At 37.8% G+C, this 72,089-nt stretch overlaps 2 protein-coding genes across 2 annotated transcripts; both read left to right on the plus strand.

Annotated features, from left to right (window-relative positions):
* Positions 1-8,421: 8,421 nt before the first annotated feature.
* LOC112732355 (inactive protein kinase SELMODRAFT_444075) lies at positions 8,422-11,679 on the plus strand. Its single transcript, XM_025781059.3, has 9 exons — positions 8,422-9,214; positions 9,294-9,448; positions 9,526-9,620; positions 9,693-10,630; positions 10,709-10,869; positions 10,940-11,016; positions 11,086-11,233; positions 11,307-11,477; positions 11,559-11,679. Exons 1-9 carry the CDS (start codon positions 9,007-9,009, stop codon positions 11,580-11,582), a joined length of 1,977 nt encoding a protein of 658 aa, XP_025636844.1. The 5' UTR covers positions 8,422-9,006; the 3' UTR covers positions 11,583-11,679.
* An 8,320-nt stretch (positions 11,680-19,999) lies between these two features.
* On the plus strand, positions 20,000-20,942 carry LOC112732357 (transcription factor MYBS3). The gene is made up of 2 exons (XM_025781060.3): positions 20,000-20,294; positions 20,357-20,942. Exons 1-2 carry the CDS (start codon positions 20,042-20,044, stop codon positions 20,800-20,802), a joined length of 699 nt encoding a protein of 232 aa, XP_025636845.1. The 5' UTR covers positions 20,000-20,041; the 3' UTR covers positions 20,803-20,942.
* The last annotated feature ends 51,147 nt before the right edge of the window (positions 20,943-72,089 follow it).

Consider the following 72,089-nt stretch of genomic DNA (forward strand, 5'->3'; position numbering starts at 1 on the left):
GTTCATGGAAATTTGGCAAACGTAAATGTTAAATTTAATACCCATCTTGGATATGCTATACCTTTATCAACTGAAAATCTTGGAAGATCTATAAGTTTGGCTTATAAATTTCATAGAAAGAATCTAATGGAACAAGATGATGAACCATTTTCAATAACATATGCAATAAATTATGCTTTAACAAATAGCCATCATAGTATAATATTTAAAAACAGAGAAAGAATTTATGTCGATGAACTATTTCAGAAAATTGTAAAAACAGAAATACCAAAATATAAAGCTATTGAAAACTCAGTTGTATTATTAAAAGAACCATCAGAAAAATTGGTTTCATCAAATTTTCAAATAAGAGAATCTAAAATTAATAGCCCTTTAAGTTTATCTAAGTTAAAGATTAAAGAAGAAAATTCTGAAATAAAAGAATTAACAAAAAAGGTCGAAAAATTAAATGAAACCCTAAATACTAAATTATGACAATAAATAAAGAAGAAATATATGTAACTTATCAAGATAAGAAACAAGAGCTCTTTGAAAGAGAAAATCGTTTAAATTATTTACAGTTTTCTGAAATAAATCAAAGAGCATTTGAAGCTCTAAAAATAATCTATGACAAGTTAAAAAGAGAAGTTGAAGAGCTAGAAAAATTAATAGAATCTCTAGAAAATAGTGATGAAGCGATGATAGAATTTGCAGAAATTCTAAAATAAATAATGAAGCATACAAAGATTGAAAGACCAGAAAATAAAACAAAAAGAAAAAGAGCAAAAAAATTAAAAAGTAAAATAAAGGAGTATAAAAGGGAATTAAATAATCTTCAGATCGAAATTGATGACCTTATAATAAAAAGGATAGAAATAAGAATAAATATAAACAAGTTGGAGTTAAACTTAAAAAATTTATAAATGCCTGGAAAACCATATTATGACTTAAAAGAATTAAAGCTGTTGAAAGAAAAAATGGAGAATGAGGTTGAAAAATTAAAAAAGATATTTAGAAACAACAGAAAGTGTAGAAATAAAAGAAGTTTTTGAAGATTTGAGAAATTATATTAAAGAAAAAGACAAACAGATAAAAGATTTTATATACAATAATCCTTGCAAAAAAGAATATTATAAACTAAAACAAGATTGAAAAACTATACAAATGAAATCAGAATTATAAATACTAGTAGAAATGGTCAACATTTTTTATGAATTTTTAAATTATACAAATTATAAACTTATTCGAAGTAAAATATGAAGAGTAAAATTTTGCAAATTATACAAATTATAAACTTATTCGAAGAGTAAAAATTGGTATCAGAGCCAAGTTAACGATTAAGGGTAACACTTTTTCTTTAAGCAACACTTTTAGTGATACGCTTTTAAACTAAATAAAAACAAAAATCTGTAAATCTGTACCAAAATGCATCTGTATACTAGATGGACCATTATATTATGGTCAGTCTTCTTCACCATCGAATCGAACTCTGTACCCAATTAAATGAGATTAATAATAAGAACTTTTAAACAGATTTTAATGCCATGTGACATTGCCATTTGACAATAATATAAAATTTACATGTCATGAATGTCGTATGTCACACCCTTTGAGACGTGAATGAGTGAATGATTTCTAAGTTAAACGTATGCGTAAAGTAGTGTTTATTTATTAAAAAATGTTAAAAGTTATTATTTAATATAAAAGATATAAAAATAAATAATTTTAAAAAAATTAAAATTTATTATAAAAAATAAATTAAGTAAAATTTAAACAAAAATTCATAGACACTATAATATTAGTCTTAATTAATTATGGCTAACATAATTACACGAGACACGAGATTCTTATAATAATATCACTGATTTCTAGATAATACTAATATTTACAAATCTAGTTTTTATATAAAAATAAAAAATCTAAATTGTTTCTCTTTTCCGTTACAAGTTCTGCTACTTTCAATATCCATTCCCCTCGGTTCAAGCGACATATAGTTCACACAGCTCATCACCCTTTTATTCTCAAATTAATATCATCTTTTTTTTAATGATAAGGACATAAGTTTTTTGTTAATAAAACTTCCTTTTGTTCAAAGTTTTTTCTTTTTTACAAGCAACAGAGCGTAATCGTCCATCAACATTGTTCAAAGTTATTGCCAGTAAATCTTTTTTGGTTAAAATTACATTATGAGTATATTAAAAAATTTTAATTTTTTATTTTTTATAAAATTTTTCTCTGTGAAAATGTATTTTAACTATCCTAATGATAATGATAAAGTAACTACTATACTGCGTAATCTTTTGAAGTTAGAGAATAATTTTTTTTTTCCGTATATTATTACATAATAGGTATATTCTATATATTTTTGACACATGAAATAATCATATATTTAACAATTTAACACATAGGTAAATGTTGAGTAAATAGTCAAATTGGTCCCCGAAAGATAGTCCATTCTGCAAACGAGTCCCCGTAAAAAAAAGATAATAAAATTTGTCCCCGAAAGTTTTAAAATTGGTAACGTTAGTCCTTCCGTCAAATGTCCGTCAATTCCGTCAGTGACGCCGTTAACTGTTGCTTAGTTGGCTGTCAGTGTGGCATATGAGCATGCCAGCTTGGCGCAGAGTGGCTGGTGACAAGATATGTTTCCATATGTATGTCAAATTAGTCCTAGGTTCCCAAACCCTAATCCCCTCTTCGTTTTAAATTGCCATTGTTGCTGCAGCTTGAGCTTGGTTCTGCAGAGGCCGAAAATTCATGAGCGGTTGCACGATGGGTAGCGTAGGTGGGGGTCGCAGTGGACATGTGTCGCAATCACACGGAAGCCATGCCTCGAGCTCTTCGCTGCGGTGGCGGAGGAAGAACTCCGACCAAGTTTGCTTTTGTGGGCTGAAGACAGTGATCAAGAAGTCTGGGACAAGAGAAAATCCTGATAGATTGTTCCATGCTTGTCCAAGATACCGGGTGAGTTATCAGTGTAGTGTTCTTGAAGCTTCAAATGTTTTTAGTTGGATTTTGACAATTTGGTTCCCTGAGGTTGTGCAGAAGGGCAGCCACTGCAATTACTTTAGGTGGGCTGAGGACGACGACTATGAAGGATTAGAGAACTTAGGAGAAGTTAAAACTGATGCACAAATAGAGAGTGATGCTGCTTTGTTAAACCATAACATATCTTGGAGAATGATGACCGTAGAAGCTGAAGTAAAAGCACTTAGGATGCAGCTGTATTTTGGATTAATAGTTGTGATTTTGGTTTTTATGATTATGTGTATGTTCTTTAGTGGGAAGTGAAGCAGTTACTGTCAAAAGGTGAAAAGGATGATGCTGTGAACCTTGACAGTTTTCTGTTGTTGTGAAAACCCTGTATGTTGATGTTTATTTACTAGTAAAAAGGTTATTTACATGCAATTTTTTTGTTGATCATAACATAATATAAGCAAATCAGTCATTGCAGAATAAAAATTAAGTGAAGTAGGAATAGAAAAACATGACAACATCACCAATGGTGAAGTAGTTTCCATTGTCTGAAATTCAAATAAGAACATTGTTTTAACATGATAATAATCCAGAAGGTTGTAGCTGACAGTTCAAAGCAGTACACCATAAAGGGCTATACAAAAAACAAGGCTATTGAAAATACCACAACTCCCACATTCTTTATAAAAACTAAAATTTAGCCCCGACAAAATAACAGATACTAGATGCCCTATATCTTATGTCTTCAAGTCTTGAAATCATTCCATGTCTTTCTTTCTGGGAGGTTTGAAACCCGGAGTTGGAACAAATGTCATGAAGCTGGCAAGTTTCTTGGCTGTTGCGGAGCTGCTACCCTTGATGGTTTCAGCAGATACAGCATGTGCTCCTGGAGAGGCATTTCCCTTTGCCCTGGCCTTGGTTACATGGAGTTTTGGAGGCCTTCCTCTTTTTCTAGTCTGCATCAAACAGTTTTCATCATTCTCTGAAATCAAAAATAGCTACAGTAAACAATGCTAAAATTAAAACCTTTTACAACATTACCTGAGTGACATTGCTTGAGGTTTGGGACTGTTGTGTCAGGGGAAGCTGAGGCTGCTGAGTAACAGGAATTTCAGTTTGTTCATCTGAAGCAGCTACTGCAACTGCAGGTGGTGTCTGTATAGGCTGAGTGTGATCTTCCTTTTCTGCTTCTGGACCAGGTGCAGGTTGTGGTTGTTGAACAGCTGCAAGCTGCAATTGCATCATCCTTGCTTTCTCCTGAGCATCATCCTGCTTTTTCTTGCTGCAAGTTCTCTTGTTGTGGCCCACCTCTCCACAGTACATGCACCGAATTGGAGCATACTTCCTTTTCATTTTTGTGTTCGTGCCAGTGGGTCCTTCATCCTTGTCCTTCCTTCTATTTGTTGTTGGTCTGCCTGGTTTGGGTTTGATAGGAGGTGGAACAGGTGCAGGAGAACCAGTTTTCTCCCATAGATCTTGTCCCTTGACAGGATTAACATTGAATTGGTATGTTCTTCTGTAAGCATCCATGCTCAACCATTCGTGGCAATACTCCTCAGGACTCTTATCATTTTTTTCTTGGATGGCTGATATTGCGTGCATACAAGGCATGCCTATATTTTTCAGAAAAAAAAGGCATTCAGTTAAGTATTTTTCAAGGTATGCATATGAAAGATGAAATAAGTTATGAATTCAACCTGTCAACTGCCAAAACCTGCAGGAGCAAGTATGCTTCCCCAGATCTACCACCATATTAGTAGGCCATCCTTGGACTTCATATACTTCCTCTTTCGCATCACCCGACCAGTATGGAGCCCAGTTTCTGGATAACTTAATAAGAGATTCCAGCCTACTCTGCTGAACTGGAGCAAGTTTTCCTTGATAACTCAGAAGCTTCAGTCTATTATCAGACATGCTTTTCATAACCATTCTTCGTACCTCCTCTGCCAGACTCAGAATAGGCTTACCTCTGTCATGCTTCGTCTTTGCATTGAAGGATTCACAAGCGTTGTTGCAAATGTTGTCCACCTTTGGCCCTTCACTGAAATGGGCTTTGCTCCAAGCTTCCTTCGGCCACTTGGCTAAGTACTCCCAAGCTTTTTGATTGATCCTTTTGACTCTATTCATATTCCTCTCGAACTCAACCGGGGTCCTCGATCTTGCACACTCCCAGACCAAGTCCTTAAGTTCGACGCTGCCCCACTGTTTCGAGAAGTTCCTCCACAAATGCCACACACAAAATCTGTGTGGAATAGTTGGGACGAGTTCCTTGACTGCTGGTATTAACCCCTGGAAAAAAAAGTCAAGCCCGACAAGATATACAGTCATAACAGTCCTCAAAGAAGCATCATTAAATCAAAAGAGTCCTTAAAAATCAAATCGTGATTCAAATTAGTCCTCACCTTCTGCATGTCTGATATGAAACACAAGTTTTTGGCCTCATATTCTCCCAGGTCTGATAGGAGCAGCTCCAAGAACCATTTCCAGTTCTCTTTGTTCTCAACATCAACAATTGCGTACGCAATCACAAAAATGTGATTGTTTGCATCCTGTCCGCATGCAGTGAGAAGCTGTCCTCCGTGTAAAGTTTTCAGGAATGCACCATCTAGACCTATCAATGGCCTACAGCCTGCTTTGAAACCCTTCTTACAAGCATCTAGACAGACATAAAATCTCTCGAACTGTGGTGGATTATCAGTTATGGGAATCACACCCACCTGTACTGTGGATCCTGGGTTGGCAGTGAGCAATTCATGTGCATAATCCCATATCAACCCGTACTGAGCAATCTCATCCCCTTCAACTATCTTCCTAGATGCCTTAAGGGCTCGGGTTATGCATGAACTATTCAGCTTCACATTGCACTTCCTAACAAACCACTCATACACCTCCCTATGCTTCATCTTAGGGTGCTTCCTAAGTTTTGGGTATAACTTGTTCACAGTCCATTCTAATGTTGCAGCTCTGTTTTTTCGCTTTCTTGCGCAAGTGTGATTGTCAACTAGTGTTTTTATCTGCCAGGAACCATCACTGGGGTTGTGTCTACAATATACTACCCATGGACAGTCTTCACACTTACAAACTGCCCTCACTCTAACCTTGTCATTCTTACAGAACCTAATATTCCTACCCCATTGTATAGTGTAATCTCTAGTGGCAGCCATAAAATGTTGCTTGGATTTGAAAACCATACTTACCTCAAACTTCAGATCACCAAATTTGGCCTTGTCATTATAATGTGGATACACAGCTGGCCCTTCATCTTCAGAGTCTAACTCATGGGCAGAATCTTCTGACTTCCACTCATCTCCATCTGATGAATCTTCCCAACCAAATTCGTCATCTGAATCTGAAATTACATGAAAATACCATCAGATTTGTGTAGAAAAACTACATTAGTGGAATCAGATCTGTTAAACAAGTAAATTCAATAACAGACACACAATTAATCACTAAATACCTCCATCAGAGCATTCATCAGATTCGATGTCCTCATAGCTCGAGTCATCAGTGTCAATAGCTTTCTCCCTTCTTCTGTCAGCAGCAGGCCTATGTTTCTCTCTGTGATCTACTTTCCTGGCCCAAGAAGACTCTACTCCATCAACTCCACTATCACTCTCACTGCTGTCTATGGAATCTCCTGCACCTTTTGCAGGCTTGTACAAACTGTCTTCAGCACTATCATATGAATCTGAATCATCAGATTGACTATCAACTGCAACTGGAGTTGCCTTAGCCTGCCTTCCAGATCTTGTAGTGGTGTGGCTTTCACCTTCTTGCTGATCTTCTCGGCTGCTGTAGCCTTGCTACTCCCTTTAGCAGCCTGGGGTTTAGTCCAAGGTTTGGGTTGCTGGACGGGCTTTTGCATGGGCTTGGGTTTGGGCTTTGGAGTGGGCTTAGGTGTGGGCGTACATGTGGGTTGGGGGTTAGGCTTAGGTGTGGGCTCAAGAGTGGGCTGAGGTGTGGGCTGAGGTGTGGGCTCAGGTGTGGCTTTAGGTGTGGGCTTATTTGTGGGCTGAGGAGTGGGCTTAGGTGTGGGCTGAGGAGTTACCTTAGGTGTGGGCTGAGGAGTAGCCTTAGGAGTGGGCTGAGTTTTGGCTCTTTTTGGCTGAGGTGATTTTTTTGTTGTCTTACAGTAATCTTGGGACATTGCATCACTGTGGTCCTTCTTTGGTTTCTCTGCTTCTTCAGGGATGGTTGGCAAACAAAGTGTTTCATCATCATCCTCACTCATGCAGTCAACTACGTGTGGCTTAGACACAACATGCTCAAAATAGATGTTGATAAGGTGATGATTCCTCCTGCAATCCTTAACCAATTTCAACAGATCCGTGTCATTTTCTAGCTTCCTCAACCCATTTTCCAGCAGCGTTCCAGGAACTTTCCATAGGCAGTTGTTCATCTCAGCATATCCCAGCTCCTTGTAGTATCCCTTCACAAAGAAAACGTCTAGAGTGTCTGCATCTACACCCATTAATACTTCAGTATTATCTGGTTCATAACACAGATAGCCTGACTCATCTGTTTGGAACTTCCCGCCATGGTGAAATACAAAGGTCATTGGGGGACCTTCCATCTGAAACCAAAACAGCAACAACTCATGCAAATTTATTTCATGGAGATGCAAAGCATATTCAACATCAACTCCCAAAATGTATCTAACACACACACATGCAAATACACATAGCACAAACAACGTTATCAACAATCTAAAAACAGGGTCATATCATGGCTAATCACCAAAGCCCTAAGCCTGAACACATTCTCCTAAACCCTAACATTGCAAACAGTAAAAATGGAAGTCCAACAATAACACAACCACATTGATCAGGAGATAAAACCAGAATCACTCTCACAAAATAAGAAAAGCTAGCTAACCTCTCACGCAAGGCGATGGAGTGCCCTTTTCGGTTGACCAACGTCGTCGCAAACTGCTCACCAACAACTCCAGCACACTGTCGTCGTCGGTCAAGCCTGGTCGTCGCCGTTCAATGCTTCGTCTTCCTGGAGGAAACAACTTGAGAGATGAAGGGACTGCAGGGGTTCTTTCTTTTCGGGAGAAGGATGCAACTTCAGAGAGAATACGAAACAGGGATGAAAACCAAGCGTTGTAAAGGAGCCCCTAAGAAAACGACGCCGTTTCATCCTTAGCCTACGTGTCACACTAACGGCCAGGTCAGCATATCTTCACGCCGTTACTGAAACATTTGACGGAAGGACTAACGTTACCAATTTTAAAACTTTCGGGGACAAATTTTATTATCTTTTTCTTACGGGGACTCGTTTGCAGAATGGGCTATCTTTCGGGGACCAATTTGGCTATTTACTCGGTAAATGTTGTATAAAAATAATATTTTGGAATACTTATTAAATATAATTTTTTATATTCAAATAAAATAAAAAAATATTTCAATATATACAACTAAATGTATTATGCAGTAATAACTGAAATCAGCGGTTAATCTGACTCAATTGAGTTTTGGGATCAGTCGAAGAGGCACAGGATTTAGTTATAGTGTCTCACATACAATTGTACCTTTCTTCGTGTCATCATTTGCTTGAGATTATCCTTCATTTCTACAATATTTTTTTTATTGTTATTGTTATTGTTATTTTTGTCTTAACCGCTTTCTCCTCTTTCTTCTGAGTCACAATCATTGTTCAGAAAACTGTTACAGGAAAATGCCAAGAAGAAGAAGATGATGGGGTTCCCCAGCTTCAAGCTTGCCTCACCTGAACCCATTTTCTCTTTCAACTCTCAAATTGCATACCCGCCTCATCAAGATTCAAGATTCAAGAAATTACTTCTCTTCTTGTGCATGCGCTGAACCCAACCTGGCTTTTCACGTGCTCATGCTTTAACTGAAGTCACCTTGAAGTTTGTGTCAGTAACTGAGTGTTTAGTATTTCTTGTGGTTCCGAGGATGTTGTCACCCTTATGCAAAGTCGTGATCTTGAACCCGAATTCAGTTTTCTAGTGTTTGTGATGGGAACATTGAGATTGGAGGGCTTTTGGTAACTTGAATTTTTGGCAGAGTTTGGAACTTTGAGATGAGCAGCAAAAAGGGAAGTTATGAAGAAGTAGAAGAAGAAGAAGAAGAAGAAGAAGAAGAAGAGATGGTGAGTGGGAAAGTAGTAGTTGTTGCAGTTAAAGCTTCAAGAGAAATTTCAAGAACTGCTTTGGTTTGGGCATTGACTCATGTTGTTCAACCAGGGGATTCCATTAAGCTGTTAGTTGTCATTCCTTTTCTCTCCTCAGGTGTTCATTCCACTCTCAATCTTGCTTTTACTCATTTTGATTTTGTAAGAATCATGATTTGTGATCTTTACATTTTCAGGCAAGAGGAATTGGGGATTCTCAAGATTTACCAGTGATTGTACCACTAGTAACTGGAGATCCCACTTAGGAAGCGCTTCAGATCAGAAAGAAATTATTACAAGTTCCTGTTCCCAATTGGTGCTTCAACTCCATGATTTATATGATCCAGACAAGGTTGGTACATAACTGTGTGTTTGTCTTTCTAATGCTTAGTATTCAGGTTTTCAAATCTGCCAAAAATGTTTATACAGATAAAGATCAGAGTTAAGATTCTTTCGAGTTCTTTATGTGGAGCAGTTGCCATTGAAGCCAAGAGAGTCCACTCAAGCTGGGTTATATTGGACAAGTAATATATATTTCACATTATGTTTCTGTTTTGTGTGTTTCATGTTGTCTATTGATTAATCCGTGATTGCAGAAAATTGAAACAAGAAAAGAAGTGCTGCATGGAGCAGCTGCATTGCAATATTGTAAGTATGAAGCGATCAAGGGCAAAGATTCTGCGCTTGAATTTGAACAGTTCACCGAAGATGGAACTTAATGATGGGGGGTGTTCATTGTCATTGGAGCTGAGTGCATATGCAAAACAAAATCCAGACACAATTAGAGGTCCTGCTGTTACTCCAGCTAGTAGTCCTGAGCAAGGATCGCCGCTATTGACTGCAACTGATATTGGTACCTCATCACTATCGAGCTCAGATCCTAGCACTTCACCATTTTTCCAGAGTGATATTTATGAAAGGCGAAGGCACGAGGGACTGAAAAATCTGGAGTATATTGAATCTGACTCGGAGAGTGAAAAGCTAAGTTTATCTTCAAAAAGTTCATATATTCAGCCCTGGATTGCCAATGTGATTTGTGTTGATGGTGAGGACAGTATGCAAAGGTTCGGCGATCAAGACCCTGTCTTAGGAGTGCTTAATTGTAAGATTGATGTCAACCTAAGCAAAAGTGTTAGAGATGCAATTTCGCTTGCGAGAAATGCACCTCCTGGTCCTCCTCCATTGTGCTCTATTTGTCAGCACAAGGCACCTGCATTTGGAAACCCTCCAAGGTGGTTTACCTTTTCCGAATTGCAACTCGCCACGGGTGGTTTTTCACAAGAAAATTTCTTGGCACAAGGTGGTTTTGGTTCTGTACACCGCGGCGTGCTACCGGATGGGCAAGTCATTGCTGTGAAGCAGTATAAATTAGCCAGCACACAAGGTGATAAAGAATTTTGCTCAGAAGTTGAAGTCTTAAGCTGCGCACAACATCGGAATGTTGTGACGCTAATTGGGTTTTGTGTGGAGGATGGTAGAAGATTACTAGTTTATGAATACATATGCAATGGCTCTTTGGATTCTCATCTTTATGGTAAATTCCTTTTAAATTCCTTTTATCCAATGATCTTGATCAGTAAAATGTTATGATGGATGGTAATCTATTTCGCAGGACGAAAACAGAAAGTACTAGAATGGTCTGCTCGGCAAAAAATCGCAGTGGGAGCTGCTCGCGGCTTAAGGTACCTACATGAAGAATGCAGAGTGGGATGTATTGTGCACCGTGATATGCGACCTAACAATATCCTCGTTACTCATGATTTTGAAGCACAGGTATTATTAGCTGCCTCAACAATCATTTCATTGACTTTGAGGTTGTAACAGCCTAACAAGTTTATGTTAGGTGGGAGATTTTGGACTTGCTAGGTGGCAACCTGATGGAGATTTGGGTGTGGAAACCAGGGTCATAGGAACATTTGGGTACATCCACATTAAATCCAATTCTTGTTAAATTAAATAAATTTCATTGAAATGGGATTTGTGTTGTAGGTATTTGGCGCCAGAATATGCTCAAAGTGGGCAAATAACAGAGAAAGCTGATGTGTATTCATTTGGAATAGTGCTATTGGAGCTTGTAACAGGAAGGAAAGCCATTGATATAAACCGCCCCAAAGGCCAGCAATGCCTCAGTGAATGGGTAACAAACATACATGAATGTCTCTCTATCTTTTCATTTCATTTCATGTCATTTATGCATCTTCATTGGATAGGCACGGCCATTGCTTGAACTTAAACATGAAGAAGCAGAAGCGAGAGAAGAGCTAGTTGATCCTATAATATGGAAAGGGAAAGGGTATATTGCTAAAGAGGTTAATCGAATGTTGCAATGTTGCTCCTTGTGCATCCGAAGAGACCCTCATTCAAGGCCCAGAATGTCTCAGGTTCCAATATTAACTAACTAATATTCATACCAATTATTACTACTTTTCGTTTATACTTATTCATATTTATTATGATTATAGGTGCTAAGGATGCTGGAAGAATGAACATTGTACACTCTAATCAAAATCAAACTCGGATTAATTTCATTGTACAGAAAATCACTACTCTATTTTTTTATTTTTATTATTATCATTTTGGTTCCCCCTGACGCGCGTAGCAAAATTTTGTAAAGCAAACATTTAGTCTCCAAGAAAATAAATTAATTAATAAAGAGAAAATAAACAAGTGTATTAAATAACAATATAAACATAAAGGAATCATTTAAAAGAAAAACAAAACAATAGAAATCAAAGAAGCTCAAAAGGCTTGTTAGTATTTGGGCTTGTATGTGTGGATCATTGTTTTTATTGGCACTTTATGTAATGGGTCCAACAATATGGGTTATGTTTTCCCCACTCCACATGGGTTGGCCCCCCAAATTCAACAAACTCTAATCAAATACACAATACAGAAACTATATTCGCTCGACTGCCATAATTGCCTTATTATATAATCATTTCCTTCTTTATGGTAAAAAGAGAATACAGTATTACAATGTCATTGTCTTTCCAACAGTATTTGCTTTGGAATGAGAAGGGAAAAGCATTTTTTTTAATCAGTCGAACCTAATTACAGTATCGAGTAATTAACAAGGTTGGAACATTTTTGTCCCAGCTTCTCTGGCATTGCCATCAAGGCCTGCAACAAGGTCTTACTGTCATTTTCATAAAGCTAGTGAGTAGTGACCCTATAAATTACTATGAATTAACTGTGAAGATCTTTTCTGTTTTTTCTTACACTTGTAATACAGCTGGCAATTTTACAAGGCAAATTAAACGTGCTTTATATGTGATGGTAAAAGAATGGAAAATTGGTTCCCCAAGATGTGATATTTTTGTCAAGATGTCCGTAGATACATCACCATGGTCCTATTTTATTATGCAAAAATATTATTTGTTCTTTAAAATTTTTTGGTTAATTTTTTTAAAAATTTATTATTATTTAATTAATTTAAATATTTATTTTTATGTATTAATTATTTAAAAAATAAAAAATTGTTTGTTTTTTATTTTTTTTAAATTAAATAAAAAATAATATTTAAAAAATACTTAATTACACCGTTTATGATGACGATGAGTTCCCGTTGCTTCTTCAATAATAATATTATTTAAGATATAAGATAAGATGTGGATAAGATTTTTTGCCCATTATTTGAAGAAGAAAAACTAAACAGTTTTACGGGTATGTTATACTGTTACAATATGAAACCCCTTGAAGCATGTGGAAAGCAATTAAGTGAATTAACATATCGATGATGGAAACATATTACAGTATCTATTTTTTATACTTTTTGTGTTAATTTCAGTTGTCAATTTCTGCAGAGTCATGATTGCCATTTTTTATAATCAATTTCACCTTTATGTCGATCAATTCGTAATGAGCTGTAAAATAGTACAATATGATATGATAAGAGAAATGCCGGAGACATTTTTAATTATCTTGGCTCTCCTCATTCTATTAATTCTCTCGCTGTTTCCGCTGTCAATTTTAGTAACTTATTAGTTAAGTTTTGTATGATAATTTAGGATGGACGGATACTGACACGGACATGAAATACGACATGACATAGAATATATAGATACGCGAATTTTAAAATTTTACATGATATGAGAACATACATACATATAAAATATAAAGTAATTTTTAGATAAATTGTAATGATATTTTGATATTTTATTAATATTAAAATATAAATTAAAAATTTTAATTATTTTTAATGTTTTATTTTAATTATATAAAATATTTAAAATATTTTTTTAATAAATAATAATATATACTATATTTAAATTTATTTTAAAAATATATGATAAGAATAAGATTTGACACGCTAACACGTGATGGTATTTTGTTAAGAATAAGTGTGTCCGAAAAAGAATTTTTTATTTTTTAGTAAGACACGCTTGGACACAACAGACATGGGTGTCTAACGAGTGTCGGTGAGTGTCATGTCCGAAATGCGTCTGACACGCAGACACAACAACTCAAGAAAGTGTCCGTGTTTCATAGATGATAATATAGGATAAACCACTAAATTTATTTGAAGATGTTGATAAAAATATCTTCCAATTTTAATAATAATAAAAATATTTTTAAATTATTATAAAATACGAAAAATAATTAAAAAAATATAAATATGACACAATTTTTATATTTGATCTAAAATTTTATAAAAATATTTATATATTTATTTAAAAAATACAGTAAAAAAAGATAAAAATTCAATTTTAAAATATATTTTAAAAATATATATATAATGTTGGTTATTTTGTTGCGCATTAAAATATTTTGAGAATATTTTGTCGCCAATAAATGTGGGAGATAGATGTTTCTGGCAAGAAATTCAGAAATTGGGACAATTTTGGTAGTTTGTCCTAATATATATCATGATCATGTCACTATGAACTCTGAAATAAGTAAATAACGATTGCAACAAATTAAGAAAGTTCACATTTTATTTGTGTTATATCATCATATGCACATAAATAAAGGAAAAAATTAAACAAGTTTCCTCATCTGCAAATACAATCAATATCAACATTATTATTAATTATATTATTATTTACAGTAAGGTATCCATGTTGCCCCCACTGACTTATTAAAAGAAAGGAGATAGCTAGCTAGAATACCTCTTTGCAAAATAAGAAAGCCACTACTACTACTTCGTTCGGAATCTCTAGAATTTAAGAAACTTCATGATTACATTTTTGTTTAATATAACATACATAAAGTATAATAATTATTATCACGATCCTTGGCCTCCACCAGGTGGTGCCTTTATTTGTTATGATACAATATATATATATATTATAGGTACATAACTCAAATAAGTTAATTTTTTAAACAACTCTAATTAATAAAGATTTATTTTATATTTTTAAAAATTAAGAATTGAATTATCATTAATAAAAATTTATTCTAATTTTATTTTTATTTTCACTCCCCAAATAAACTAGGGGTGTCCGCGGATCGGATCGGATCGGATATGGCCGAAAATTCGATCCGATCCACACAATTTCCATCGAATTGGATCGGATATGATATCCGCGCTTTTTAGTGCCGGATCCGATCCGATCCGCAAATGTGCGGATCGGATCGGATTGGATATCGGATATATCCGCATGATTAAACCTTCTCTTTTTAATCATATTTCTATGTAAAAAAAATTCAATAAAAATATTTTTTTCATACTTTTAAACTTATTTATTCCTAAAATATTTTTAATCAAACTCTTTCTAAATAAAAAAAATAAAATAATACAATATATGAATAATAATTACTAACTAAAACATACAAACAAGTAAATATAATACTAAACATATATATATATATTTATTTTTTAATTATTATTGTGCGGATATGCGGATCCGCAGATCGGATACGCGGATGTAGAGCAGATATCCGCGATCCGATCCGATCCGATCATTTTGCGGATCGGATCGTATCTGCAATTTTCGGATCGGATGCGGATATTTACCGCGGATCTGCGGATACGATCCGATGCATGGACACCCCTAAAATAAACCCTAATCTCTCTCTCCTAAACTCCACGTTGCCTTCTTTCCAATTCGTTCGTGGCACCTCCACCATAACTACTACGCCGCGCTGCTTGTTATTCTCCAAAGATTACAACCGCTTCGTTCATTGCGCTTCCGCCCTAATTTCCTTGCATCCGTTGCCACCATCTCATCCGTTGTTCGCGCAAGAAAGACAGCCAGCATCGAACGTCTGTGTCATCATCATCGCATCCCTTTGGCCACCCTTCCCCGCGTGCAGCCGATTTACCACTCGCAGCCTTTTCGCGAGTCCCTATCGCCACTGCAGACTAGCACTAGGTAAGACCATTGATGCAACACACCTCACACAAGACGCGTTTGAGTTTTTGCCGCTGCATGTTTTTTGAGCCAGCGCCGCCGATCCTTCCACGCCGATCTCCTCCTACCGCTAGCTCGTTCTATTTGGTCGCTGCTGCAAGCATCCCAGAGAGCAACACCGGCACATTATTTTTGAATCTGAATCAGGTACAGTCACTCAATGGTTCAATCTTCCTCTCCAAATTTTTTATTTATCTAAGTGCATATGTCTGGTATTTGAATTTTGATGATCAAACTTTAATCAAAAGACACCTCCACTAAAGACACATCTAACAAAAGACACATCAATTAAAGACACATCCAAATATATGTCAAACAGAAGACACATTCGTTAAAGAAAAAGTCGTGGTGACGTCACATCGAGGGTTAGAGTAGAAGCGATGCTGAACAGCGTTCTTCGAACATTCGGAAACAGCGTCAGAAGGAGGTCAGTGACGTGTCTCTATGGCAGGGAGGTTCAACGACGGAATAGAGGGGGAAGAGAGATGCACGGCAGTGGTGAAAAATGGGTAAGTAAAAAGGGTAAAAGCTGAAAGGTGATTCTAAATTAGGGTAATTAGGGGGTATTTTTTTGTTTTTTAATTTTGAGTTCCAATCCAATAAAAATTGTTAGGAGTTGGTCGGATTCCTCTTGATTATTTAGCGAAATTGTATAAAAAATATTTAGTAATCAAAATAAATTAGCCAAAAATAATTAGAATTTACTTTATTTAATATTTATTAATTATTATAATAATTAATAAATATTAAATAAGACAAATTTTAGCTAATTTTTTGTGTCCTAGCATAACCGTGTATATATATATGTATGAAGCTTCTTGCAACTTGGAACTTTTTCTTTTTAATATTGACCCATTAGGTGAATTTGATTAAAAAATGAGTCCATTGACGTGTTTAACGTCGTTGTGGGAGCGCCGCCATTACCTGCAAAACGTTGACGACGTTTTGATGAAAATGTTACCGACGTTTTGTTCTCCATGTTTGACGTAACTTACTTCTCTCTTATTTCCTGCATAACCCAGCATCAGCAACAGAAATAATCTCATGTTACCATGATCCCATCCTCATTTCTTTCTCTTTGGTTGCTTTCAATTCTTCAGCAACAACAAACCACTTCTAAAAATACTTGCTCTTCCCTTCACCAAATCACCATTAAAATAAATTTCACCGCTGTTTTGACTAAATTTAAACTTTAAAATTCGTGTAACACACAAAACGGCAATGCCGTTTTCAATTTTTAATTTCAAAAAATAAAAAAAATTCTTTAACACAAAACGGCAAAGCCGTTTTCCTTTTAAAATATTAAAAAATTATTAACATGCACAAAACGATAGTGACATTTTGTGTGTATTTTGACAGTTAAAAAATTTTTCCATATCAATGTTAAATTCAACCATACAAAAATAATTTTGAAAAACACCCATTTCTCTACAATATTGAAAAAACTCAGCCTGCAACTTGCAGAGATCCAATGGCATTGAACTAGTTTTGGAGAACAAATTAGTGCTTGTACATTGGACATAGTCAGTAAGAAATATTAATGAATAATAAATAATTCATTAGTGCAGACAGTGTGTTGCTATATATAATGAATCTCTGTGATATAATATGGTGGATATCATAACCAAAAAGGATAATTAGAAGACTAATAACCAATGATTTAATCATAGTTTATATCCTTGAATAGAATGATTATGACCCTTGAACTAACCTATCCCGTTCTTTAGTTGCCTTTTTCTTTATTTATCACTTATCCTATGTTTGAAAGTAATGCTTCTTTTGTCATTGTACCCAAACACTAATAATCAGTGTCTGCTATGATTTCACGACCAATTGTATGGCCCAATTTGGTAAGATATCCATATATGTATATCTAATGGTGTCTACTTTTTAATAATATTTTATATTTATATTTATATTTATATTTATATTTATATGTAGGATTTTGTTATTATGTACCTTAAAGTATTAGTTAAACATATCATAAAAAAAATATTTTAATACTTTTAATATATTTAATGTATTTAAAATGTAAAAAAAATTTATTTTTATAATAAATAACATTAAAATATTTTTTTATAATATACTTAACCAATATTTTTAAGATACAAAATGACAAAACTCTTATATATATTATTGAGTTATTGTACTTGGCAATTAAGTGGCTTCTTAGCTTAGTTACTGGCCTTGGATGAACTCTTTCTAGCTAGCTAGGTAGTGGATGCTGCACTTATTGCCATATTTATTGCTCCAAATAAAAACTTAGATGAACAAGTCTTTATTTGGTTTTTGTGTACATAGTATAGGTAGTGAAAAATAATATTAAATAAGATAAATTTTGACTATTTTTAATTAATTTATTTTAATTATCAAATATTTTTGAATTAATTTTGTAAACCTCAATGGGGGGTTTGGTTCAACAATAGCAGTAGTGTATATTCTTGATAATGAAAGGTGAAAAGAAAAAGCAAATTTGGGAATTGTTCAGATTGCTCATAAATTAAAAATCATATGAAAATTGTTGTTTGAGAAGCACTTGAAGCAAACATTGAAAATTCTCCAAATGAATTAGCATATGGTTGGTCAATAGCTTGATCTCTTTCAAATAAGATTCCTTTCCACGATAATGCCAAATGAGATGAGAGAGAACGAATATAATGGGACCTTGCCGCAGAAATTAAAAGACCAAAAATCTTCAACTTTTATTAATTGCCTTAAATTCCTAACAAGTTGCCATAGCTAACAATAACGATAATATTATAAAACAATGAAAAATGTTTGGTAACCAAAAAAATATTAGCCAAAATTAGCCAGAATTTGTCTTATTTAGCATTCATTAATTGTCGCAATAATTAATAAATACTAAATAAGGCAAATTCTGGATGATTTTTTTGTCTCCCTAACATTATCCTAAAATAATATTATATTAATCAAGTTAAGTTGGTCTTGTAATTAATTCACTGATCTACTTAAATAAGTATAAAAAATTTAAATTTTATTTTATTCGTACAATAATTTATTGACTAAATCAATCATTAGTATAAAATATATGATAAAATATAAAATACATACTAAAAATAAATTCTCATTTCAGTGTATAAATAGTAGTTTTATTATAAAATTACTAGCTATATAAATTTAGGTACATCAAGAGCTAGATCTGGATTAGATAACTACCAATTTTTCTGTTTTGATATTTGATCCACAACTTGATTATTGTTACCCTGGCCTACTGAAGAAAAGGCGTATCCGATCCCCTTCCCTTCTTTAAATGAATCTGTATCTCAGATTCTAATTATTGGGATAGGAGGATATATTATACGTATATTCGTTGCAAAGCCACCTATACAATAATATAAGCTAAGGTTTCTTTTAATTAATCATGATGTGATATGTCCGAAGGTAGGTAACCCTTGTTTCCTTTCTTTTTTTTTTTTTTTTTTTTCTTCTATTGATTGTTCAACAAATATTAGAGTTTAATTTAAATTAAATTAAAGATATTGTTACTGTTACATATATATTTTTAACAAAGAAATAGTTTATGTGTACGTGACAACATGTAATTTATTAAACACATTGTAAAAGTAAAATCCTAATTAAATTATGAAAATGGCATTGATTAATTAATTAGTCAAACTAAAGAGGCAATGTTGACACTTGGTTTTGAATAAAATAGAGCCCGCAGGAAGGGTTTGTAGTTGCTGCCATGCATCCAGAAAGCAAGAAGACTTTGAATTTGAACACCACCATAATGTATTGATTGTCTGATTGAAACATTAATTATAATTAAGCGTTTGAAACATTCAAATCTAAGTTGGGTGAAGTTGTAAGATTTTATTCTCTCTTCCTATTCACGTAGTAATAGCGTAGACTTTTATATGTGTAGTATCGATCGGTTAATAATCTGTAATTGACTAATTGAAATTCGACCATACTAAAAAAATAAAAAAATTATAAATTTATTTTATTTAATATTTATTAATTTTAATAATAATTAATAAATATTAAATAAGATAAATTTTAACTATTTTTTAATAAATTATTTTGGTTATTAAATATTTTCGATTGAAATCACACATAATATAAAACTAGACCGATTTAAATGAAGGGAAAATCATACCCATCTGAGTTTACATATTAAATACTTCAATTAAACATGCATGGAAAACTATTCTCTCCTTTTTAAAGTTATCCTCCTATTTTGTATACGGAAATATTTAGTAATCAAAATAAATTAATAAAAAAAAAGTTAAAATTTAATTTATTTAATATTATTTAATTATTATAATAATTAATAAATATTAAATAAGAAAATAATATTCATACATTCAAGTATAAATTAGGACATTGAAGACAAAAACGAAATAAAAAAAATTATTAGTAGTAAAAAACCAATTAATTAAATATAAATTTGATAAATTTTTTGAATAAAAAAGAAGAAAAGAAGAAATGATGGATGATGACGTGTTAGAAAAAGATGATTTCCTAGGCGTAGATTAAAAAAAGAAGATAAGGTATGGATTTGTTGTAGTTGTTGTTGCTATATATAATAACGGAGACAAGAGAAGTATATGGAATGAGGTAGTAACCAGATGGGAAGGAAGTGCTCACATTGTGGGAACGTAGGGCACAATTCAAGAACATGCACTTCTTCTTCGTTTCTTGGAATCCGTCTCTTTGGAACCCACCTTCTAGCAGATCCCTCCTCCTCCTCCTCCTCCGCGTCGATGATGACGATGAACAACAAGTGCTTTAGCATGGACTCGTTAACATTATTCCCCACTACTACTACTACTGCTAGTGGTTATCTATCAGATGGAGCTCCACCTCAAGACAAGAAGAAAGGTATATTATATTATTACATATAATCCTGCCGCTTAATTTAATTTATTAATATTGTGTGGCAGGGGTAGCATGGACGGAAGAGGAGCACAGAAGATTCCTGGTTGGGCTTGAGAAGCTGGGGAAGGGAGACTGGAGGGGCATTTCTAGAAACTTCGTAACCACCAGAACACCGACTCAAGTCGCCAGCCATGCTCAGAAGTATTTCCTCCGTCTTGCTAATACCGTAAACCACAACAAACGCCGTTCAAGTCTCTTTGACACAAACAATACTCCTACTACTACTGCTGCTGCTACTGTTGCTACATTGTCATTTCACTTTCTTGAACAACAACAAACCATCAACAACAACAATAAGCCGTTGTTATCAACAGAAACTACTTCTGAATCCTCCTCCTCCTCTTCCTCCTCCTCCTCTATGTATAATAATAGTGTGCCACCACCGGATCTGGACCTCACTCTTGCACCGCCCCCACCACCTAACTCCTCCTCATGCTTCCCCCAATTATAACTACTTTCTTTTCTTTTTTTTTTCTTTTCTTTTCTACTCACAATCCATTTTTCTCTAGCTAGGACAACAAATATTATGTATGTATCCCCTTTTAATATCTATCCATTCTCGTCATCAAGTCTTTGCAACCAGGAAGAAAACATCATGTTTTTCTTGCGGCCATTCTTAATTCACTGTAACTCGCTAATTAATCTAATAGTATATCATGCACGCAATAATAATAATAATAATCGGATCCACTTTAATTTTATAATATATATATATATATAGATGTTAATTTATAAATTAAATTAAATTAATATTATTTATAAATTTAATTTTGATATACTTAATCATTTAAAATATTTTACAAAAATTAAATAATAATATATAATTAAATATACGTACAAAATTATTTTAATCCGACGTTACACTGAAGGTAAATTCATTATTTATATATGCCAATATTTATTTGCAGAATCCGGATCGTATTGTTGCAATCTCTCTTAATTTTTTGTTGGACATTACTTAATTTATCAACTATCAAAGTGTACTTTTATGATTGCAAATTAGCTTAGCCACTCATCACCATCCATACCTACCTTCCAAAATTATATATAATTAATATATAACGTCATGCTGTTTCCTTTTTTTTCCTTAATATATATACCTGGCTAGTGTACTAAAAAGCTTCGCGCTTATTAATCTCTTTATCTTTTTGGTGCTTATCTATGTGTGTCTCAATATATTAATAGAACCACTGCGTGATTGGATAAAGTTTTATACATTAGTTTTTCTTTTTCATGATAATTGGAAGAAAGATTTTGCAATCCATTGCAACCACACTCACGGCAAGAAAATCGGCAGATAGCGGCGGATATTTAGCGACAGTCTTTCAATCGCTGTTAAATAGAATTTGTCAATAATTTTTGTGACAAATTTAGAGGAAGTTACCAAATGATCTCATTTTGTAGTAATTTTTCTGTAATCACCACAAAATGTACCTTTTTTTGTAGCGGTTTATGTGATAGATTTGGAGGGGCTACCAAATGATCTCATTTTGCAGCGATTTTACTGTAACCGTTGCAAAATGTCAAGTTGGTGATTACTTAGATACTTGTTTTGCAGCGATTTTTTACTAACCACTGCAATATTATTTTTAACTTGAATTTTTTTTATTTAAACATTGCCTTGTTAAAACTATTCTAGTCTTCACTATTTTTTTTTACTGAAAAACATGTTTCAAACACTGCAACTTGACTTAATGCATTAAATAAATTTTCAATTTTGTGTTACATAAAAAATAATTCATTAATTAAAAAAATATTATAAATCAATAACAAAATTCGAATTTACAAATTAGGTTTTCTCTTGTACTATCAGCGCATTTTGAGTTTGTATTCAAGCATAAATGGTAACAAAAAATCAAGTGAACATCCGAATTCATAAAGTCAAAACAAAGTTCAACAGAGCATAAAAATCAGAATTACTAAAGTAGACAAACAAGTATTGAATCAAAATTTTTCATCAACATCGTATTGACTTGGCCAGAAAAACTCTATCAAAAATCCATTGCAGTGACGTGATAAAGGATCTGATAAGTCATCTCCAGACCATGAAACTTGTTCAGATCGAAACCCCTTCTTGCAACATGTACGTCATCTTCTCTATGCTGGGTGTTTAAAGTTTCATTGTCTTTTTCTGGAACCTTATCGAGCTCAACATTCCTGGAGATATGTCATATCCACCGAAGGAGATAGCATATAAATCGTCTTCTGAATCAGTGTCTGCTCCATCTAGAGTGTCATCAACTACTTTGCTTGAATATTCAGCTGACACTGAAAATATGAACATGCAACTAACAACATAATCTACTTAAAAGAAAATGATAACTTCCAGATCATTACCTAGTTATTAAGAAAAAAAATTGCGGACTTATGGGAATATGACTTTCAAAATTAACAAATACAAAATTAACTATTACCATCTCTTTCATCGGTAGTTTGGACAGATTTCTTGAAAAGAAGCTCTCTAATAGCACGTTCTATATACTTTAATTCCTCTTTTGAAGCAATCTCCAACTCAACAACATGCGAGTTATTAAAGTGCGTCTGCATCATAATAAAATGTATAGTTGATGGTCTTTTTTGTAAAGCATATTGTGTCTTTGTGATTCACTTTCTATCCTAGAAATTTATTTCTAACCTTTAATTCAGCAAGTATGTCTTCAGAGGTCCTACCAGCTACAAATGTCACAAAAACATACCCAAATTTCTCCTCGTACATTGATCCCTATTCATGAAGTTCCTACAAATTTTAGCATGAACGTAACAACTATCATTAGTTAAATGTTGTAAGCATATATCAACTTAAAATACTTATTATTCAAATAATGTTTAACTCAAGTTTTTTAGGGTGTGTCTAATGAAAAGACCTGCACAGTAGCTTCGTTCACCGTTTCCAAGTATTTATTAGAACAAGATCGTCCTGATATAGCCTCCAACCAAGACCTAACATTCAACTTACGGAACCATATGTCTCTGACAACCGTAATTGCATGTTCCAATGAAGAGAATGGAGAGGCCATAGCCATTTCGTTAGCGAATGTTGTGCCTACACAGCATGATGAAAAATCCTCCGTTTTCATTTCTCCTGTTACAAAACCATTTTAATGTTAACTATATTGGTCAATGATAACAATATTGTAATTAAACACAATTTACTTGATATCATAATTTTCTTTACTGGAGATTAAGAACAACAACAATGATGATGACAACAACAAAGCCTTGAAAACTAACTTTTGATAGCAAAAATCGTTGGAAGAAATTAGAAACTGGTGATATTCATGAAAATCAACAAGAAATGAAAACTTAATTCAAATACGAAAACACAGATAGTAATGTAACCAGCAAACTGTGTACATCATAAACACTGTTAAACTTATTAAACACACACAGATACTATATAAATGATGTACATATTTTTCATATTTTCACTATGCCACATCATCGATGTTATCAGAAACATCTTCTATTGGGTCTTCTATATCATCATCCCTTGTCAACTGTAAATCACTGATGTCACCTGCTGCTGACATGTTCAACCCGGGCTGTGGAGAAAAAGCAGCTTCAACTTCTTCATTCTCTCCTCCCATGTCATATAAGTCTCATGATTTTACATGAACCACTACACTCCATTCTTGATCTACTTCATCACGTACATAGTAGACGAGATGAGCTTCTGATGCCAATATGTACGATTCATCCTCTTCTCGATTACCGGTGTGAATTGGACGAGTGAAATTAACGCTGGTAAGGCCCAAATGGTCTTGTTTAATGCCTCTGCTCGTAGTTGTATTAGCCCAAATACATCTGAACAAAACTACTGTGAAATGGCAGCTGTAGTTCAATTCGATTATGTCCACAATTTTTTCATAATATGGAACACTACCAACAGCCACTCTATTGTCACGCATGCTTGCATAACTTCTTGTATTGGATGAGACATAAACTCCACTATTTTGGGTTTTCAGCCCATCTTCCTTTGTGATAGTTCTAAACTTGTACCCATTGACGTTGTACGTCCCAAAACGTCTTACCTGAAGCATCAGACCATATGCCAGCAACTTCGTTTCTTTTGAATGTATAGTACTGTCCATTGAAACCTGGCACCATAAATTAGAGTTTGTTCGTATAAAACATTGGATTTCTTTATTTATAATTCTAGGGAACAAATAAGTTGGTGAGGTTAAATTTCTACGAACCTCACGCTTGAACCAGCGAGAAAATTCTGCATGCACAACACGGTCTATCTTAGATTGCGACCTTGTTTGATGCCGTAATTTTTGCTTCATTTCTGCCCTAAATGTACTTTACGACATAATAAGAAATTAGTCCAACTATTGAAGGTTTGAAATGGATTATAATCATATTTAATGATGACATGTGCATACTTACTCCATAAATGGAACGACGGCCTCGCAATTGACTAGCACATGACGATGTACCTAATCTCTTTCCATCGGGGTCAGTCCAAAATGTGAAATATAGCCCCTGAAGCTTTTTCAATTTCTGGGAACATAGTTTCTCCTATATTGTTGGTAATATCAACAGGTCGATTATCAACTGGCGCTGGTCGGTTGATTCTAGTCTCAATATTATCCAAATATTTGGAGCAGAATGTCAAAATCTCCTCGGATAAATAGCCCTTTACAATTGAGCATTCTGCTTGTACCCTGTTACGCACGTATTGCTTCAATCGATCGTCCTAAGTACTTTTTATATACATACGACATAACGCTTATTATATACATAACGAGACAAAATAAATGTATTAAAGGAATTTAAAAGCAAGCTAACCTTTCTATTGGATACATCCACCGATAATGTATCGGGCCACCAAGTTTTAGTTCATCAACGAGATGCACCGTAAGGTGAACCATGACAGTGAAGAAGGATGGAGAAAAAATCATTTCAATCTGACACAGAGTTTGCAAAACATGACTCTGAAGGCCATCAAGCTGCATAGGGTTTACAGCTTTCCCACAGAGTTCTTGAAAAAAATGAAGATAAATTGGCAATCACAGTCGACACCGGACTCGGCAATGCATTCTTCACCAAAATCAGAAGTACCTGTTTCATTAGAATGTCACAGTCATGACTTTTCAACCCATACAACTTGCGCTGTCGGATGTCAACACAACGAGCAATATTGCTCGAGTAACCATCTGGAAAGACCACGTTCTGTAGAGTCTTCAGGAATACATCCTTCTGTGTAACTAGTAATAATAGGATCCCAACTAGTGTTTCAAATCTGGCCAGTGCTTTTTAATTACATTATACTATTTTTATCTAAATTAAACTAAAATATATTAAAATTAAACCAATATATAGATTGTGTTTGTTTACAGGAACGGGATACTGAAACGAACATAGAGATATAAAATTGTGTTTGACAGATGAGACATGAACAGAGACATTATATTCAGAGATAATAAATTAGTATATTTTGTGTCTATTTTGACAGAAATGACACAGAAATACTAACAAGAGATACAACTTATTTTTTATTTTTTTATTATTTTTATTATTTTTTTGTTAAATTTTTTTATATATTTTTTATTATTATATTTTTTTCTCAAATTTTTTTAACGAAAAAAATGAGAATAAATTAAATTTTCATAATTTGTTCTACTTTATCACTAAATAGAATACCAAAAATATTAAATTCTGTATCTCTATCCTTTATATCTTATTCTCAGTGTCTTATCTTGTATGTCCTGTTCTAAAAAATAAACGCAGCCATAGTGATTGACGTACAGATAAACAAACATAGCAAATGACTTCAGTTTTCAAGAATGTTTGTTTCCTCGTTCACTACAAGATAAATGGTAAATTGCGGCAGAAAATTCTTGATGGTTTCTTGAACCACTGCTAATCGACGAAATAGTTGCAATTCTCATGGTGTACACATGATCCGTTGAAAACTAATGAGAATAGTGGCAGTTTGGTATCCAAACCGCTACAAATAACATTTTTTTAGGGTGGGAGGGGGGGGGGGAGGGAGTTTATTAAAATTTGGAGCAAAAAGAAAAACGACGCCATTCTTCACGTTTTTGCGCAAACTCTGTAGGGCAGAAAAGGCACCAATCACCATCCCTGAGATATCACACCACCGTGACTCTTCCCTTCGTCAGTTCCAGCCACTACGGCCTTGTCATCATTCTTCCTCGTCACTGGTATGTTCTCTCCGCCCGCCGTGTAGCTCCCTCGGCGCGAAAGGAAAATGGAAGGGGTCGTCCAAGTCTTCTAACTCCGTCGTGCACCTCCGTGTCGTTGTTGGCGTCCTTCCTATCCGTCCATCCTGGTGTTATCGTCAGTAGCCTTCCCCCTTATCCTATTGTGCGTTGCTCGATCGCTTTCTCTCCCTTTTCTTTGGTTCGTTCTTCTCCCATGTCCGAATTTAATTTGTTTGGTTGTTGATCGATTACTTTTGCTCCAATTTCATCCCTATGCCTTCTAAATTTTGGTTTGAACAACGTTGATTGATTAATTTTGCTCCAATTTTTCTTCTCCAATTTAACCTTTTGATTTAGTTTTGTCCCAATGTCTAAACCTCCCGAGTCTTGATATTTGAATCAGTAGTGTTTATTGCTTGTGGTCATCACTGAATAAAACTAATAAAGAGGAAGACCTCCTCCCTGAATCAAAGGTGGCCTGCAAAATATCAAATCTTAATGTGTATTTAAGAGAAAATATTCCTTAATTTACAAAAACTATAAAATTATGGTTACAGAAATATATTTTGATTATGCATTCTATCAAGGAAGTATTAAATAGCCAAAAAGAGTGCTGATAACAGATAAAAATAAAGCAAATCCAAATCAAAATCACAAAATTTAAATGCAACACAAGCTACACATGGCAGCATGCTATATATATATATATATATATATATACACACACACAAGAACATGGGCTCATAAAATAGATGGATAGACATGAAAGAGAGAAGAAAGGGAATTAAAAAAATTCAAAAAAGATTGACAAACAAAATAATACAAGGTAGTTGAAAGTTTAGAGAGAGAAAAAGGCGATATACTTCAATCTATGCAGATAAGAATATTTGAGTTATTGTGCAGTGTGAAAAAGGATGAAGACCAAGCTTAATTGATTACTGTTTTTGAGTTTTATTTAGCTTTTGATTATGCCCAAAGAGTGTATTTGTGTTTGTGTATAAGAGATTTATGAAATGGTTTTTCTGAGGAAAACTATCAAACAATTGGTATGCAACAAGACAAAATCTAAGCATAAGGGTGTTCGCGGTGCAGTTTGGTTTGGTTTTTGAGAGAAATATCATCCGATCTAATCGTCTAATTAAACTGCGGTTCGGTTTAGTTCGATTTTTTGCCGAGGCCATACAAACCAAACCAAACCAATTAAAATCGATTTGGTTTGGTTCGGTTATTTCAGTTTTTTTCACTCAATTTTAAAAAATACTACCATACTATTTTACAAAGTCTTATACATTGAAATCGACAAACACAAATACACAATTGCTAACAAAGTCTTGATCCAATCAAATCTACGAGGAGCTGGCACAACATGCAATGCAGTCAGAGATATGATACTTGTTGATTCATTCGGAAGAGGAACTAGCGGCAATCCGGTGTCATCCATATTCTCACTTGAACTGAGATCAAACTGCATAAACAAATACATTAAACAACAAAACCAGTTTACAAGCAATTTACAAAATCAAGATTTTGTTTACAAAATCAACCAATTTACAAAATCAAGATCCTGTTTACAAAATCAAGTAATTTACAAAATCATTAACCAACCAGCAACAATACCAATAATAAAGTAATTCAACAAAAGTAATTCAACAAAGGTAATTTAACAATAATACAATATCCCGTTTTCTAATACTTCAAATTTGCTTTCATTTTCTCATTATTCAAATTTATCTTACCATACTAATTTCAATCTAACCCTATCAAGATCTGGAACCTCCAACACTTAATAAATCATACTAAATCACTTCAAAACTCAAAAGTAATTCAGTAATTTAACAGAACGGCAAAACAAAACAAAACAGAAGCAGTTTTAGTAATTCAACAGAACAACCAGCAAGGCAGCAACAATGAAATAAACAAGTAAAAATCCAGCAGCAATCCATCAATGATTGTTGATTTATTGAACAAAAATTAGTTAAATTACTTAATTACACATCTGACTCGGAGGCTCAGCCTCCATATCTCAATTGAATCAGCGGGAAGAAGGCTGCTGGATGGTGCTGTGCTAGGTGGCTCAGTGGGAACTGGGGTCGGTGGCTGGTGCTGTTGCTGGGAAGAACGTTCCTGGGTTGGTGCTAGGTGGCGATGCTGGGCGCTCCTGGGAAGAACGATGCTGCTGGGTCGGTTCTTGTTGGTACGCTGCTGGGGAGAAGGCTTCGGTGCTGGTGGTTGGTGGGATTGCAACTCTGTGAGGGTGAGACTGAGAGCAGCAGAGAGTGATTGCGAAGGCAAGACTGAGAGAAGAGAGCGAGAGAAGCTAGGTTTCGAAATTGAGGGGGAGGGGGGGTTATGTGACTTAGGTCACGACTCGGGGGGGTGTTCGAGTTTGGGGTGTGGGAGGGTGGAGGGGGGTGTGGGGGTTGTTTTTTAGGGTTTTTTTCATAAATCGGTTCTGTTCGGTTCAGTTGGGATTTTCATGGTCAAAACCGAAAACCAAACCGAATCATAATAAAAACAGCAAAACTTGTTTTTTTTTTTTTGGTTTCTTTGATTATCAATTCGTCGGTTTAAGTTGATTCGGATCGGTTTTGAACACCCCTATTGATGAGCAGATATTTTATACACTTTTTAACATCATTTTCATATAGTTTTTAGTAGTTTTTATTTAGTTTTCATTAAGTTTTTATAGGTTTTAGTGTTAAATTCACATTTTTGGATTCTACTATGAATTTTTGTATTTTTTGACAATTTCAGGTATTTTCTGGCTGAAATTGAGGAGTGTAATAGCCCAGACCACCCGCTAGCACGATATTGTCCGCTTTGGCACACAAGGCCTCACAGTTTTGCCTTTGACGATAGGGATGCTAGCCGAAGCCCCCCACACTCACTCGTCAAAACGCGTCATGCTAGGGAGAGGTATCCACACCCTTATAAGGCATGCTTCGTTCCCCTCTCCAACCGATGTGGGCCTTACAATCCACCCCCCTAAGGGAGTCCAGCGCCCTCGCTGGCACATCGATCCGGGTTCTGGCTCTGATACCAAAACAGCCTTTCATATTTTATTCCAAACCAGAAACACAAAACCGAAATCAACCATCGGTTCATCTCATTTCAACCATGGCCCTAGGCCCCAAACTGTCCTACCATCAACCAATCACCACAATCCAACAGAGTCCCAGATGCAAACACAGATAGGAAGTTCAAGCACAAACAAATAGTTATTACAAGTAGAACAGTTAGCAATTAATCACATAGGCAAACCAAGTATAATATGCACACCCAACCAATGTCACACAAATGCATATGATGCATGCCTGTCCCTAGTGGCTGATGATATCATCTGTCGGTTACCAAGCCAACCCGACGTGTCCGGTAGCTAACCCGGACACAGTCTCTCTGTTGCGTATTATTATCATTAGAGGGTATCTGCGCCCTGTCGCCATTAGAGGGTATCTGCGCCCTGTCGCCATTAGAGGGTATCGGTGCCCTGTCACCCTTACAACCAGAGAGAAAACACAAGCATACTCGCATACAACATTCATCTCAGCCATCCGGCTTAAATTCACAATTCATTCGATTGCATACATGCATTTATACTCAACCATGGATCACCATCCATCTCAGCCATCTGGATCACGGTTCAATCTAGAACCAGCCAATTTATCAATAAATACAGCCCTTCGGCTTAAGTTCATAATTCATAATCAGCCATACGGCTCACAACTCATTCGGCAAGCAGCCATAGTTCAATAGCATACACGGCCATTCCGGCTCACAACAAAACAACACTTCCACCATTCAACATCATCAAATTCATAAAACCGGCATTTAAGCCATAAATCACTTTTCTCAAGCCATTTCACTTTGAAATCAAATTTCAACTCTTTTTAGCCTTGGCTTTAAAGATCTCATTTCTCAAATCATCTCAGGCTCATAAGCCAAATTTACTCAAAGTGAGTTCCCTTTTTAAAACAAAGCCACTCTCGGCATTCTCTTTCCAAAACTTCCAAAACCATGGAAAGTTAAAGATTCTTTTTGGGAACATTCAAAATCACCCATCCAACAATGGGATTTTATAACAAAAGTTTCTTGCCAGAGTCCCAAGTCTTTAGGGAAGGTCAACTTATATAAATTCCTTAAAATTCATTGAAACTTTTAAAATCATAGATTCTCGGTTCAAGTAAATAAAACTGAATTTATTATGAAACCGATCATACAAAATCACAAGTTCCAACCCGGTCCAAAAATCAACTCATTTGAAACGGAACCGGTTCATTTGAATCAAACCACTTTCAGGTTTCTTTTTGGAACCCATTTTTCTAACTCTTCCAAAATGCCTCAAACTTGATTACTCAATCAAAAGTCTAAATTCCTTTAAAATCACTAAAAGCTCCTTTTTATATTGAAATCAATATTAGAGCATAATTCTTTCCTTCAGTGATTCAAACTGTACAAATAGTTCGTTTCTAAATAAGCTGAACTCAACGCATAAAGTTCATTAAATAAATTAAGCTTGAAAACATAAATATTCTCTTAATAAATCAATTAATACAATTCCTCAAATCCAACCCTTTTTAAATAACTTTACAAACAAGAGTAGAATTTTGTAAAATTTTCGGCAGCACCTCCCCTAAAACTTGGACTTTTGCCACCCAGTTCGGGTCCCAACTAAACCGATTCTCATTCCTTTTTAACAGCCCAAAACCAGAAATCAATTCAAAAGCAAGCTAAATCCAACAGTCGCCTCAGTGGCATATCTCAAGGAAACTATTTCAGAAATCAACTCAATATCAATCAATTTAACTCATTTCCAAAGCTTTAAAGAATCAGTTTAGCAACAAATCATTTATCAAAACCAAATCAGTGAAAGCAAACCAGGCTGAATTTCAAAGAGTATTCTATCTTTCACATCATCAAAACAATTGACTCAATTCAAACCAATCCTCAACGGATTAAACTCAGATTTCAAATATTTAAAGAATCAGCTTCAAAACATTACATTTCACAAAGCCGCACAACAACTCAGCCAAACCAAAATCCATAAACATTCGAGTCAATCAAATAATACATAAGGCCGATACAATCACCAAATACACATTTTCTCACATCAGTATCCATATGTAATAATTCCAACATATAGAAATATAGTTTTTGGAAAGCGCCCCTACCTCAAAACGCAAATCCCATAATCCAAACGCCTCATAAGCCCTTTTCGCCTCAACTTGAAATCGAAGGCAGCTTCAAAGCACAACCCCACACATTTTCGCAGAAGCATAAACAGCTCTAAATTACAACGAGCAACCTCAGTTACTAAACTCTAAGAACATTAATACCATAAAGGCTTTAATACACGTACGGGACACTAACGTAGGGCTTTCGAAACATAATTTCTTACCGGAATAACAAAACGAAGCAGCTGCGATTTCAAACCGGCCCCGGCAACAGCTCCGGCGGCGGCCAGAAGCTCTGGTGGATCAATTATAAAAACCGCACAACATTAAAACCTTCTCGAAATCCAAAAAGGCAGAAACCTCAAATGAAACCCTTACCGACAAACTTTTTCCGGCGATGGCAGAAGTAGCCAGAAGCTCCGGCGGCGGTCTCGGAAGTTACAGAACCACTCCTGGCGGCCAGAACCCTTTTCTGACGGCGGCAGTTCCGACGGAGGCGGCACCGGCAACGCAAACGGCGGCCGGGCGCGGTGGCTGGACTCCCAGCACACCTTCAGATCTCTCTCGTCTGCTCTGCTCCCGAACTCTCTCTCTCTCTGGCTCTGCCATAGAGGACGGCGACTGACACTGCGGCAAGGTTGACGGCGGCGCAGCTCAGCAACGGCAGTGACAGCAGCATCGCCCTTCTCCTGCGCGTTCACGCACGCTCCTTCTTCCTCGCGTCGGGCTCCTGCATCGCACCCCTCACGTTCGCAGTTTTGGGTCCGGCGCGGTTCAATGGCGATCGACGGCGAGGTGCGGCGGCCAACTAGTGCCTCCTTCCTCGCGAGGCCTTCCCGTCAGTCTCTTCCCCTCTGATTGCAGCTCCGTTCTGGATCTCTCTTCCCTCGGTGTACAGCAGCGACGGCACAGCGTGGAGCACAACGGCACAGCGCGACGGCGGTGGTGAAGCCCGACGCGCTAGTACGGTTCTCCTCCCTCCCCTTGTCTTCTCCTCCTTCGGCCAACCGTGGTTTGTGGGTGTGTGTGTGTTGTGTTTCTTCCTCATTTGCAGTGTTACTGCTGCTGGGTGTTAGGGGAGGGTTTCTGGCGACTGTAGGGTTAGAGAGAATGGGTAACCAGATTAGGGTTTAGCTGGGGGGTAATTTGGTAATTTTGACAAAATTAGGGTAATAGGGTTAGTTTTGTAATTTCCAATAAAAATAGGGCCAATATAGTAATTAAAAATATATTTTAACCCAACAATAATAAAGCATAAAAATACTATTGGCTCATCAATTTACAAATTATTTTCAACAAAATGCCCAAATCCAATAATTAGAAATGATATAATTAAATCATTTATTTTTCAAAGCAGCAGTATTAATATTTAAAATGTTAATTATTTAATCCAAATCATATATAAACCCTTATTATTTTACAACTACCAACTTTATAATTTGAATATAGAAAATAATCCAATAATTGTGAAATTGGATAATAATCTCAATTTATTTCAAATTCAATAAATCAAAACTTGCTTTAATTTTCTTTAACAGAGGAATTTCTGAAATTAAAGCTGCAAAAACACTTAATTTGAAATTAGCTAATGATAGCCCTTTTTCAAAGGTTTTGGGTCTTACATTCTACCCACCTTATAAAAATTTTCGCCCTCGAAAATTGATACAAGACGAAAGAAATCTCATAACAGTTCACCCTTGAACACATTTAGGGAAGTAGCAAAAATATCTCATCATATAAACATATATACGATTTTCAAATACTTTGATAGTCATATGCATAAGGATGCAAAGGTAGAAGTGTGAGTGCAAAGCAAACGCTACAAGGTAGGCTCAATTGCAAAAGGTGACATGGGTCAAACATGTGATAGTAAGGTAAGGCATTGAAGGTTATAAAATAGGATGAGGTTACAACGACGTGCTCAGCATCCGTACAATAATCTCATCTCAACCTCAAAGCTTCAACCTTCCAACTCCATCGAGCACTTTACAAACCCCATATCCGATCATAAGCCTAACAATCGCAAACCCGTTCGCAAGGAACAAAACACCCACAACTCATACGTTGCACACCTGCCGCTCCCACTTCCGTATACGCATATCACGTCTTAAAGACTAACACATCGTGTTACTACGTCTACAAGTCGCACGTGATATCAAAACAATTCTCGAGTCTACTCAGAAGGATACAAGATTTAGAAATGAGAGATAAATGTCAACAATAATACTCATTGATTTGAGAGAGTGTATCCAATTCCAGATAAACAAGGATGCTCAAGCAGTGAAGTTTGCGAGCAATGAACCAATTGACAACTTCAAAGATAACCCTTGGATCAAAGAAGTCCAATAGGATCAATAAGAAGAAAACCAGCGCATCAGTTTGAAACAAACTCAAGCTGAGTCGAAGAAGTATAAGGTTTACAGAAGAGAATATTTCAAACCCAAGTCAAACTCACAAAACTCAAGAGCATACTAAAATACTTTCGAATACATTGTTCTTAAAAGAAACGAAAACTTGCAGAAAAATCACTTCGCAGTTTAAAAGAAAAGTTAAGCAACAAGCCTCCTTCAAGAGAAAAATAAAAGCATAAACGTGGTTTTGCTTTTAATACGTTTTCATGTTGAAGTAGATCATGTAGAGTTTTAAGAACAAAATGCACACAACTTTGGCTAAGAGCTAAAATATTTTCATCAAATATTTTAGAAAGATAATTAGATGCACAACTTAACCAAAAGCAGTTCATAAAAACTCGGAAGTAATCAAATGCTTGTTCAAAAATTCTAAAAATTCATATTCAAACAAGCGTGTATAACATTTATAGCATGGATGCAAGAGGAAGTTAAACTCTCTTTAGAAAAGAAATTCCGAGGTAGAAATTTTCTTACAATTTAGTAAAGAAAATAAGTGGTGCGTTACAAGCAAACCGGTTTCCACTAAACAAAGAACTTTCCAAAAACTTCATTTGAAATAGCGCATGCCAACTTTAAATTAACTTCGTCAAAATTGAACAATGGTTTCAAATCTCAATCAAGCAACAGAAAATAAATTCCGTTTAAAACTTCCTACAAGAGAATTCAAAACTTCTTTAAAAAGTTCAAAACAAGACTCCAAAAGTGTTCTTGAAATCACCATCTCAAAAGAACATTCAAGAAGTTTAAGATGTACTAAATAGGAGTCAAGCCATACTAGAAAGGATCTTAAATCAAAGTAGTTCAAACAAGATTCACTAGGCAAGAGTCATCAAACAAGCTTTCAATTGATCCAAAAGAATACAAAAGTCATAGAAAAAGATAACTCAATCATTAGTAATTTCTCAAGGATAATCCTTTGACTAAAAACTCTTGTAGAGATAATGAGTGAATAAGCGATGCACTAATTTTGAAATGAATCAAACTGACTCACATAAGGATGGGATTCACAAGAGAGGGCGAACCAAGATCAGTGGTAATGTTCACAAGACGTAAAAGATTAGCTAAAAATAGAATCACGTATGACATTCATAGAGGTGAAAAGCTTAAAAAGAGACTTTAGTCCGCTCATAAGAAGAAAACCATGAGTCCAACATTTTTAAAAGAATCACAATAGCATCAACAATGTAGTATGCTAAACCGAACTCAAGTTAAAAATAATTTAGGTAAAGTTTATCAACAAAAATCAACCAGAATAAAAGTGAAGAATCCCCTTTCTTTCCAGAATCTTGAAAAAATACCCCAAATACATAATCAATTGAAGATGTGCATTGAAACTATAGTAAAATTACTAGAAAGTCAAATTGTAATTTAAAGTAAATGCAGTTCCATAAACCAGAAAAGTACAGGTGAGGCATTAGAAATAAATAGTTGTTAAACTGTATAAGAAATCTTCAAAGTTCCACATATAGATAAGTGTATATCTAGTCAACAGCAATTTTTATAAAAATCTCGAAATTGGCTGTGATCACTGTCAAATAAGAGAAAAACTGAATCAACAATTTCTCAAAGAATAGACTCGGAATTCGGAGTTAAAAGCACAGCGCATTAAGACAAGTTCAAAGCTATATCAAAGAATACCTGAATCAAGAACTCAAACAGAGGAAAATAGACGCAACAATGATTCCAAACAAGCATATGCAATTAAGATCAAACAAGAATGCATATGAATGGAGGAATAGAGTTGAAAAATCAAACTACTTTTCAAAAGGATTAGCAAACAAGAACTTCAAATTAGGACATGAAGGAACAGGTCGACTCGAACAGAATTCAAGACACACAACTGAATAGCCTCGTGAAATAGTTTCCAATGTTCCCAAAACCCGTGATTCGCTTTATTCAAAACTCGTATAACATCTATGATAACCCATCAGTGCCTTCATATACATAATTCACTAGTATTAAGCCGGCCAAACTTAATACCAAGAATTATGCAATGCAAGACTAACAGCGTTAATCAATAGACTGTCATGTGCATAAAGCTCTAATTCCCGTCATTCGACAAGACCTAATACATGACAAACACTCAGAGTATGCAACTGAAGCATAGTCGGTCCATTCCTCAGGCTCTACAGGAAGGATTGCTCTGATACCATAATGTAACAGCCCAGACCACCCGCTAGCATGATATTGTCCGCTTTGTCACACAAGGCTTCACGGTTTTGCCTTTGATGATAGGGATGCTAGCCGAAGCCCCCCACACTCACTCGTCAAAACGCGTCATGCTAGGGAGAGGTATCCACACCCTTATAAGGCATGCTTCATTTCCCTCTCCAACCGATGTGGGCCTTACAAGGAGCTGGAGCAGAAGTCTGATTCAGAGAGAGAGAAAGCATTGCAGATGCTATCCAGATCTGATCTGCCTGCATTTGGAAGCGCTTTTCTGGAGCTACATAAAATTAAATGAAGCGTTCTCAACGTCTATGGAAAGCTTACTTCCAGAGCTTTCCAACAATATATAATAGTCCATATTTTTTTCGGATTCAAAGGCCCAAAACTGGCGTTCAATGCCAGCCATCTGACAAGTTCTGGAGTTCAATGTCCAAGGAAACCTAAGAACATGGATTTCATCAAACCTCAGCCCAAACACTCACTAAGTGGGCCCCAGAAGTGGATTTTAGCACTAAATAGACTGTTTTATCCTTATTAGTCATTTGTTTAGTATTTAAGGGATTATGTTTATGTAATTAAGACCTTTAAGCACCATATTCTCATATCATACATGTTTTACCAATGTTTTACTTTAGTATGAGTTTCTAAACCTCCTAGGTTGAGGGGAGGAGCCCTATTAAGTCCTATGAATTAATAAAAGTATTACTATTTCTCTTCGATCCGTGTTTGATTAATTCTAAGATGTATATTCGTACTTCATCATAGTGAATAGGATGATCTAACCAATTAGCTCTATTCATCACATTAAGACAAACGTGCCTGACAAACACCCAAGTAGAATGCGCCTTTCACCGGACAAGGACGACCAATAGCTTGAATATACATCTCTCAAACGGCTAATCCACGACTTCGTTGGGGACTTCTCGAGACATCAGTTCAGCCAATTTCTGGGGAGATTAGGGTCTCTGTGGTAGAGGCTAGAATCCATAGATGCAGCATTCTCTGATCCGGAAGATCCGACCTTGTTTGTGGCATTTTGAGTAGGATCGCCAAGAGAATGGACTGTACGCGCTTCACCCTCAAGTAGAGATGAATCGACACTAAACCTGGGGTTCAGATGCGGAGTAGTATTGGCAGCTACTCAAACTAGTGTCAATCACTTACAGCCTGCCATAGAAGAAGATCATTCACAAGCAAGGAAGACAGTAATACCAGAGTTCATTCAGAAAGACAAAGCAACTCCGACTCTCAACTCTATTCCTATTCCTATCCTTTAACTTTATTGCAATTCGGTATTCCTTTCACAATCAACAACCTTCTGATTCCACCTGACTAAGACCTGCAAGATAACCATTGCTTGCTTCAAGCTACAATCCTCATGGGATCGACCCTGGCTCGCTTAGGTATTACTTGGACGACCCAGTGCACTTGCTGGTACTGTCGTTGGAGGGAAGTGTGGGGTTTGCGTACATGCGCACCAAGTTTTTGGCACCGTTGCCGGAGATTGTTGAGTTTGGACACACTATCAGATTGCCTTGCTTCCTAGATTAGGTAATTTTTATTTTTATTTGCGTCTTTTGTTTTTGTTTTCTTTTTCGAAAATTTTAAAAAAATTTTTCAAAAATATTTTTCTTTTCTTTGTTTAATTTTTGTTCTTGGTATTGAGTTCTGCATGTTCATGCTTTTCAATTTCAAAAAAATTTTAAAACTTCATCGTACTCTCTTTTTTAAGATATTTGTCTTTTCTATGTTTGAGAGTCTTTGAGAGTGTTCTTATTGAGTCTTTAATTCTATTTTCTTCTTCAAAATTTTCGAAAATTTCAAAAAAGTTTTTTGAAATATTTTTATTTTATTTGTTTGATCTTTGTTCTTATTTTGAGTCTTTTGTTTTTGTTTTTGTTGTGTTTTTCGACTTTTATGAGTCTTTCTTTCTAAAAACTTTTCAAAAATAATTTTTCTTTGTTCAAATCTTGTTTCAATTTTTAAGTTTGGTGTTTCCTTGTTATTTTTCCTGTGTTTTTCGAAAATTTATATTTGATTTTCTAAAAATTTTAAGTTTGGTGTTCTTTTTGTGTTCTTGTGTTCTTTAAGTCTTTAATTTTTGTTCTTTGTGTTCTTGTTCGTCTTCAAAGTATTCTTGAGTCTTGTATGTGTTTTGGTCTTAAAATTTTTAAGTTTGGTGTCCCTTGTGTTTCCCCCCAAAATTTTTCAAAAAACAAGGGTGCTAGATTTAAACATTTTAAGTCTTGTGTCTTTTGTGTGTTTTTCTCTTTCATCATAAAATTCAAAAAAATGAAAAATATATTTTCTAACTAATTTTAATCATAATTTTCAAAATTAACAATAAAAATTCAGATTTCAATTTTAAATCTTTATCTTATCATATCTTAGTTGTCAAGTTTTCAAAAATCAAAATTTTCAAAATTAAAAATCGTATCTTTTTCAAAACTTATCATATCTTTTTCAAAATTTAAAAATCTTATCTTATCTTTTTCAAAATTCAAATCATATCTTTTTCAAAAACTTTTTAATTTTTTATCTTATCTTATTTTTAAAATTCAAATCTTTTCTCATCTTATCTTTTATTTTTATTTTTATTTTTATCTTTTCTCAATTAATATCTTATCTTTTCTCTCATCTTTTTCAAAACCACCTAACTAGCTTTTTCCTCTCTCAATTTTCGAAAATCATACCCCCTTTTTCTCTTTCTTCTTTTTCAAAACCTCCTAACTAACTTTTCCTTTCTTAATTTTCGAAAATAACATCTTCTTTTCTCTCTCTTCTTTTTCAAAACTACCTAACTAACTCTCATCTCTCAATTTTCGAAAATTCCCCTCTCTTCTTTTTCTTCTATTTTTCAAAATTTACATTTAAATTTTAAATTCTTTTTAAATTATTAATATAATTTTCGAAAACTTGATTTAATTAATTAATAAAATAAAAACAAAAAATATTTTAATTCTTATTTACTTTGTTTATTTATACCTCTTCTCTTCTCATCTCTATTCATTCAACTCTACTTCCTTCGACTCTTTACCTACAATTCTTTATCTTCTTTCCTTTCTTCTTCACATTTCATTGGAAGCTCTTTTGTCCAAGTGGTACAAAAAGCTGTCTTGTGATTTCTTTTCCATCTTTTATTTTATCTTCTTTTATTTACTCTTATCTGCTATTTCCAAGGTATTTTTCTTTTACTTCTATTATTTATTTTTATTTTTATTTTTTTATCTTCTTCTTTCTCTACTTCTGACTTTAAGGAGGAGCTTCTTGTCTATTGGCATAGTCTCTCTTCTTCTTTTCTTTTCTTCTTGTTTATGACCGGAAAGATGGATAAAGAACCCCTCTTGACTCCTGATCCTGAACCTAAGAAGACTCTAAGGAGGCGTTTACAACTAGTTAAAGCACAACACTCCGAAAGAGAACTTTCAAAAAGTTTTGAACAAGAAAAGGAGGATATGGCAGCAAGAGTGGAATTTCTGGATATATCTTCTTCTCATTCATCCATTCAATTTGCATCTGATGGTACCGAGATTTGAATCTCCATCGGTCATATTCAGGGGTGCTCTCCTCCACCATGGGATCTTTCCCTCTTCTTCGTTTGGTTCTTGAGGAAGAGGCCATGATCACTTAGTTGTTTGAGACTCTTGAGGTTAAAGGGAGTGTGAAGAATGTTAGAGATTTTGATGTGTGTCTGGAGAAAGATGAAATTTGAGGCCGAGCTTGTTATGATGAGAAATGATGAAGGGAAGTTTAAATGGTTGGAGTGTAAGGGTTCGGTCACATGCATGGCTTGGAGGTGGTATGTTATTTAAATGAACAATGAAGGGCTAGGATGCTATTGGTACTATGTGAATCAAAGGTGTGCATGTAAGGATGAATGAAGACAAAGCTTGCTTCTTCAATTGTCTTTGCCGTGATCATTTCAAGGAGTGACAGATTCCCTTTTTGAGGCATGTGATGAGATTTTGTCCTCATGCTATGCTTTCCTCTGTCTTGTCTCTTTCATAAAGTGTTCTTTGACCACCTAGTCATCACAACAAGACAACACACATTAACTATATCAAACCGTGGCAATGGTGCTTTTTTTTTTTTCATTAACACTATATGAATCACCATTCCTTATATCCATTTGAACCGTGACTTCTCTTGGAGGACACCAAACTTAATGTTTGGTCATATAGTTGAAAATATGTGTTTCTTCCTCCAACTAGTGAAATTGAAATCCCAATGTCATTCTTGGTCAAATGTTTATAAGAAATGTTTTCATCATAATTTTCCTTTTTCTCTCTCTTTTTTTTTCATGAAGGATCAATTGTGTCCCTAAATCCGTGCATCAAAGTTTGGTGAACACCAAACTTGTATCTTGCTTAAGGGGTAAATGTGAGATGCTAGTAGTAAATCACAATTGATGCCTTCATCACAGAATATGATTTCTTTTTAATTGAAAAGTCTCAGTAAGAGATAATGTATGATCATTGAGGCATGATTTTTTTTTTTATTTTCATGAGAAGAGAAACACCAAACTTAGTGTTTGGTCATATGCTAGGCATATAATGTGAAAATATTTGTAACACTGGTTTGGTGTGCTTGAAGGCACACCAAACTTTAGAAGTCTTAGCATATGAAAAAAATTTTTTTATGCATTCATTGAGTTAGTCCATGAAAACAAATTTCATGCTCAGATGATCATAGCTTATTGAATTTAAAATGACATAAATCTTAAATCATGGGTTGCCTCCCATGGAGCGCTCTTTTATTGTCACTAGCTTGACATTGGGGCTTTCTTTTATGGTGGTTGAGGATTGTAGTGCCTCAACTTGTCTCCTCTGACTGTGATCCTCCTCTTTGTTCTCTGGTGTTCAATTTCAGCATGTTCCAACGAGAGTATGTTGCTAACATTGTAATAGTCATCAGTCTGTCGGCTTGCTCCCAGTTGTTGATATATTAATTGCACTTTGTCACCTTTGGAAAGCCCCTCTGTTGGAGTCTTCCTATTCTTCCAACCCCTTTTTGTTTTGTTTCTGCGTTTCATCCCTTTTTTTGTTGATCTTTCTTTTATGGCTGTAGACTTACCTTGGGGATTTCTCTCTTCAGTGGCTAATACTCCAATATCCTCTTGGATTTTTTTATCCTTCTGTACAATCTTCTGCCTTGGGATATTTTTGTGAATCACCTTGTCAATTTCCGTAGAGTCCATCCTCCTATTACTAAACTGGGCTTCTGGTAATACTTTCAGAGTGACACTCTTATCATGCATCCTGAGAGTTAGTTCTCCTTGCTCTATGTCTATGATAGCTCTAGCAGTGGCCAAGAATGGCCTTCCCAGTATAATAGAATCACCATCATCCCCATCTGAATCCAAAACCACAAAGTCTGCAGGGTATATGAAATTGTCCACCTTGACCAGAAGGTTTTCAATCATACCCCTGGGGTATACTGTTGACTTATCTACCAGCTCTAGAGATATCTGTACTGGTTTAACTTCTTCTATATGCAACTTTTTTACCAAGGAGGATGGTATTAAGTTAATACTTGCTCCTAGATCGCACATTGCTTTAGTGATGGTTAATTCCCCAATGGTGCAAGGTAGCAAAAAGCTCCCTGGGTCCTCAAGCTTAGGAGGAAGTCCTTTTTGAATCAGGGCTCTGCATTCCTCAGTAAGCAGTATGGTTTCTTTCTCATCCCAACTTCTTTTCTTGTTGATAAGATCCTTCAAAAACTTGGCATACAGAGGCATTTGCTCAAGTGCTTCAGCCAAGGAAATATTGATTTCCAGCTTTTTGAAAGTCTCAAGGAACTTATAAAATTGTTGGTCCTTAGTCTCTTTGTTGAACCTCTAGGGATATGGCAGTGGAGGTGTGATGCTCTTTCCTATTTGCTGCTGTCCCTGAGTTACTTCTTTTGAACCGTGAGGTTGGTTGTCCTTCTCTTTGAGTTTCTCAGTGCTCTTGTTTGGCATCACAACTTGATTCTTGGCTTCATCTTCCTTTGTTTGCTCCTCATCTTCTATTGGTCTTTTGCTGCCCTCTGCTTGCTTCTTTGTAGTGTCATTGTTGCTCACCAATGTTATCCCACTCCTTAATTGTATTGCCTTGCATTCTTCCTTAGGATTTGGAATTGTGTCACTCGGCAGAGAACTTGAAGGTCTCTCAATAGAGATCTGCTTGGAGATTTGCCCCATCTGCCTCTCTAGGCTCTTTATGGAGGCTTCATGATTCTTGGTTGTCATTTCCTGGTGTTTCAACAATTTATCCATCAAGGTCTCCAAGTTAGTGAGTCTTTGAGATTCAGGTGATACTTGAGGTGGGTTATGAGATGTGGGTGGTGGATGGTAGGCATTTTGGTTGGTGGGTTGGTTATTGGACTGGTACTGGTTGGGGTTGGGGTAGTTGTTTTGAGGTTTTCTGTAGGGGTTCTGGTTAGTTTGCTGCTGGTTGTGGTTTTGGTTGCTTCTTGGGTTGTTTTGGTTCGAGTTCCTCTGCCATGGTTGTTGGTTTTGGGTGTGATTATCTCCCCATCTGAGGTTTGGGTGGTTCTTCCAGGATGGATTGTATGTATCACCATACACTTCATTTGGTCCTTGGTTGTGCATATACTGTACTTGCTCTTGTTGTTGTTCTTCTTGAGTTTCTTTATTTTGCCCCCATGTGGATGATGGTTGGCTTGTGTTAACTGCTGCAACTTGGAGGCTATCAATCCTCTTGGCCATTTGCTCAAATTATTGTTGAATTTGCTGCTGCATCATCTTGTTTTGAGCCAAGATTGAGTCCACTCCTTCTAGCTCCATTACTCCTCTCTTTTGTGATGGTTGGCGATTTCTTTGGTGAGCAAAGAAATATTGATTGTTGGCCACCATGTCAATAAGATTTTGAGCTTCTTCTGCTATTTTCATCAGTTGCAATGATCCTCCAGCTGAGTGGTCAAGTGATTCTTGAGCCTTTAGAGTGAGTCCTTCATAGAAGTTCTGTAGCTTGTCCCATTCAGTGAACATTTCTGGTGGACATTTCCTCAGCAGAGCCTTGTATCTTTCCCATGCTTCATACAGATTTTCAGCATCCAATTGTGTGAATGTTTGTACCTCAGTTTTCAGCCTGATAACTCTTTGAGGTGGATAGAATTTGGCTAGAAATTTAGTCACCAAATCATCCCAGCTAGTGATGCTTCCTTGAGGAAAATTTCAAGCCATTGTGCAGCCTTGTCCCTTAATGAGAACGGGGACAGCAGAAGCTTGTAGGTCTCAGGATTCACGCCATTGGACTTGACAGTGTCACAAATCCTTAAGAAGGTAGATAGATGTTGATTTGGGTCCTCCAATGGTCCTCCCCCAAACGAGCAGTTGTTTTGGACCAATGTAATGAGTTGTGGCTTCAATTCAAAGTTATTTGCATTGAGATTAGGGGTGAGAATGCTGCTTCCACAATGTCTAGCATTTGCAAAGGTGTAGGAGGCCAAAACTCTCCTCTGGGGTGGGTTGTTATTGTTGTTGTCAGCTCCACCAGGTGGATTGGTTGAATGTTCCTCCATATCCTGGAGAGTTCTTTCGTCTTGTTCATGAAAGGTGGGTGTGGTTCTTCTTGTACCTGACATACACGCAGAACATAAGAAACACACAAACCAGTGACACTTCAATCTACTGCTAGAATGAAGTTTTAGTTAGCTTAAGCAAAAATTCAAACAGTTAGCGGGTTAATTGAAAATTAGAGAAACAGAAAATAAAAATGCTAGATCTAGATCACCACCTCACTTAATCATTGTCAATCTAATCAATCCCCGGCAACGGCGCCAAAAACTTGATGGGATATTTCTGTGGAGAAACAAATTTCTCCAAAACACCCAAATCTAACCGGCAAGTGCACCGGGTCGCATCAAGTAATAATAACTCACGGGAGTGAGGTCGATCCCACAGGGATTGAAGGATTGAGCAATTTTAGTTTAGTGGTTGATTTAGTCAAGCGAATCAAGATTTGGTTGAGAGATTTGTGATTTGCAGAATTTAAATTGCATAGAAAGTAAAGGAAATGGGTGAATTGCATGAAATTAAAGAGAACTGGAATTTAAAGTGCTGAATCTTAAAGAGCAAGAAATTAAATGGCAGAAACTTAGAACGCAAGAAATGTAAATTGCAGAATCTTAAAGTGCAAGAAATGTAAATGGCTTGAATTGTAAAGGGAATTGGGAGTTGGATTTACAGAAATTAAACAAGGAAAAGAAAATTGCAACAAACAAAGAAGTAAAGGATGTCTTGAATCGAACCGGATCTTAAAACAGAAATGTAAATGAGCATGAAAACAGTAAACAGGGAATGGGAAATGGGAAATTCGGATCTCAGGACCCAAGAGACTAGAAAACCAAGTCTAGATCTCAATGCCTTCCTAGATCCAACAAGAACAATTGCAAAGGAAATGTAGATTGCAAAGAAAGTAGATGAAAAGCAATTAACCGAAACTGAAATTCAATTAAGCAGAAAATTAAATAAGATCCCAAGGTGAGATTGAAACAGAAGTTCTTCAATTCTCCACCCAAGATCCAAGACAATTGTAATTGAAATTGAAAGCAAGAAAACTAAGAGGAAGGGAATTCAATTCTCCTTCCCCGAGACTTAGAAATTTAAAATTCACTCAACACCAAAACTCTCCGAAAACTCTCTCTGAAAACTTAAAGGAAAAGCTCTCCGAAAAACTTAAATCCTATGCTATTTATACACTTTCTTCAAATGGTCTTCAAGCCTTCAATTGGGCCTTTGCTCTTGATGGAATTGGGTTGATAGAGGCCTTGGTTGATTGCTCTTGGAGTTTGGAGAAGAACCGAATTGAACCGGGTTGGAATCATGAAAGCTTGAGTAAAAGTTGGAGTAAAAGTTTGAGGCTAACTTTTACTCCAACTTTTCACATTAGCCACCCTTCTTTGCTGATACCAACGTTGGGGCAAAAGTTAGGGGTCAAACTTTTGCTCCAACGTTGGCCTCCCCTTGCATACTCATGGCGCCAACGTTAGCCAAAAAGTTAGGGGCTAACGTTGGCGCAAACTTTTGCTCTCCAGGGTGTGTTTTTCATGCGCCAACGTTAGCCAAAAAGTTAGGGGCTAACGTTGGCGCAAACTTTTGCTCTCCAGGGTGTTGATTGGTGATGCCAAAAGTTAGCCAAAAAGTTTGAGGCTAACTTTTGCTCCAGCTTTTTGCCCAAAAGTTAGCTAAAAAGTTTGAGGCTAACTTTTGCTCCAGCTTTTTGCCCAAAAGTTTGCACAAAAGTTTGAGGCTAACTTTTGGTCCAGCTTTTTGCTCCCTGGTTCATTTTCAATTAATCCAAAAGTTTGAGCTAAAGTTTGAGGCAAACTTTTGCTCAAACTTTTTGTCCTCTCTTCCTCCTAGCCATTCCTTCTTGCTTCATCCTTTCTCCAAGCTTTCTTCACCTATCATTAATCAACCAAACACATCAAAGCTATGCCCAAAATCATGAGATATTCATTCTTTCATAGTATGTGACAATTATAGCATAAAACCTCATGAAATTGCATTAATTCATACATGGTTGATTAAATCAAAGGAAACATGAAAATCTACCCAATTGGCTTGCTTATGGCTCAAGAAAGTGCATAATTCAGTTGAAAATAAAAGAAAAAGGCTAGTGAAACTAGGCTAAGATGACTTGTCATCAGGACGTCCTCTGGACAGAAAAAAATTTCCCTTGTAGGAACCAAAGGAATCTGAGGCTCAAACAGAGACCATAGAGATTCCATTGAACTTCCTTCTGCCATTCATGAGCTCTGATGAATATTCTTCCTCTGAAGAGGATGAAGACATCACTGAAGAGCAAGTTGCTAAGTATCTAGGAGCAATCATGAAGCTGAATGCCAAGTTATTTGGTAATGAGACTTGGGAGGATGAACACTCCTTGTTCACCAATGAACTGAGTGCATTAATGAGGCAGACATTACCTCAGAAGAAACCGGATCCCGAAAAATCTTCATACTTTGTACCATAGGCACCATGACCTTTGAGAAGGCTCTATGTGACCTGGGGTCAGGGATAAACCTCATGCCACTCTCTGTAATGGAGAAACTGGGAATCTTTGAGGTACAGGCTGCAAGAATCTCACTAGAGATGGCAGACAAATCAATGAAACAGGCTTATGAACTAGTAGAGGACGTGCTAGTAAAGGTTGAAGGCCTTTACATCCCTGCTGATTTCATAATCCTAGACACTGGGAAGGATGAGGATGAATCCATCATCCTTGGCAAACCCTTCCTAGTCACAGCAAACGCTGTGATTGATGTTGATAGAGGAGAGTTGGTTTTTCAGTTGAATGAGGACTACCTTGTATTTAAGACTCAAGGGTCTCCTTCTATAACTATGGAGAGGAAGCATGAAAAGCTTCTCTCAATAAACAGTCAAACAAAACCCCCACATTCAAACTCTAAGTTTGGTGTTGGGAGGCCACAACCAAACTCCAAGTTTGGTGTTGAGAGGCCCCAACCCTGCTCTGATTATCTGTGAGGCTCCATGAGAGTTCACTGTCAAGCTATTGACATTAAAGAAGTGCTTGTTGGGAGGCAACCCAATGCTATGTAATTATATCTATTTATTTTCCATTGCTATTTTATGTTTTCTTTAGGTTGATGATCATGTGAAGTCACAAAAATAACTGAAAAATCAAAAATAGAATGAAAAATAGCTCACCCTGGAGGAAGAGCTTACTGGCATTTAAACGCCAGTAAGAGTAGCAGAATGGGCGTTAAACGCCCAGTCTGGCACCATTCTGGGCGTTTAACGCCAGAAACAGGCACCAGACTGGCGTTTAACGCTAGAACAGAGCATTTAATTGGCGTTTAACGCCAAGAATGGGAGAAAAGCTGGAGTTAAACGCCATAAACAAGTAGCAGTCTGGCGTTAAACGCCAGAATTGCACTCTAAGGGCATTTACACGCCTAAATGGAGCAGGGATGCTAAGTCCTTGACCCCTCAGGATCTGTGGACCCCACAGGATCCCCACCTACCTCTTCTTCTCTCCTCTTCACACCTTTCTATAACACTCTTCCCCAAATACCCGTCACCAATCACCTCCATTTCCTTTCCACAACTCTTCCCCAAAACTCCCATCTCACAATTCAAATTCAAGTCCTTTCCCTCCCACACCGAACCCCCTGGCCGAACCACTTCCCTCATTCCATCTCCTCCATTCTCTTCTTCTTCTATTTTCCTCTTTCTTCTTTTGCTCAAGGAAGAGCAAACCTTCTAAGTTTGGTGTGGTAAAAGCGTTGCTTTTTGTTTTTCCATAACCATTTATGGCACCTAAGGCCAGAGAAACCTCTAGAAAGAGGAAAAGGAAGGCAAAAGCTTCCACCTCTGAGTCATGGGAGATGGAGAGATTCATCTCAAAGGTCCATCAAGACCACTTCTATGACTTTGTGGCCAAGTCATCTGTACCCTATGCAATTCAGCTGGGATTGTCATAAAGGGAGACATCCTCATTGATGAGGACAAGCCCATCACTAAGAAAAGGATGGAGCAAACAAGAGAGCCCACTCATGGACCTCAACAAGAGCATGAGAAAATTCCTCATCATGAAATCCCTGAGATGCCTCAAGGGATGCACTTTCCTCCACAAAACTATTGGGAGCAAATCAACACCTCCATAGGAGAATTAAGTTCCAACATGGGACAACTAAGGATGGAGCACCAAGAGCACTCCATCATTCTCCATGAGATTAGAGAAGATCAAAGAGCTATGAGGGAGGAGCAACAAAGGCAAGGAAGAGACATAGAGAAGCTCAAGAACACCATTGGTTCTTCAAGAGGAAGAAGACGCCACCCTCACTAAGGTGGACCCGTTCCTTAATCTCCTTGTCTAGTTAATTTTTATTCGTTCTCTATGCTTTATTTTTATTTATGTTTGTGTCTTATTACATGATCATTAGTGTCTAATGTCTATGCCTTAAAGCTATGAATGTCCTATGAATCCATCACCTTTCTTAAATGAAAAATGTTCTAAAAACAAAAGAACAAGAAGTACATGATTTCGAATTCATCCTTGAGCTTAGTTTAATTATCTTGATGTGGTGGCAACATTTTTTGTTTTCTGAATGAATGCTTGAACAGTGCATTTTTTGAATTTGTTGTTTGTGAATGTTAAATTTGTTAGCTCTTGACAGAAGGATGAAAAGGAGAAATGTTATTGATAATCTGAAAAATCATAAAATTAATTCTTGAAGCAAGAAAAAGCAGTGAATACAAAAGCTTACAGAAAAAAAAGAGAGAAAGAAAAAGAAAAAGCAAGCAGAAAAAGCCAATAACCCTTTAAACCAAAAGGCAAGGGTAAAAAAGATCCAAGGCTTTGAGCATCAGTGGATAGGAGGGCCCAAAGGAATAAAATCCTGGCCTAAGCGGCTAAACCAAGCTGTCCCTAACCATGTGCTTGTGGCGTGAAGGTGTCAAGTGAAAAGCTTGAGACTGAGCGGTTAAAGTCGAGGTCCAAAGCAAAAAAAGAGTGTGCTTAAGAACCCTGGACACCTCTAATTGGGGACTCTAGCAAAGCTGAGTCACAATCTGAAAAGGTTCACCCAGTTATGTGTCTGTGGCATTTATGTATCCGGTGGTAATATTGGAAAACAAAGTGCTTAGGGCCACGGCCAAGACTCATAAAGTAGATGTGTTTAAGAATCAACATACTGAACTAGGAGAATCAATAACACTATCTAAATTCTGAGTTCCTATAGATGCCAATCGTTCTGAACTTCAAAGGATAAAGTGAGATGCCAAAACTGTTCAGAGACAAAAAGCTACTAGCCCCACTCATCTAATTGGATCTAAGTTTCATTGATATTTTGGAGTTTATAGTATATTCTCTTCTTTTTATCCTATTTGATTTTCAGTTGCTTGGGGACAAGCAACAATTTAAGTTTGGTGTTGTGATGAGCGGATAATTTATACGCTTTTTGGCATTGTTTTTAAGTAGTTTTTAGTATGATTTAGTTAGTTTTTAGTATATTTTTATTAGTTTTTAACTAAAAATCACATTTCCGGACTTTACTATGAGTTTGTATGTTTTTCTGTGATTTCAGGTATTTTCTAGCTTAAATTGAGGGACTTGAGCAAAAATCTGATTCAGAGGCTGAAGAAGGACTGCAGATGCTGTTAGATTCTGACCTCCCTGCACTCAAAGTATATTTTCTGGAGCTACAGAAACCAAATTAGCGTGCTCTCAATTGCGTTGGAAAGTAGACATCCAGGGCTTTCCAGCAATATATAAAAACTACTTTTAGTGATTTATTTCACATCTTTTGGATAATTTTATGTTCAGAGATCACGTTTAGGAGGCTGGCCATTCGGCCATGCCTTGACCACTTTAACTTATGTATTTTTCAACGGTGGAGTTTCTACACCCCATAGATTAAGGTGTGGAGCTCTACTGTTCCTCATGAATTAAAGCAAAGTACTATTATTTTTCTATTCAATTCAAGCTTATTCTTATTCCAAGATATTCACTCGTACTTCAACCTGATGAATGTGATGATCCGTGACACTCATCATCATTCTCGCCTATGAACGCGTGCCTGACAACCACTTCTGTTCTATCTGCAATAGCTTGAGCGTTTATCTCTTGGGCTCCTGGTTCAGATCAGAGTCTTCGTGATATAAGCTTGAATTATTGGCGGCCATTATTAAGATCCGGAAAGTCTAAACCTTGTCTGTGGTATTCCGAGTAGGATCCGGGATGGGATGACTGTGACGAGCTTCAAACTCACGAGTGCTAGACATAGTGACAGACGTAAAAGGATCAACGGATCCTATTCCAACATGAGTGAGAACCAACAGATGATTAGCCGTGCGGTGACAGCGCATTTAGACCATTTTCACTGAGAGGACGGGAGGTAGTCATTGACGATGGTGATGCCCAACATACAGCTTTCCATGGAAAGGAGTATGAATGATTGGATGAAGGCAGTAGGAAAGCAGAGATTCAGAAGGAACAAAGCATCTCCATATGCTTATCTGAAATTCTTACCAATGAATTGCATAAGTATCTCTATCTTATTTTATATTTTATTTATGTTTTAATTATCAAAATCCCATAACCATTTGAATCCGCCTGACTGAGATTTACAAGGATGACCATAGCTTGCTTCAAGCCGACAATCTCCGTGGGATCGATCCTTACTCACGTAAGGTTTATTACTTAGACGACCCAGTGCACTTGCTGGTTAGTTGTGCGAAGTTGTGAAGAAGAATTGAGATTATGATAGTGCGTACCAAGTTTTTGGGCGCCATTGAGATCACGATTTTGTGCACCAACAAGCCCTCCACCCAAGCAAGGTTCGCTTTCCCTCATCTTATCTGTCACCTATGTAATTCGGCTGGAATTGTCATAGAAGGTGTTCATACCCTGGGTCGAGCTGTCCGACCCGGGATGTTCTACTGACAAGTCGACCGACCTCTTCAGGTCAGGACAAATCCGACCTCTTTTCAAAGAGTTCGGCCAAATTGACAGGAAAGCCCAATAAGGGCCCAACAGAGGAACATGACCCAAATCCTAAGGCAGTTCAAGCCTATAGAGATAAGGGTGGTTCCTTTGAAGATAAGATGACCTCACTCAAAGATAAGATAAGATAAGATAACTAACTTATCTTATCTAAGAAGGTCACTCCACACTACTATAAATACACTAGAGCACCCAGGTATAACTCATACTCTGATTCTACTAAAAACCTGCTTAATACCCTTGCTACTTAAGCATCGGAGTCCCTTGCAGGTACCACCACCCTCCGGTGACAAAGGATCAGCAGCATAGCCAGTCCAACAAGTCGGACACGGCCGTTTCGGCCACCATCCACCAACCGGACACGTCAGCTCCGACCAGCACAGAAGATCTCGTCCGAGATCAACCTACAGTTTTAGGTAACCCTCGAAACATTGGCGCCGTTGCCGGGGAATCTGGAAGTCATCCCACCACCATGGCGGACGACCATGACAACGACCACGACTCGGATCTAGAAGATCGAAGGCCGCATAAAAACACGGACACTACACCAAAAGATATCCCGTAACCTGACGAAGATAAGAGTTCACCAAACCTAGGAGCCCTGGAGGCGCTTCAAGACCGTTTAAAACCACTTGAAAAAGAAGCCCAACATCAACAAGAAGCTGGGAAAGACCTACAAAGGGAAATAAGGCGACGCTGGGAATTGGAGGACAAACTTCTAAAACTTGAAGCCGATCTCAAGGCCAAAGCTACTCGATCCACTCATGAGGATAGCTCCCGCAAGGACCAAGATCCATTCACCAAGAAAATCATGAAGACTAAAATTCCAAAAGACTTTAAACTCCCGGATATGACTTTATACGATGGCACGGCAGATCCCAGTCATCACCTCAGAAATTTCAGGAGTCGAATGTACCTCACCGACGCCTCAGACGCAGTCCGCTGTAAAGCCTTCCCGACTACCTTAACAAAAATAGCAATTAAGTGGTTCGACAATCTACCCATTAGGTCCATCTCAAGCTTCGACGACCTAGCCAAGAAGTTTCTAGCCAGATTCTCTATCCAAAAAGACAAAACCAAGCATGCCCCAAGCCTACTAGGGATCAAACAAGGAGATCAGGAGAGTCTCTGCAGCTACATGGAAAGATTTAACAAAGCATGTCTGGACATACAAAGTCATTCAAAAGAGGCCGCCATTATGCGTCTCATCAATGGCTTGCGAGAGGGACCTTTTAGCCACTCGATATCAAAAAACATCCCACATCTCTGAATGAAGTGTAAGAACGAGCAGAGAAGTACATCAACATGGAGGAAAACTCTCGACTAGGAGAGACCTCAAAATCCAGATTCTTCAACTCCTCCCGAAATAAGGACAATGAATTCAAGAAAAAAGAGGATCAAAATGGGGAAAAGATAAAAAAAATACCACAATTATACCCCTCTTCGGGTGTCTCTTGTGGATGTCTACAAAGAAGTATGCCATACTGAAAAGATACCTCCAGCTTGACCACTCAAAAGCAAAAAATGAGGAGGAAACTGGGATGAATATTGTGAATATCATCGAATCTATGGACATTCCACCAACGAATGTTTCGACCTAAAAAATATCATAGAAAAGCTGGTAAGAGAAGGAAAGTTAGATCGGTATTTAGCGAATCGAGCAGATGATCTAAGAAAAAGAAGAAGGGACGAAGATGTCGGAAGGTCTGAATGACCACCTCGTTCGCCCGAGAGACATATTCACATGATACACGGAGGATTTGCGGGAGGAGGAATCTCTAAATCATCTCGTAAAAGACATCTTAAAGATGTATATCATTTCGAGGGAAAAAAGGAAGTACCCGACATCCCCACAATCACTTTTACCAAAGAGGATGCAGCCGACATTATCTCGGGACATGACGATCCCATGGTCATCACTATCATATTGGCCAACGCAAATCTCCACCGCACACTGGTAGACCAAGGAAGCTCGGCCGACATCTTGCTCAAAACTGCATTCGACAAACTCGGCCTGGAAGAAAAAGAGCTCAAAGCATATCCAAACAGCATGTTCGGGCTAGGAGATACACCAATCTAACCACTTGGGTACATCTCATTACACACGACCTTTGGAAAAGGAAATCGGTCAAGGACACTCAATATAGACTACATCGTGGTCGATGTGAGTTCAGCCTACAATGCCCTAATAGGTCGGACAACGTTAAATCAGCTCAGCGCAGTAGTCTCAACTTCACAGCTGTGCATGAAATTCCCAACCACAGAAGGAATAGCTACAATAAAAATAGATCAGAAGATGACGTGCCGCTGTTATAACGAAAGTCTAAACCTCAGGGGCAGAGGAGAAGAATTCCACACCATCGAACTTGGTGGAGTTCGAGGAAGGGAAGAACTTCATCCACAACCTGAAGGCGAAGTAGAAAAAGTCCAAATCGGAGATGTCCCAGACAAAACAACCAACATTGGAATAATCTTAAAAGGAGATATAAAAGAATCACTCGTACAGTTCTTACGAGATAACGTCGACCTCTTTGCATGGAAGGCCGCGAACATGCCGGGCATAGACCCTAAGTTAATGTGCCACAATCTGGCAGTCTATCCAGGATCTCGGCCAGTACAGTAGAGGCGCAGAAAGCTCGGACCAGAACGATCCCAAGATGTGGAAGAGTAGGTACAAGCCCTATTAGAGGAAGGATTCATAAGAGAAGTCAAGTACCCACTATGGTTAGCTAACGTCGTCTTGGTGAAAAAATCAAATGGGAAGTGGTGGATGTATACCGACTACACTGATCTTAACAAAGCCTGCCCAAAGGATCCATATCCACTCCCAAGTATCGATACTCTGGTGGATACCTCTTCCGGATACAAATACCTCTCGTTTATGGACGCTTACTCAGGATACAATCAAATCCCGATGTACCCACCCGATCAAGAAAAAACTTCATTTTTAACCCCAAAAGCAAACTACTGCTACATCGTCATGCCTTTTGGACTCAAAAACGCGGGAGCTACTTATCAGAGATTAACGAATAAGGTCTTTACAGATCACATCGGGAAAATCATGGAAATCTATGTGGACGACATGTTAATAAAGACACAAAGTGAAGAAACGTTACTGTCCGACCTAACCCAAGTATTCGACACTATAAGAAGGCATGGCATGCGACTTAATCCTGCAAAATGTACCTTCGCAGTAGAAGCTGGCAAATTCTTGGGTTTTATGCTCACACAAAGAGGAATAGAGGTAAATCCAGATAAATGTCAGGCCATACTCGACATGAAGAGCCCGACTTGTATCAAAGAGGTACAACAACTCAATGGAAGGTTGGCAGCCTTATCCAGATTTCTAGCTGGATCGGCAATAAGATCTCTCCCCTTCTACGCCACTCTAAGAAAGGGAAAGAGGTTTGAATGGACAACAGAGTACGAGCAAGCTTTCTAAGATTTCAAAAGATTTCTGGAACAACCACCTATTCTAACTCGCCCACGGGAAGGAGAACCACTTATATTGTACTTCGCAGTAGGAAATTGGGTAGTAGCCTCGGCACTGGTCCGAGAAGATGACAGTGGACAACAGCCTATATACTTTATCAGCAAAGCACTACAAGGGTCCGAGCTGAACTACCAAAAAATAGAAAAATTCGCCTATGCTCTCATATTAACATCTCGACGACTTCGCCCATATTTCCAAGCCCACACCATTAGGGTTCGGACCAACCAACCCATAAAAGGGATCTTACAGAAAATAGACTTAGCAGGGAGAATCTTGCAATGGGTAGTCGAATTGTTCGAATTCGACCTTCAATACGAAGGTTGGACATCCATCAAATTGCAATATCTGGCCGACTTCATTGTAGAATTTACAGACACCCCAGAAATCCCTACAGAATGGAATCTCTATGTAGACAATTCTTCAAATAAAACTGGAAGCGGCGCGGGTGTGATAATTGAAAGCGACCAGGGAACCCAAATCCAACTTTCCCTCAAATTCGGGTTCCCTGCCTCAAACAACCAAGCTGAATATGAGGCGCTACTAGCAGGTTTGAAGCTGGCTAGGGAAGTTGGAGCTCAAAAGCTTATCATCTTCAGTGACTCGCAAGTAGTTACTTCACAAATAGCAGGGAGCTACCAAGCCAAAGATCCCACCATGAAAAGGTACTTGGACAAAACCAGGGAACAGCTCGGACAACTCGGAAAATATGAAGTCCACCACATACCCCGAGAACAGAATGCCCGAGCTGATGCACTCTCAAAACTAGCCAGCACCAAACCAGGGGGCAACAATAGAAGCCTCATCCAGAAAATGATACAGAACCTGTCAATCTCGAAAGAAGAAAAAGTCCTAACCATAACAGATCTGGATCGAGGATGGATGACTCCCATAATTAACTACCTCAAAACAGAAACACTCCCTACAGATGAAAAGGAGGAAAAGAGATTAAAATGGAAGGCACAATACTACACTATCATAAACAATACTCTATACAAAAGAGGGATTTCAATACCATTGTTAAAATGTGTGCCGACTTCTAACACAAAGGAAGTTTTAGAAGAAGTACACAGTGGCATCTGTGGCAATCATCTCGGAGTGCAGGCAATTACCAAAAAAAGTACTCCGAACAGGATTTTATTGGCCAACTCTACAAAAGGAACCCACAGAGTTTGTAAAGACATGTCCACCATGTCAGAAACACGCCAATTTTCATATCGCCCCGCCAGAGGAACTCATCAGCGTAACCTCACTGAAAGAGTGGAAGATTGATGGTTCAGAGGTTATAAAAACTCTCGTTGTAAGTATAGTTACTAAACCAAGCAATCAACCTTTCTTACAAACGTTTTGGGTGTCACAAGTAACAAACCCCTTAAAAATTGTTAACCGAGTATTCAAACCTCGGGTCGTCTTCTCAAGGAACTGCAAGGAAGTATGTTCTTATTATTGGCTATAAAGGTTGTAATCGGGGTTTAGAAGGTGAGAAGCAAGTGATTTGAATGACAAGTAGAGTAAATGGCAATTAAGATAAATAAATACTGTAAAGCAAACTTCTGGCAAGGTAAAAAGAATTGGAAGTCCAACTTGGTTACCTCCCTCAACAATAACGAAAGTTGAATCTAAATTCCACTTAGTTAACCTTTACTAAAGTAAAGGAAAGTCAAGGGACTAATTAGTTTGACCTTCGAATCCTAGTTAATTCCTAAGAAAAGGTTGGGATTATTGAAGTTCAGTTCAATTAGCAAGATATCGATTATCAGTTACGTTGAGTTTGATAATGTTGAGTTACTGATTTCTTAACCAAGACCAAAAAGAGAAAAAGTAAATTGCTGGAATAGAATATCTTCAGATTGGAAACAATGGTAACACAAATTAAAGAGAAATCAATCAATAACTGAAATACCTCAAATATCATTATTAATTCAAATCATAATATGGAAAGGGTTCATAAGTCAAGTTGGCAACATTTATAAATACGCATAAAAGCATTAAAGTAAATATTAAACCTGGATCGAGAGTCACTCTTACAAACTAAGAGAAGTCCTAAATCCTAATCCTAATCCTAAGAGAGAGAGGAGAGAACCTCTCTCAAACTAAATCTAAATTATGGAAAGTGAAAATTGGCGAGTTCTCCCTGAATGGATGCGTTCCCCTACTTCATAACCTCTGGTCTATGCCTTTTGGACTTGGAATTGGGCCAAAAAGGGCTTCAGAATTCGCTATGAGCGTTTTTTGCAATTTCTGGTGCGTGGCCTCTGTCACGCGTCCACGTGGGTCACGCGGTCGCGTCATTCGGAGCATTTCCTTGCCACGCAGTCGCGTCAGTCATACGACCGCGTCATGTGCATTCTGCTTAAGGCGCGCGGTTGTGTCAGTCATGCGGCCGCATCGCTGCTGATTCGCGCTTGGCTCGCGATCGCTTCGTCCATGCAATCGCGTGGATGCCAGTTTCTTCAGAAGCTCCGTTTGGTGCTTTCCTTCCATTTTTGTATGTTTTCTTTCCATCCTTTAAATCATTCCTACCTTAGAAAATCTGAAACTACTCAACACACTAATCACGGCATTGAATGGAAATAAAGGTAATTAAAATGATTAATATTAAAGCATAGGAAACATGTTTTTCACATACATCACATAATAAGGAAGGGAAAGTAAAACCATGCAATTAATATGAATAAGTGGGTGAAGGATTGAATAAATCACTCAAATTAAGCACAAAATATATCATAAAATATGGGTTTATCAACCTCCCCACACTTAAACAATAGCATGTCCTCATGCTAAATCCAAAGTAAAAAGTAAGGTTAAAGTGGTGGAATGTTATGCAATGCAACCTATTCTAAATGCATCTACCTAAATGAGTCATGCAATTCCAATTTATCCACTCATATATAAAGCTTACATGTAGTCAAATTAATTCACATTCTCAAGGGGTCATATATATATATATAGCCAACCCTTAAATAATAAAGCATTTTAGTAAATGAGATGGGAAATAAAAATATTGTACAAACATGCAAAACAATTAGTAATTTAAGCACAGATATATGTTGATGAGCTATTGAACCCTCACTGGATTTTGTATTTACTCTCTAGTCACTCAGTGTTTATTGGGTTTATTGACTCTACTTTTCTTTTTATTCTTACTTTCTATAACTTTGTTCTTCATCTAACCAATCAACAATTATAGAGTACAGTCATACCAAAAGTCATGAGGTTTTTAATTAAGGTTATAATGGGGTCAAGGTAAAGGTAAGGATATATGTATAAGGCTAAGTGAGCTAATAAGTGAATCCTTAATTAGACTAAGATCTCACCTAACATACATATTTAGTAGAACAAGCTTCTTTACCAATTTTTCCATATTATCCCACTTGTTGTTACATGCTCATGTTTCAATTTTTGTTTTTATCCCATGTGCATTGCTTTTATTTTGCATTGGGGAATTCTTTTGTATCCCCTTTTATTAAATGCTGAAAAATAACTCTTTTTTTTTTGCACATGGTAATTGAATCACTTTGATTCTTTTATGAGCATGCTTCCCAAATTTTTATTTTATTTCTTTTAACTTTTTTACCTTTTGTTTCTATCATCCATGTTCCCAATAGGTTTCCCACATTTTAATCTATTCATAATTTTTCTATCTTAAGCTAACCAAGGATTCAACTTGGGATTTTATTTTGTTTTTCTGCTTAAGGCTAGTAGTGTGGCTAAATAGAATAAAAAGGATTTTAAAGGCTCAAGGGGGCTAACAAGGGTGATGTGAAAGGTAGGTTATTTGGGGTAAGTGAGCTAAAATCAAATGATGGCCTCAATCATTCTTTTGGCATGTATCTATATTCTATACTTGGACATATAGATTAAAGCAAAGTAAAGAACATCAGAATAAAAAGAAATGAAACACACATGAATGAAATTATGGTTTGAATGCAACCATACAATTAAGCTCAAGACTCACAGGCTGTGTGTTCTCTAACTCAAGCATCATATATCATTCATACATGTTATGCAGGTTTAGTTAAAAATTCCCATTATTCTCATAAAAAAATTATTTAGGGTAGCATTTAAAGTTTTGATGTTCCTCCTTGATGAAATGTTGTCAACTTAACTATATGATGTAATGCTATATATACAAGGTTTATGGATTTAAATCTGTTATGTTCAATTTCCTAGCTTACTTCCTTTTTATAATTTTTCAATTTAAACTATGCCAGCTTATGCTAAAAAGGGTAAACTATACTAATTAATCCACTAATAAGTCAGAATTGCAAACTAAACTAAATAACTAAAAATATGAACTAAAAATGCAAAATGCAAAAATAGAGTAAAAATACATAAAAGCAGCAATGTATAAGTACTCAGAAAATAACAGTAAAAAGAAGAATACAGAAAAATATCCAAAATAAAAGAAAAAAGAGATGTAGTAGTTCACCAAAATAAAACGCCAGAGATGGCGACCTCCCCACACTTAAAATGAAACATCGTCCCTGATGCTCAGTCAAGCTGGGGGTGAAGGGGTGTCTTCACTGGTAGGGATGGTAGCTGGAGGCTCTGTGGTGTTGGTGGGCTGAGGGTCTGGCTGCTGTAGAGGCGGGGCTGACTGGATTGGGATCTCCAGATCTGCAGCCTCTATCTGGTGCGTAACCTCCTGATGTGGGGCAGCCTGCGCTGTGTCTGCCTGCTGATGGGTCTCCTCCTGGAAATGAGTCTCCTCCTCGTGCTCATCCTCCTCCTCCTCTGATGGCTCAGATGGTGTGTCGGGCTCGGAGGGGATGTCACCACCCTGTCGGATCATCAGCTTCAGATGCAAATAACGTCGCTGGCTGCGATGCTCCAATCTCTCATACCGGCACCGGTTACGGCGCTCCATCTGATCAAGCTGTCGGAATAGGCGGTGCACGAGGCGGTATACGCGCTCAGAGGCGGGTGGAGGTACAGTGGTGGCAGCAGGGGCAGCCGTGGATGAAGAGGGTCCAGCAGACGGTGGGGCTGTCTCATCAGTAGCAGTGAAGGGTGGTGGTCTGTAGCCCAAAGCCAGAAAGTTCCTGCTGTGAGGAATGATCTTCCTGCAGTCCGCCGCTGGTGGTCTCTCATCAGCATCCTCCCATGGCACGTCAGCTCGACGGCCTAGCTGTGTAACCAGATACGGGAAAGGGAGGGTGCCTCGGACGTGGACCCTGGCCATATAATGCCGGATAAAGCGTGGTAGATAAAGGTCCTTACCCTCCAGCACACACCATAGGAGGGTGATCATAGCAGTTGGGATCTCCGTCTCATGAGTACTCGGCAGACATAATTGCTCAAGATCTGGTGCCATAACCGAGCCTCATCATTTAAGTACGCCCTCTTGATCCCTCTAAGCATGGTGGTGTCCTGACCCATCTCCCAAGGAACAGTCGGGTCGAGAGCTATCCGTGCCTTTACAGCATCCCAATCAAACTGCATCAGGCGCATGTCCTCCTCAGCCTTTGAATAACCATCAGGCTGATCGGACTTGGCTGAGAGCTGGAGAATGTCCTCTAAGACCTCCTCAGTGACTAGAATTTGTTTTCCTCTCAGGTTCACTGCATCTAGGGTGGTGATGTAGTAGTTTCAATAGAATTCCCGAACCCAAGATGTATTGACCTCTGTCAATGTTCTCTCCAGAAAGAACCAGCCTCTTTGCTTGATTTGCTCAGTGGTGTACTGCTGGAGTGCTTCTGGAATCTTCAGAGTTCTCTCCAGGTATAGATTCTTGGAGTTTGCAAATGCCGGATACTTCAGCTCACAGTACCGATTTGCAAATTTTATTGAATCATTTGCAGGGAGTAGCTGGTCAGCCTTTTCCTGTTGTGTAAAGTTCTTCTCCCGCCATGAGGAATCATGCATGAGTGCAATGATGGACTGGGAGGAATCTCCTCTCTTGCGCTTGCCAGTAGCCTTGCCTTTTCCTTTCCTTTGTGAGGCAGACATCCTGAAAAATGGGAAACCAGGATATGGATAAAAATAGGGAAGCAAATAGGCAATTTAAACAAAGAAAACTCAAAGCGGCAAGGAGAATTAGAATGAGGTAAATGAGTAAAGTAATTGTGCATGAAGGATTGTTTAGCAGTTTGAAATTTGGAAAGGAAGAATTTACAATCCAAAATGTATCAGAATTCAAGTTAAATAGAAAAATTGTTAGTATGCCATGGTTAGAAAGTTAGAGGACAGTGAAAAATCAGAAAAGAGATTTAAAAAAAAAGTTAGTATGGTTAGAAGTTGAAAGAGGGGTTAGTAAATTAAAATTAGTAAAGCAGTAAAGTGTTGGTTAAAGTAAGTGGCATAAAGAAAATATTTCATGTAACAAGGATTCACAGGTGGGAACTATAGTGACTCATAACCAAACAAGGAAAACAGGGTGATGTTGATTCAAACAGATAGAAAGAAAGCAAGAATTGGAATCAGAATATCACATATGCAGTTTATAAACAGGAAATCAAAGAGGATAAGAAATTCTGCCATAGCATTCATGAAATGGTTTGGGTAAAGCAGAGGACAACAGAGTTCAGATTGCCAAACCAAAACATTAACAAAAACAATTCAAAAAAAATTTGGGCAGCATTCCGGCTAAAGTTGGATTGTCCCGGAAAATAAACAGCAAACAAGGCAGTTCATATGAATTAAAAAAAACTTGCTGCAGTTACCTATAATTAATAGAAACATGAAAATTTAGAGTAACAAGCAGCAAATGCAGGAAATCACATCATATGAACAAGGTCACAGGAACAGCAGAATTGTAGTTTTGATAAAACAGAAACATGAACGGTGCAAGTAAACAGACCTAGATCCACTAACCACAGCCTAAGCTACCTAACAACCTAAAAATCCACTACAGCATGCATTTCTAGCTATCCTAAACACAAACATAAATGGGAAAAATAAGAAAAACTACGAACGAAAAAAAAAGGATTGCGTGTTGCGGAACCTGGTAGGCGTGAGGAGTAGAACGGGGTAAGAAAGCGGCTGGGTGCGGCGGCGTCTGGCGCGGTGGCGGGGTACGGCGGCGCGGTGGCGGCTGAGGGGGCAGTGGAGAAGGGGGTAATGGGGATAGGGTTTAGGGTAATTGATAGAGGAAGGGAGGGGGTTGCGGGTGGGTGGCGGAGGGGCGCGGTTGGATGGCCGGTGGTGGTGGGTGGTGGTCGCGGAGGGCAGTGGCGGAGACAGGAGAAGAGAGGGAGAAAGAAGAAGAAAGAATGGGAGGGGGTGGTATGGCGGCGGTGTTTGGACGGCGGCGGCGTCTGGGTGGTGGTGCGATGGTTGCTGGGTGGTGCTGGGTGGTGGTTGGGAGAAAAAGAAGAAGAGAGGGAGAAGAGGGTTGGGGGGCTCCGCGACTGATAGGGTTCGCGTGGCTGGGAGGGTTATATTTTTGAATCCATGCGGCCGCGTGGAGCACACGGTCGCGTGGTTGGGGTGAAAATGGGAGTGACGCGATCGCGTGGGGCGCGCGATCGCATGAAAGGGGTGGAAGAGGGGATGACGCGATCGCGTGGGTCACGCGATCGCGTGGGTCACGCGATCGCGTCGCTGGAAATTGTGCTAAACGCACGACTCCAGCACCGTTTCAGCACAACTCTCTGTCTCCTTCTAGGGTGATGTGCAATCCATGCGACGCGATCGCGTCGCTCACGCGGTCGCGTGGGATTGGTATTGTGCAAGTGACGCGATCGCATGGGGCATGCGATCGCGTGGGCCAAATTGTGCAAAACGCACAAGGGCCGCACGATTCCAGCCTAACTTTCTGGACGTTAGATAATTACACCGATCTCCGGGTCACGCGATCGCGTGGATGACGCGGTCGCGTGGGAAGTGTAGTTCGCCATGTGACGCGATCGCATGGGGCATGCGTTCGCGTCGTGCATCCCCCTTTTTTTTAGCTGAATGCAGGATGCAATGCTTAATGTGAATGCTATGCATGATTCCAGGTTTAATAAAATAAAAATAAAATTCAAAAACAAACAAAATGAAATAAAATTAAAATTGCAAAAGGAACGACCATACCATGGTGGGTTGTCTCCCACCTAGCACTTTTGGTTAAAGTCCTTAAGTTGGACATTGGAAGGGCTTCCTGTTATGGTGGCTTGTGTTTAAATTCATCCAGAAATCTCCACCAGTGCTTGGAATGCCAATAGCCTCTGGGGTCCCATACTAGGCATGTAAAGCTTTTGAGCAGCTTCAGACAGATTGTTAGGCTCCCGGGGTGACAAACGTCAGAATAAATTCCAGGATCCCAAGGCTTGCTTTTAAATCCGCCTCCATCTTGATCTATATGTTTCCATCCGGGCGGTTTAAAAAGTAGAATCTCACCATGGTGACCAAACGTTCTCCGTGATCCATGCAATGAAGCATGATACCAATCCGTGTACTTCGAGGTGAAGCGTGGAACCTTATTGAACCTTGTGCACCAACTCTGAGTACGAGCCATTTCCCTCTTACTCTTAAAGCCGCAAAGAGCTCTAAGCTGGCCATCTGTTTCAAGCAAACCATATTCAAGTGAATAAGCAAAGTTAAAGGTTAAAGATTGAACCCACTTGAAGCTTGTATTAGGTGGCAATGGCCTTGGGGTAGGTGTTTCCGGTGGTTCTGTAAGTTCCATTCCCTTGTGCTCTTCTGTAAATTCCTCCACTTCCTTGCAGGGTTCTACAATTGTATCTATGTCCTGGTCAAAGTCTTCTATGTCTTCCTCATCACTTGAGTCATAGATTGGAGGTTGAGAAAAATCTACCTCCGCATCGTCTTCATATTCACTTGGGGAAGATTCTTCGATCTCAGAGAATTCACTTGCGGATGCAAGTTCATTACTAAGAGAATTTGACTTGTGACTATCATCATCAAGGGAATTTGTGTCCTGGATCATTCCGTCTGATTCTTCATAAACAACTTGCCTTGGAGATTGTACAATATCCTCCTTAGCATCAACTGTAGCGTCCTTGACGGAGTTCTCCTCAGTTCTGGATTCCCATGGAGGTTCAGCATCTCCTAGATCTTCAACCAACTCTTCTTTCTGAACAATGACAGCTTCTTCTACCTGTTCTAGTACGAATTCATTCTCTGTCTTGTCCACTGGAGTTTCTGGTATCTCCTTCATGCTACGCTCTTCATTAGATTGTTCACATGGGGCTGTGGCTAATCCTTGTGTATTTGAGCGCCTACAAAACCCATTGAATTACTACTTGCTCCAGTTGTCGAATGGTTGTTTGAAATTTATTTACTGTTTCCTTTAGGCGGAAGATTGATGGTTCAGAGGTTATAAAAACTCTCGTTGTAAGTATAGTTACTAAACCAAGCAATCAACCTTTCTTACAAACGTTTTGGGTGTCACAAGTAACAAATCCCTTAAAAATTGTTAACCGAGTATTCAAACCTCGGGTCGTCTTCTCAAGGAACTGCAAGGAAGTATGTTCTTATTATTGGCTATAAAGGTTGTAATCGGGGTTTAGAAGGTGAGAAGCAAGTGATTTGAATGACAAGTAGAGTAAATGGCAATTAAGATAAATAAATACTGTAAAGCAAACTTCTGGCAAGGTTAAAAGAATTGGAAGTCCAACTTGGTTACCTCTCTCAACAATAACGAAAGTTGAATCTAAATTCCACTTAGTTAACCTTTACTAAAGTAAAGGAAAGTCAAGGGACTAATTAGTTTGACCTTCGAATCCTAGTTAATTCCTAAGAAAAGGTTGGGATTATTGAAGTTCAGTTCAATTAGCAAGATATCGATTATCAGTTACGTTGAGTTTGATAATGTTGAGTTACTGATTTCTTAACCATGACCAAAAAGAGAAAAAGTAAATTGCTGGAATAGAATATCTTCAGATTGGAAACAATGGTTACACAAATTAAAGAGAAATCAATCAATAACTGAAATACCTCAAATATCATTATTAATTCAAATCATAATATGAAAAGGGTTCATAAGTCAAGTTGGCAACATTTATAAGTACGCATAAAAGCATTAAAGTAAATATTAAACCTGGATCGAGAGTCACTCTTACAAACTAAGAGAAGTCCTAAATCCTAATCCTAATCCTAAGAGAGAGAGAGGAGAGAACCTCTCTCAAACTAAATCTAAATCACGGAAAGTGAAAATTGGCGAGTTCTCCCTGAATGGATGCGTTCCCCCATTTCATAACCTCTGGTCTATGCCTTCTGGACTTGGATTTGGGGCAAAAAGGGCTTCAGAATTCGCTATGAGCGTTTTCTGTAATTTCTGGTGCGTGGCCTCTGTCACGCGTCCGCGTGGGTCACGCGGTCGCGTCATTCGGAGCATTTCCTTGCCACGCGGTTGCGTCAGTCATGCGGCCGCATCGCTGCTGATTCGCGCTTGGCTCGCGATCGCTTCGTCCATGCAATCGCGTGGATGCCAGTTTCTTCAGAAGCTCCGTTTGGTGCTTTCCTTCCATTTTTGTATGTTTCCTTTCCATCCTTTAAGTCATTCCTACCTTAGAAAATCTGAAACTACTCAACACACTAATCACGGCATCGAATGGAAATAAAGGTAATTAAAATGATTAATATTAAAGCATAGGAAACATGTTTTTCATATACATCACATAATAAGGAAGGGAAAGTAAAACCATGCAATTAATATGAATAAGTGGGTGAAGGATTGAATAAATCACTCAAATTAAGCACAAAATATATCATAAAATATGGGTTTATCACTCACCTTGGCCATTCGCAAAATGGGGACTCGACCTTCTCGGACCTTTCCCTCATGGTTCGGGACAAGTCAAATTCCTCATAGTAGGGGTAGACTATTTCACAAAATGGATTGAGGCAGAACCCCTAGCTAACGCCACTGCTCAAAGAAGTCGAAAATTCCTATATAGAAACATTGTCACAAGGTTTGGGGTTCCATACTCCATCACCACAGACAATGGCACTCAATTTACAATTTATAGATACAAGCTTCAGAAAACTGGTGGCCGATCTAAACATAAAACACCAATTTACATCCGTAGAACACCCCCAGGCCAACGGACAAGCAGAAGCTGCTAACAAAGTCATATTGGCCGGGTTAAAACGGAGATTATAGGATTCAAAGGGAGCTTGGGCCGAAGAGCTCCCACAAGTCCTATGGGCATATCGAACAATGCTACATTCCACCACAAAGGTATCACCTTTCCGACTAGCCTACGGAACGGAGGCAATGATCCCAGTGGAGGTCGAAGAAGGGTCACCCAGAGTGATCCACTATAATGAAGAAGCCAACTCCCAACTTTAAAGGGAAGAACTCGACCTACTTCCAAAAATCCAAGAAAGAGCTCGGATCAGGGAAGAGGCATTAAAACATCGAATGGCTTCAAGATACAATCTAAAGGTAGTGCCGCGAGGTTTTGCCGAGAATGACCTCATCCTAATCCGAAATGATATCGGAACAACTCGACCTGGAGAAGGAAAGCTGGCAACAAACTGGAAAGCACCCTACCGAGTCATAGAAGTACTTGGAAAGGGCTACTACACACTGTCCGAACTCGAGGGACGAGAGCTTCCTAGGTCATGGCACGCCTGCAACCTAAGAAGGTACTATAGTTGAAGGTAATAAAGATCTTAAGATAAGGTGCACTCTTTTTCCTGAAAAGGTTTTTTAATGAGGTGCCAGCCAAGATCTACAAATTGCCCGACTTAGAGGGATAAAACTCCCACATGTATATATCTGCATTTTCTTTTGAATAAATTTTTTTAGATTTTCTACAAATTCTCAAGACGCATTAGTCTGAAATGCTAAAAAATTCATCGCCCGATTATAAAGCTACAAGGTCAGTAGAATGAAGATCAACTTCACCGTCCGACCACAATAAAGACCAAAGAAGATGAAAACCAAATTCACCAATAGGTCGACCAAACAAGGATCAAACCTAACTTCGACAAAATCGGCAAAGATGAAAAAGCGACAAAAACAGAATAATGCAAGAAGTTATCGAAGGTGATCCATAGAAAGGACCTGACGAGGTTTTAATAAAATGGGTTGCTAAAAATAACTTAAAAGACAGGCCGACATAAAGAAGTCGGACCAGTCGACCACAATAACCAAAGTTATAAAAAGTCAATCCCTGGAAAGAGGCCTGGCCAGCCCTAAAAAAGAGGATTACTAGAAATAACTTAGAAGAGACCGACATGATGAAGTCGGCCTCCCACAAACAAGTTATAAAAAATAATCCCTAAAAGAGACCTGACAAAGGTTCAAAAAGAGGATTACTAGAAATAACTTAGAAGAGACCGACATGATGAAGTCGGCCTCCCACAAACAAGTTATAAAAAGTAATTCCTAAAAGAGACCTGACAAAGGTCCAAAAAGAGGATTACTAGAAATAACTTAGAAGAGACCGACATGATGAAGTCGGCCCCCCACAAACAAATTATAAAAAGTAATCCCTAAAAGAGACCTGACAAAGGTCCAAAAAGAGGATTACTAGAAATAACTTAGAAGATGCCGACTTCATCATGTCGGTCTCCCATAAACAAGTTATAAAAAGTAATCCCTCAAAGAGACCTGACAAAGGTCCAAAAAGAGGATTACTAGAAATAACATAGAAGAAGCCGACATGATGAAGTCGGTCCAAAAAACCAAAATGTCATAAAGTAATCCCTAACAGAGACCTAACAAAGGTTCAAACAAAACGGATTACTAGAAACAACTTCAGGCCGAAATAAGGAAGTCGATGTACAAGTCAGATCCAAACATCCACAACCTCAAAAGAATCAAGCCACAAATATGAAAATACAAAGGCAATCACAAGAGGTCGGACAATAAGGCTCCAACAGCCCCAAAAAACCTAAAAGGTACCAGACAGATGTAGACAAACATGTTATGAAAGGCACAAGTTATAATAATAACAAACTCGAGAGGCTACCAAAAGTCAGCCCCAAGAGCTGGGGAAACTATTTTGTTTTTCAAAATAATGTTGCTAAAAAAGCAAATAAAAGAGTATCAAGAAGTCGAACCACCAATTACAAAATATGAAAGTTCAAAACTCACAAGATGGGCTATATACACAAATATCCAGAATAATCATTGAGGATTTGAAGATTTCTCAGCCGCATCAGCACAGGGTGAAGGAGGATGAGCCTGAAGAGGCACCGCATCCACCGTCCCATCATCCCGGTTCAAGATTTGACAATCAGGATCCGACTCGGGACGAATAGCTGCAGAAGGTGAAGAAGTTGGCACAACAGAAGCTTTGGCGGCGGACACAGAAGGAGATTCGACATCATCATCATCAGGGTCATCAGGGACAATTTTGCCGTTCTTCACAACGTTGTCCAAACTGAAGAGAGTAAGGTCGAGCTCGGGTGCAAGAACCCAAACCTGCTCCTTCAGGTTCTCATAAGCAGCAGTTACGCTGCCTACAAGGTGACCCTGGAGCTCGACATAATCAGCTCAGGTAGACTCCAAATCATCCCTAAGACGCATCATTTCCCTATAGGTCATGACATAGCTCTCCTTGTGCTTCAACGCCGTGTCTTCAGCCAACTTCGCAGAAGCCGCCAAGGCAACAGAACTAGTCTTTTCACCCTCCAACTCTTTCTCCAACTTGGTCACCTTCACCTCAAGCTCCTCTTTCAAACCTTTCATCCGATCGAAATCCAACTTGGCCTCCTCCATAAAGACCTTTGTAGCGTGAATAGAAAGATCTCGGGCAGTCCGATATAAAGCCACCCCCATGTGTGCCATCTTGATGCTACTTCGAGTAATAAAATCCAGATGGCGAAGAAGAGAAACATCGTCAGTAGGGATGGTACCATAAGGACCGATTTGCTGGTCGACAAACTCGACAGCATCGAAGTCGGGGGCATCAAGGTTAAAGGGCTCAGCTGTCTTTTGCTTTTTCGGAGGAGGAGCACCAGAGGTAGCAACAGAAGCCTATGGAGGATCAACCAAACGAACCCGGGGAGTAGGGATCATCCTCCTCGGTCCAGGAGAGCTCGGAACGGATGGCTTCAACTGAACCTTAGAGGACCCCTCCCCGGCCACCTTGGTCGAGATGTTCTGGACCGCGGTAGCTTTCCTCACCTTTTTAAAGGCCCTCATAGAGTCATTGTTTTTAACCATCTCTGAAAAAAGACAGCAAAAACCAAGTTACAAAATGATAAAGAAATCAACAAAACAAAAATAACAGGAGGGAAGTCGGGCACTACCCAACTCATCTTGGAGAAGCAAGGGATCCCCTAAAATATTTTTTAGTATCAAGGTAAGGAGGCTGCCCCCAATTCTCCTCCAACAAGTTCACAAAGGCCTGTTCAACCTCACTCAACATATCCCACGAATACCTCGATACCACGACATTCTTTCGCCACTCTAAAGGAAAAGTAGGCTCATCATTTTCATCCAGAAAAAAGGGGCGAGCTCCTTCAATAACTCGAACTTTAAAGAAATAATTTTTGAAGTCTCTAAAAGACTCATCATACATCGAAAATACTTTCTTTCCCTGAGCAGATCGAAAGGAAACCCAGGAGGCTTTCTTTCTGGTAGAAATTCCGGGTTTAGTCAAAACAAAAAGATAGAGGAAGAGAGTTTGTGAAGGCTTAATATCTAGCTTCTGACATAACAACTGGAAAATTTTGACATGTCGGTCTCAAAAGATGTAAAAGGAAAGGTAATTTTCAGCTGACTGAAAAAATAGTCATATGCATAAAAGAAGGGACGCTCCCCTTGGGTCAGAGAAGGAAAGCAAACCCTCTCCTCAGAGTTTGGTGAGATCAACTCATAATCTTTCTCCTGGTCTCTATGATTACAAATACGATGACGTTTCCTAAGTTGCACAAGATACTCGGAATCGACAAGCGAAACACACATCAGAACAAGGGAATCCAGCCAATTGGACATTTCCTCGGGGGTTTGGAGGAGATCTCAACAATATTTTTGCGAGAGGAAGACATGGTCAACTAATCCTACAACAAAGAAAAAAGAGAGGAATTACTAAATTAACAACTTGGCCATAATCAGCTCGAACAGATATGACTAAAAGAACCACAAACAAGAAAAAAGGATACCCCAGGACCCACACCAAAGATCCAGGGGCATCCTTTGGAGGCAATCATGGAACAAGGACTCAGGAAAATCTACAAGCCTACATCTCTACAACTCCTAACAAGAAAATAACCCCTTTTACTTTAACAAAAGCGACACTCCGAGAAGAAAGCCACAAAATTCAAAAAGCCATCAAAAGAACCTATCATTCAACAAAACTACCAAGGAAGCTATCAGCATCAAACAGATCAAAATGACCAAAAGGTGCAATCCTTTTTCAAAGAATCAAACAGTTTCAGGACGCAAACTAAGGCAATAACAAACTTTCGAAAAAGCATCAACTATCAAGGAAAAATCCAAAAGACGTACATAAGACGAAAGTAACTCCAAAAAGCATACATCACAGCAACAATCAAGCATGACGACGCAAAAAAGGTTCAAGCTTTCTAACATAAAGTTGAGCAAGATCAAAACTTTTCCGTAAAAACAATGCAAGGAGGAAGAAGAGCAGAAAAAACAGAAACGTACCGAAAAAGGGGAAGAGACAATGAGCACAGAGAAGACGAAGCAACAGCGAGGCTGAAGACCACCCTCTGATAGAACAAAACAGTCACTAACGGTGCCACAAGAAGAAGTGGGAAAGCGTAAAAGACAAAGAATCCCAGGCAAACCAGAAAATAAAGGCGAAAAATGGAGACACAAGCGAGCAACAGAGAAGAAGAAACAGAAGCCAAAATCTGGGAGAAAGGCAAAATTCAAAGTGAAGAAAGGGGGAAAACCGCAAAGGGAAGAATTAATGGGCTATTAAAACCCTCGCACGTTCCCAAGGCAGAGAGACGCGCGTTTCAAAGAAAAGGAAAGCCTGTTTCAAAAAATTAAAAAAAAAAAAGAAAATGTTCCGCATTCAAAGGGAGACTCTACAAAGAAGAAGTCGACAAATGCTCAAGTTCGGCTTCACCAGAGAAAGATCGAAGTCCTAAAAAAGACTCGACCTCAAAAGAAAGACCGAGCTCGAGCAGGGGCACTGTTCATACCCTGGGTCAAGTTGTCCGACCCGGGATGTTCTATTGACAAGTCGACCGACCTCTTCAGGTCAGGACAAATCCGATCTCTTTTCAAAGAGTTCGGCCAAATCGCCAGGAAAGCCCAATAAGGGCCCAACAGAGGAACACGATCCAAATCCTAAGGCAGTTCAAGCCTATAGAGATAAGGGCGGTTCCCTTGAAGATAAGATGACCTCACTCAAAGATAAGATAAGATAAGATAACTAACTTATCTTATCTAAGAAGGTCACTCCACACTACTATAAATACACTAGAACACCCAGGTATAACTCATACTCTGATTCTACTAAAAACCTGCTTAATACCCTTGCTAACTTAAGCATCGGAGTCCCTTGCAGGTACCACCACCCTCCGGTGACAAAGGATCAGTAGCATAGCCAGTCCAACAAGTCGGACACGGTCGTTCCGGCCACCATCCACCAGTCGGACACGTCAGCTCCGACCAGCACAGAAGATCTCGTCCGAGATCGACCTACAGTTTCAGGTAACCCTCGGAACAGAAGGTGACACTCCAATTGAGGAGGATAAACCCATCATTAAAAGAAGGATAGAGCATACTAGAAAGCCGGCACATGAACCACAATATTAGCATGTGGAGCCGCCTCAACGTGAGATCCCTGAGGTGCCTCAAGGGATGTATTTTCCTCCTCAAAGCTATTGGGATCAATGGCATACTTCTGTGGGAGAATTAAGTTCTAACATGAATTAGTTGAGGATAGAGTATCAAGAGCATTCTAACATCCTCAATGAAATTAGAGAAGATCAAAGAGATATGAGGGAAGAACATCAGAGACAAGGGCATGACATTGAAGACATCAAGCGCTCAATTAGATTCTCTAGAGGAAGTGGTAGTCGCCGTCACTAAGGTGGTCCCGTTTCATCACCCCTTGCTTTTATGTCATTTTTCTGTTTTCCATTATGTTTTATTGTCTATTCTCGTATTCTCAATGTATGATCATCTCTATCTATGTATTAAAGTTATAAAATGTTCCATATATTTCTGGTGCGGTATTTGTAACCCACTAACTTACCGGCAAGTGCACCGGGTCGTACCAAGTAATACCTTACATGAGTAAGGGTCGATCCCACGAGAATTGATGGATTAAGCAACAATAGTGTTTGATAGGCTTAGTTAGACAAACAGAAAATAGTGTTTGGAAGTTTAAAAGCATAAAAAAATAAAGAAGAGTTTGAAGACAGGCAGGTGAATAGGTGAGGAATAAAATATGAAGAAACAGTTAAGGTTTCAGAGTTATCTATTTTCCGGATTGACTTTTCTTATTATTTTATTTTAATTATATAGGATTTAATTTATGGCAAACTATATGTGACTAGACCCTAATTCCTTAAACCTTTCTAGTCTCCTCTAAAATTCATTAACTGCCAATTCCTTGGTCAATTAATTCCAATTAGAAGCTACATGATCAAATTCCAGTTTATATGCCACAAAAACTCTAATTATCCAAAAATAAAAGGATTATATGTCACGTATCCCGTTAAATCCAGATAATTAAAATTTAGGAGAATATGTTTTCAAGCTATTGTTCAGGTAAAGAGCTTTTCCAAGTTATACAAGAACTCAAATAGAAAGAGGGTCATACTTCCGTTCCACCCAAATTCATAAGATAAAGAGCGAAAACAATTCTTAAATTATAAATCCATAAATGAATTAAAATAGAAAAAGAAATAAAATTAATCCATAGAAATAGACAGAGCTCCTAACCTTAACAATGGAGGATTAGTTGCTCATGGCTCAGAGTAGAAAATAAGGATTCTAATAAAATGTATTTTGGTAGTTTT

This window comes from Arachis hypogaea, chromosome 13, assembly GCF_003086295.3.
Source record: "Arachis hypogaea cultivar Tifrunner chromosome 13, arahy.Tifrunner.gnm2.J5K5, whole genome shotgun sequence".
In the NCBI taxonomy this organism is placed as follows: domain Eukaryota; kingdom Viridiplantae; phylum Streptophyta; class Magnoliopsida; order Fabales; family Fabaceae; genus Arachis; species Arachis hypogaea.

Bases quoted from the DNA above. Each gene is read 5' to 3' on its own strand.
- LOC112732357 (XM_025781060.3), top strand. From the start codon at position 20,042: ATGGGAAGGAAGTGCTCACATTGTGGGAACGTAGGGCACAATTCAAGA. The intron at 20,295-20,356 runs GTATATTATATT...ATTGTGTGGCAG, and splicing joins ACCTCAAGACAAGAAGAAAG to GGGTAGCATGGACGGAAGAG.
- LOC112732355 (XM_025781059.3), top strand. From the start codon at position 9,007: ATGAGCAGCAAAAAGGGAAGTTATGAAGAAGTAGAAGAAGAAGAAGAA. The intron at 9,621-9,692 runs GTAATATATATT...CCGTGATTGCAG, and splicing joins AGCTGGGTTATATTGGACAA to AAAATTGAAACAAGAAAAGA. The intron at 11,234-11,306 runs GTAACAAACATA...TTCATTGGATAG, and splicing joins AGCAATGCCTCAGTGAATGG to GCACGGCCATTGCTTGAACT.